The sequence below is a fragment of the Liolophura sinensis genome, chromosome 13 (assembly GCF_032854445.1).
Source record: "Liolophura sinensis isolate JHLJ2023 chromosome 13, CUHK_Ljap_v2, whole genome shotgun sequence".
Taxonomy (NCBI): Eukaryota; Metazoa; Mollusca; class Polyplacophora; order Chitonida; family Chitonidae; genus Liolophura; species Liolophura sinensis.
In genome coordinates this window covers 1178198-1239145 of record NC_088307.1, presented here as the reverse complement: position 1 = coordinate 1239145, position 60948 = coordinate 1178198, and the positions used below count along the sequence as shown (strand labels likewise).

At 44.0% G+C, this 60948-nt stretch overlaps 1 protein-coding gene across 2 annotated transcripts; it reads right to left on the bottom strand.

The window, feature by feature from the left end:
* Positions 1-234: 234 nt before the first annotated feature.
* LOC135480424 (sodium-dependent multivitamin transporter-like) lies at positions 235-41840 on the bottom strand. Of its 2 annotated transcripts, XM_064760254.1 has the most exons (12): positions 41154-41840; positions 23671-23736; positions 23386-23437; positions 22345-22412; positions 21685-21839; positions 20387-20527; positions 13590-13705; positions 12918-12985; positions 11261-11382; positions 8805-8956; positions 1893-1993; positions 235-1685 (listed from the first exon to the last, which is right to left on the bottom strand). In XM_064760254.1, exons 1-12 carry the CDS (start codon positions 41499-41501, stop codon positions 1614-1616), a joined length of 1461 nt encoding a protein of 486 aa, XP_064616324.1. In that variant the 5' UTR covers positions 41502-41840; the 3' UTR covers positions 235-1613. The 2 variants fall into 2 exon arrangements, with proteins under 2 accessions (XP_064616324.1, XP_064616323.1); XM_064760253.1 differs by lacking the exon at positions 235-1685 and having other exon boundaries at positions 1730-1993.
* Between the last annotated feature and the right edge of the window lie 19108 nt (positions 41841-60948).

The window sequence follows — 60948 nt, the reverse complement described above, 5'->3', positions numbered from 1 at the left end:
AAGGTCGGAGCTGACTTAAACATATACATTTACCAGTAGTATGTGCCTCGCAAAGGGATCAGGTGACGCAAAATTTCTCTGCGTCTTTAAAACGACAGCCAGCAGTGAACACTTTACTCACAAACCGGACTGCCCAATAAAGAAGAGAACTAACGGTCAACACGGTGTTTTCTTTTCAGATAAGTTTGTAGCTCAGCACGAAAATGATAACTATAATTATACCCCTGTGTTATTAGATTTATTGATATGAACTTCAATGATACATGTATTTAAAATTGAACTATATTATATATATCTGACTCTGAACGTATTGTACGTAAAATATTCTGATTAGGTAGTTATAATGACTCACAAACCGGACTGCCCAATAAAGAGAAGAACTAACGGTCAACACGGTGTTTTCCCTTCAGATTATTATACAGAACACAACACACGCACTCCCCTGTGTAGACTGCTTTACTAATAGTTCAGCCCTTGTCAGAAACCGAACATCTGGGCCAGGGTTACTTGTAGATATCTGTCAGTCACCAGGGCCTGGTCAGCGTATAGTAAAGAAGGCAAGGTTTGTGCAAAAGAAAGCAAACGTTTAGAAATACTTGCACAACATACACTGACTGGCAAGGCATTCACATAGTTTAGGTGTACATGAAAGGGGGCGGGGGGGGGGGGGGGATGGCGTGCAATGTCACAGGGTGAGCCAATCGCAACTGCAGTGCAAACCAGATAAAATACTACCAGAGAGCAGATACATGATAGATATTCTTCGTAGCCATCCGTACATTGTATTACACTATATAGCATGTAAATGTACCAAATACGGAAAATCTGTCCATGGACATTATTCAAAAGCCTGCACGCCCTGTCTTTTTAGACACAGATCAACGATTTTCACCATGCAAATAGTACATGTATACCTCTTTATACACAGAGATTTTAAACTTTACACCAGAAACAGTTTTCTGTCACGTGTGCTGCAAATATAGGGGAAATGTGCTTGTTCACCTTTTGATCGCAATTTAATATACACACTGCAGGGCAAAACTAAGACCGGGTTTGTGATCAGGAGGTCAAACTAGGTTAGGTAACAGGTTAACAATCTTCAAATTCAATTTTTTCGCTTTAACATGACGTCACATATATATCAGTTAAAACCTAATTTGCATACACAATGCATCCTTTTTCTGTCCAAACAATCTCCAGGGATCGCTTGGCATACTGAAGATTAATGAATTTCTTCCAGACAGTTTTCCTAAAAACGTGGCATAAATTTTTCGTAGAATAATACTACTACTACTAATAATAATAAAAACAACAGGGCTTCCAGCTAGAGGCTTGATGCCTGAATTATGCCTGAATTATGCCTGAATCGGAAATACGCGAGCACAGAATGATTTGTTGACAATCCACTGTCGAAAACTGTATGTCCTGCCGGAAAGTTAAGGGAGCAGGTATTGTCCCAGTAGGTGCGTAGTGCGTTCCATTAGAATAATGGTCAAGTTGTACACTCATTCGAGAGATGATTTGACACAGCGTTAGAACAGCCCCGCACACTGCTTTTTCCCCTCTCAGGTTTACTCTTCTGTTCCTATGCCCCGTCTCCATGATCTGCACTACTAGTTTGTACTAAAATCGTCCACATCCAGCATGGCAATATCAAGCTCGCTAACAGCTTCATGCTGATGATCCTAAAAGTTAAATAATATACAACGTTGAACAAACTGCACAAGCCATTCTTTGCAAAAAAGAAATATGATATATACAAATTATTTCCTAAAAAATCCCGATGTTTTTACAACCGAAAGAATACTATTCTATGAAATCAACAGCAAGGAGATTGACCTGATTGGCCCTGATTGATAAACTACCTTGACTTTACAATAACTAACTCTTACCTCCTTTTTTCGAAGCCTACGGTTCCTCGGCAAACAAGGTTTGATCAATGATCGATACGGAAATATCAGATCTGCTCCAGGTGGGCGGGGCTGCTTAAAGCCTAGTACAAGATGAATACAATTTGTAAAAAGGGCTGTAAAGTAGCTGTAACGTACACTTAGGCCGTCAGAAGTAACAATGTTATTTTGTGGTAGAAAACTATTTGTTTGTCCATTCAGAGAAACTTTCGCCATCACAGTAAGATATGAGGTAGGTGATTGCCTACGAGAACTGACCTATATGTATGCAGGATTTGGCTGAAAACAGATTCGGGTAACATTTTGCTCCCAAAGTACAGTTTTAGGTTTTCCTACCAAGAATGCCACAGATGTTGTTTGTAGATACTTTTTTTGGCGTTTAATGTACATAACTACCCGATCCTAATCTTGGCCGGCTGTGATTGGCATCCCACGCGGATCATACAGTCACGATGGGCGGACCATGTGCTCATCATACAGCCATAATGGGCGGACCATGAGTTCATCATACAGTTACGATGGGCGAATCATGCGCGCATCATACAGTCACGATGGGCGGACAATGTGCTCATCATACAGCCATGATGGGCGGACCATGCGCTCATCATACAGCCATGACGGGAGGCCATGTGCTCATCATACAGCCATGATGGGCGGACCATGTGCTCATAATATAGTTACGATGGGCGGACCATGTGCTTATCATACAGCCATGATGGGCGGACCATAAGTTCATCATACAGTCACGATGGGCGGACCATGTGCTCATCATACAGTCACGATGGGCGGACCATGTGCTCATCATACAACCATGATGGGCGGACCGTGAGATCATCATACAGCCATGATGGGCAGACCATGCGCTCATCATACAGCCATGACAGGAGACCATGTGCTTATCATACAGTCACGATGGACGGGCCGTGAGATCATCATACAGCCATGATGGGCGGACCATGCGCTCATCATACAGCCATGACAGGAGGCCATGTGCTCATCATACAGCCATAATGGGCGGACCATGTGCTCATAATACAGTCACGATGGGCGGACCATGTACTCATCATACAGTCACGATGGGCGGACCATGTGCTCATCATACAGTCATGATGAGGCGGGCCATGTGGTCTTCATACAGTCACGATGGGCGGACCATGAACGGATCATACACCCATGATGGGCGGACCATGTGCTTATCATACACCCATGATGGGCGGACCATGTGCTCATCATACAGCCATGATGTGCGGAACATGTGGTCACCATAGAGCTCATCATACAGTCACGATGGGCGGACCATATGCTCATCATACAGTCATAATGAGCGGGCCATGTGGTTTTCATACGGTCACGATGGGCGGACCATGCACGGATCATACACCCATGATGGGCGGACCATGTGCTCATCATACACCCATGACAGACGGACCATGTGCTCATCATACAGCCATGATGGGCGGACCATGTGCTCATCATACAGTCACGATGGGCGGACCATGCACCGATCATACAACCATGATGAGCGGACCATGTGCTCATCATACACCCACGAAGGGCGGACCATGTGTTCATCATACAGCCATGATGGGCGGAACATGTGGTCACCATACAGCCATGATGAGCGGACCATGTTGTCATCATACAGCCATGATGGGCGGACCATGTGCTCATCATACAGTCACGATGGGCGGACCATGCGATCATCATACAGCCATGATGGGCTGACCATGCGCTCATCATACAGCCATGATAGGAGGCCATGTGCTCATCATACAGCAATAATGGGCGGACCATGCGTTCATCATACAGTCACGATGGGCGGACCATGTGCTCATCATACAGTCATGATGAGCGGGCCATGTGCTCTTCATACAGTCACGATGGGCGGACCATGCATGGATCATACACCCATGATGAGCGGACCATGTGCTCATCATACACCCATGACGGGCGGACCATGTGCTCATAATACAGCCATGATGGGCGGAACATGTGGTCACCATACAGCCATGATGTGCGGACCATGTTGTCATTATACAGCCATGATGGGCGGACCATGTGCTCATCATACAGTCACGATGGGTTGGACCATGCGCTCATCATACAGCCATAATGGGCGGACCATGAGTTCATCATACAGTCACGATGGACGGACCATGTGCTCATCATACAGTCACGATGGGCGGACCATGCGATCGTCATACAGCCATGATGGGCGGACCATGCGCTCTTCATACAGCCATGATAGGAGACCATGTGCTCATCATACAGCAATAATGGGCGGACCATGCGTTCATCATACAGTCACGATGGGCGGACCATGTGCTCATCATACAGTCATGATGAGCGGGCCATGTGCTCTTCATACAGTCACGATGGGCGGACCATGCATGGATCATACACCCATGATGAGCGGACCATGTGCTCATCATACACCCATGACGGGCGGACCATGTGCTCATCATACAGCCATGATGGGCGGAACATGTGGTCACCATACAGCCATGATGGGCGGACCATGTTGTCATTATACAGCCATGATCGGCGGACCATGTGCTCATCATACAGTCACGATGGGTTGGACCATGCGCTCATCATACAGCCATGATGGGCGGACCATGCGTTCATCATACAGCCATGATGGGCGGACCACGTGCTCATCATACAGTCATGATGGGCGGACCATGTGCTCATCATACAGCCATGACATGTGGAAACTGTATGGAACATGCAGTCACGATGGGCGGACCATGCGCTCATCATACAGCCATGATGGGCGGACCATCTACTCATCATACAGCCATGACATGTGGAAACTGTATGGAACATGCAGTCACGATGGGCGGACCATGCGCTCATCATACAGCCATGATGGGCGGACCATCTACTCATCATACAGCCATGATGGGCGGACCAGGCGCTCATCATACAGTCACGATGGGCGGACCATGTGCTCATCATACAGCCATGACATGTGGAAACTGTGTGGAACATACAGTCACGATGGGTGGACCATGTACTCACCATACAGTCACGATGGGTGGACCATGTACTCACCATACAGTCACGATGGGTGGACCATGTACCCATCATACAGCCATGATGGGCGATCAATGCACCATGATGGACAGACGTGCGTGGGCGATGCTTAGATATTACAGCTATGAGGGCATTGCACGGATCTCGCGGTGATCATGCAGCCATGATGCCCGGACCGTGCGTGCAAAATACACAGATCATACAGCCATGATGGGCGAACCAGGCGCGGTTCATGGTGGGATCATACAGCCATAATTGGCGGACCATGTGTGGATCATGCGCGGATCATACAGCCATGATAGGCGGACTATGGGCCAACCAAGTGCGGATCATGCAGTTAAAATGGACCGACCAGGTATGGACAATGTGCGGAATATACAGTTATAATGTGCGAACCGTGTGCAGGTCATACAACCATTAGGGGCGGTAATGTTCGGATTATACAGCTATTTTTGGCGGACAATGTTCAGATCTTACAGCCTTCATGGGCGGATAATGTTCAGATCTTACAGTTATGATGGACGAACTATGCATGGATCATACAGCCATGATATACGAACCATTTGAGAACCATGACGGACGAAACATGCCCGGATTATACCTCCATGATGGGCGGACGTGCACTGGCCATGCGTGGATCAGAAGCCATGAGAGTGGAAAATACGCGGATCATACAGCCATGATGTGCGGACCGTTCGCAGATCATATAACCATGATGGGCTGACCATGCGCGGAACATACAGCCATGATGGGCGAACCGAGCGTGGAAAATACGTGGATCATACAGCCATGATGTGCAGACAGTTCGCTGACCATATAACCGTAATGGGCTGACCATGCGCGGAACATGCAGCAATGATGGATGGACCAAGCGCGGATCATACAGATACATCATACCATGATGGGCGAACCAAACCTGAACCATGTGTGGATCATACAGTCATGATGGGTGGAACATGCCTGATCATATAGCCATGACGGGCGGGCCATGCGCGGACCATATGCCTATATACAGCCATGATGGGCGGACCATGTTCGAATTTTTCAGCCATGAAGGGCAGACCCTGTGTAGATCATACAGTCACGATGGTGGACCAGGCGCAAATCATACACCCACGGTGGGCAGACCTGGCCCGGATTATACAGCTGTGATTGGTGGACCATGTCTGGACCATGTACGGATCATGCGTGGATTATACAGGTATGATGGACGGACTAGGCGCGGGCCATGCGCGCATCATATAGACATGATGGGCAAACCATGTGCGGGTCATACAGCCATGATAGGCGGTGCATGCACAGATCATACAACCAAGACGGGCGGACCATGCAAGGACCATACAGACGTAATTGGCGGACTATGCCCGGATCATACAGCCATGATTAGCGGACCACGTGCGGATCATACAGCCATGATGTGCGAACCATTTGAGGACCATGTGCAGACCATTTAGCCATGACGGGCGAAACATGCCCAAATCATGCAGCCACGATGGCCGGACCGTGCGGTGATCATAGAGCCCTGATGGGTGGACCGTACGCGGAAAATACGCGTTATGCGGGGATCATACAGCCGTGATGGGCAGATCATGCGTGTAGCATACAGCCATGATGAGCGGCTATGTGTGGATTATGCGTGGATCATATAGCCATAATAGGCGTAACATGCGCGGATCATGTTCAGATATACAACCATAATGGCCGGACCATTCGCAGAACATACAGCAATGATGAACCGACCATGCGCGAACAATACAGCCACGATGGGCTAACCATGCGCGACGATACAATCACAATTGGCGGAACATGAGCAGATCATGCGTTGGTCATAAAACCATGATGGGCGGAGCATGCGTGGATCATTTGCAGATATACAGCCATGATGAGCAGACCATGTGCGGATCATACAGCCATGATGGGCGAACCATGCGTAGACAATGCGCGGATTTTACAGTCATAATTGGCGGATCATGCGCTGATCATGCCCGGATAATACCTCCATGATCGGCGCACCATGTGCCAACCAAGTGCGGACCATACAGTTATGATGGGCCGACCAGGTGTAGACAATGTCCGGATTATACAGCCATGATGGGCGGACCATGCGTGAATCATAAAGCCATGATTGGCGAACTGGTTGATGATATGCGGAGCATGCGCGGTTCACAAAAGCCATGATGGGCAGATCATGTGTGGACCAGGTAATATAATAATATAATTATTACACGCATACCATTTGTGTATCTTATGGTTATGCTGTTGTCTTTTTCCCGGTTCGGACTGCTTTTTCAGCGCTTAAGCGTTTGCCTACATTCTGGCTGTTCGCATCACACGATGAATATTTGCAGCTACCGATGCGTTTGTGTACCTGATATGGCAGTATGAAAATTATTTGTGCACTGCCTACAATTCCTCTAATTCTCACTCACTCTAAGCCAGTGAAAACATGTGCTTGTCTGATTTCGAATTTTGCTTTTCCATTTCTCGAATTTATTTGTGTCAGTAATGCGACAGAAAACTTTACATACCATATGCATGTATGTCCAAACAGTTTTAAATATCGCAGTGATCAGTACCGGGATTTACAGTTAAGCTGAAAGCAGTTTATGTAACTGGTGTCGTCCTCCGTCAAAACATGTTAAACTCCGCCCAGTGCCCGGTATGCAACTGGTGTTTGAATAATTATGACGTCACCCGAGGCAATGGGTTTTTGCCGTCGAAACTGAGCTGATACACTTTATCATTACGAATTAGAAGAAATGTCCTAACCTAGTTTTCCTTGCAAGAATATGAGCTTCCAACATATTCACGGGTAGAGATTGTGTTGTTGCATTTCTCTGACTAAAGGCAATTTTGGTAGCGAGGATGACTGATTTTGCAGACAACCGAATAATGATGACTCGATAGATTACAGACCTTGTCGTTTGCGTATACAATTAATTCCCGAAATACAAACAAGGAGGGTGTCAAGCAACGCACAATTTGTTTTAAATTGGACGAGCTTATATGTGAATGGTAGTATTTGTCGTAAAGCCCTACGCGGATGATACACCCGTCTTAGCTGTTTGATCGAAGCATGAAATGTACATGTTGTTCTAATCGTGCAGCCATCCTTCCGGGATGATCCGATCTACATCAGTGTAAGATATATCACTAGCAATGAACAGTATTGTATAAAATTAGTTGCCTAGGGCATATAATCTGCTTACATGAGATTCTTTTGTTTGCAGAAATTGGGAAAATACGAAAAGACAGGTTTTATTAAATTTTAAACATTCTGTCCATCAGGTGTCCAGTGAGCCCTGGAAGTCTAGACACTTAGCTCTGTCGCGTCTCTAACGGAAGACCATGGAATACAATCTATCCGTCTAGTCAACCATATGACACTCTTCGTGGCACGTCAGTATAAAGCTGCATTTTGATACTTAAGTGTGTCTAACATCTTCCATGTACTGTTACACTTTCTATTTACTTTTTAATTAAGGGGCCTCCGTGGCTCAGTCGGTTAGCGCGCTAGCGCAGCGTAATGACCCAGGAACCTCTCACCAATGCGGTCGCTGTGAGTTCAAGTCCAGCTCATGCTGGCTTCCTCTCCGGCCGTAAGTGGGAAGGTCTTTCTCGATAACTCTCTCTATGGCGGCAGGACTTGTGGGAGGAAAAAAAATCCGGACTGTTTAGTCAGACCCTTCAGGTTCCTAACAAACATCTGATACGTTACAGCGCACTGAATCCAGCGGAAGTATCAAGCACATGACCTTTTAAACCAGGAAGCGGATTTGGAGAGTAGGTACAGTCTGGGAGTTTAGCACGTGTCCAAGAAAACGCCTGATCAGGGCAATCTTTGGTCATACTTACATGTCAAGGCGCTAACTAGTAACCCAACACTTATAGAGACGATGACGGCAAATAGAGTGTAGTACTGGTAGGACAAGCGATACAGCGGGATAAGCGGGTTGGAGGGGGTACTATGCGAGGCGGCCCAGGCGGTGGTGACGGCCGGACTTAGGCTGGAGAGAAACAAATCACAACAGTCAGATATACGTATAAATATCGTCATTTTCAAATGTCCGTAGAGACGAAAAAACAAAAAAAAACATCAACAACAACTACAAGTAACAGTTGTCTTTTGTATTTATGTGGTTTACAAAAAAGAAAGGTGAAGAGATCATCCGCAACAAAATCAATCAGATGTTCACCAGCAACAATTACCCTGATTGTGATCATTCGTCAAGTTGCTGCAAAAGAGTGTCTAATGTGGGTCGAGTTCTAATTGTCTAGTTGTAGGCCTATTCCCGAGTAAAGGAGGCGAGTGCAAAGGGTAAGAGAGAAAGGAGACACATGATAAACCCGACCGACAGCTCCGCCATTATTGTCTGGGAAAGTGTCAGTGCTTGAGTTAGTTGCCGGTTGTCAGAAAGTCACGCCCGACACATGCCCGGTGTCTACTTGATCTTGCATAAAAGTTTCGAATGTTGATACATTACGTTAATTCTCGTGTTATTACTTAAGACTGCCTTATATTTTGTTCAACACGCCCAAGAACATCATGGCGTAGGATATCTTAGTCCATAACCCAGTCTGTCGTGGAAAAAAAGCGGGCATTCGAACTCTCTACCTTATTGCTTTAATACTATCGACTACCTCAACAGCGGGTTAGTTATTTGAATAACCTATAACTACCACATCAGCGGGTTAGTTATTTGATTAACTAATAGCTAACTAACAGTGAGTTAGCTAATCGAATAACTAATAACAAACTTGCTGCTCTTTAGTTATTCCAAATGAGTTATTTGAATAACTAATAACTAACCCACAGTGGGTTAGTTATTTGATTCCCTAATAACTAACTAGCATTCAGTTAGGTAATGGGATAACTATTAACAAAGTTGCTGCTCTTCAGTTATTCGAAATCAGTCATTTGGGTTAGCAGCGGGTTAGCTATTCGTTATTTAAATGACCAATAACTAACACATCAGCGGGTTAGTTATTTCATTAACTAATAACTAACTAGCAGTGAGATAGGTAATCGAATCACTAATAACAAACTTGCTGCTCTTTAGACCAAATCAGTTATTTAAATAGCTAATAACTAACCAGGAGCGGGTTAGTTATTGAAATAACCAATATCTAACCCAGCGGCGGTGCAGTTATTCAAAATCACTTATTCAAATAACTAATAACTAACACAGCAGCGGGTTAGGTGCCGAAATAACTAATAACTAACCAGCAGCGGGTTTGTTATTTCACTAACTAATAACTAACCAGCAGTGGGTTAGTTATTCGAATAGCTAGTGACTAACCAGCAGCGGGTTTGTTATTTGAATAATTAATAACTAACTCGCTGCCTGTTAGTTATTGGTTATTGGAATAACTAGCCCGCTGCTGTGTTAGGTATTAGTTATTCAAATAACTGATTTCGAATAGCTAACCTGCTGCTGTGCTTGTTGATAGTTATTCAAACAACTGAGTTATTGATTAGTCTATTTACTAACTGATTTCGAATAACTAATCTGCTGCTGTGTTTGATACTAGTTATTCGAATAACTGATTTCGAATTACTAACCACTGCTGGGTTATTGAAATAACTAACCGCTGCTAGTTCGAAAAACTAACCCACTGTTGGGTTAGTTATTATTTATTTGAATAACTAATTTTAACTAATCGACAGCTGGGTTACATATGGCTATTTAAATAACTGACCCGTTGTTGGTTTGTTATTGGTAACTGATTAATAACTGATTTTGAATAACTAAACTGGTGCTGTGTTTGCCATTAAGTGTTATTAACTGATTTCGAATACCTCACCCGCTGCTGGTTAGTTACTAGTAATTCGAATAATTAACCCGCTGCTGTGTTTGTTATTAGTTATCAAAAAAGCTGCTTTTAAATAACTAACTGTTTGCTGTTAGATATCTGTAATTCGAATGACTAACCCGCTGTTAGTTAGAACCACCTTATGGGAATAAATTACTGATTTCGAATACCTAACCCGCGGCTGGTTGGTTATTGGTTATTCAAATAACTAACCCGGTGCTGGTTAGTTATTACTTATTCAAATAACTAACCCGCTGTTGAGTTAGTTATTAATTATTCGAATAACTAATAATTAACCCGCTGCTAACTTCAGTGTGCTGGAGAGGACACCCCAGCCAATAACACCATACTAGCATCAGACCAGCCAATCATGTTTCCTTGCACTCTCAGTGATGAGTGCCAAGCGAAGAAGCAAGAAGTACCATTTTTATAGTCTTTGGTATGACCCGACCCACGCCTCCCGACTTCCGCATGGTCGAAGCTAAGACTATACTTACGTTGTCATGTTAGCAAACGTGCTGTTGACACTGAGCAGAGTTAATGGCGTCGCTGTCAGCTTAGCACCAATCAAAATCCAGACACCGAGACCGAGGCTAGAGATGAGGCCGGCGAAGGCGCCCTAAAAATATCAACAGTCTCTTAAAAAATAATCAGTAATGTATCAAAATACAGAAAACATGTACGCATTACGCGAGGCGGGTTTTTTTTCACTGTGAGCAGAGTGGCTTAATGTGTTATAGCCATATGCCCCATTATTCAACAGATTTATCTCCATCAGGAGGCCTAGTCTCAATCAATTGTCGATTTATTGTGAATTATCCTTACTTGGATAGTAATATGCCGATGGTACCCCATATGTACATATCTCGCCTTGCATTTGCCAGTCCCCGGGGCTGCGTGACGAGTTCAATGAATGTCTCAAGTCAACGTGTCTATCAAGTATATTCATCAACGCCTTCAGCGCTAGATTTCGCACTGAGTACAGTTCTCGTGTAAGAAATTATTAACAGTATCCAGAATATCTGCTTCATAAATGTGTATAAGTACCCTCAACCCGGTGCAATGGGCTGTATATTTATTGTGTTGACTAAGACTGGAACGTTGAATATCTTAACAGTTGTAATTAAAACGTAACATCCATTCCCATCTAAAGATAGTACGGCTTTTGAACTAGCGTTGTACACTGAATTTATTAATGAAACTGATCCCTGAACACAGTTTTACCGGCTGTCGGCCCGAATTGTGATTACTGCGCATGCGCTTTACATACTGATTCCATACATTCGCCTATAGAGAGCATTACGTCCGTCTGTCTGTCATCACTGAAACTATCTACTGCTTCTCTTTGCGGGAATCTCATTTAATTTCTTACGTTACATAGTGTGTTTTCCTTCTTTTCGTATAGGATGTCCTGGAAGCTGGTCTTGAAAGTATTGATTCGAAATGTCCGTTAAAGTTTACAGCTGGTATAAGAATGCGCGTCCCAACGACTGAGCTGGAGATTATTGGTTTACGTCTCAGCACATAGGTGGACAGGCCAGGTTCTGGTCAAACGGGTTCACTATGGTGTCACTGAATAGAGAATCGCGTCTGGTGTCCGTGGTAGAGTGTTCCAGTGAGGCATTACTACAAATTTGTCAGCAATGAAAGACGGCCGCTACTATAAGCCACCAGTTGGACCGAAATAGTGCAATGGTGAACTTTGAACCCCTGTAATTGAATATGAAAAATGGTAATGATATAGGGTTTATTAAATTTACCCATGATTCCTGATTTTAGAAATATTATAACTGCAGACAAGAGCAGAGATAAGTATGTACTGAGAAAATAAACAGTAAAACTCACGCAGGTATTTGCGCATGGAAATAAAATACCTAACGTAAAAACTCCGAGAATAGGACCTCCGATGACACCGAAAAAAGAAAAACCCGTCTGCAAGTGAGAAAACAGCAAATATCATGCATCTTTTCTCGTGTTCTTTGCTGGGAAGCTACAATTTGGTGTTTATTAAGACCAAAACATTAAGTAGCTATTTAAGTTAACTTGGTTAAATCGTCTTTCCAATGTGTTGGGATATCACGATGATTGCAGTTATATAGTATGTCTTTGTCAAATACCTGTAAAACTATAACCTTTTAAAAGAGTTTTACCTACTTGAATAACGCTGCCCATCAAGGAAACTACATAGGTCAGCGCAAGACATACGACTCCATACCCGATGGCTGGAAATAAAAGAGTCAGAAGATTTCTTTCGTAAAAACATAAAATTGTGCAAGAAATAAATGAAATAATCAAATAAAATGTAAAATAAACCAACTGAATAAAGTAATTAAAACAAAACAATAATCTCTATAGAAGGCGAAACGTTATAATATACAAGTTGGATGTCCAGTTAAATTACTGATCAGAAGTTATTCACGGGAATGTAAACTGACTGGTTGTGTTCGTACCTGACATTGTAGTTAACGGCATGCTTTAAATTTATATACATTTAGGTGCATCTCTAAAGAGATGTAAAGTTTTAACATCTCTATCCAGTTTATAAGTGCAGTGAATAGAGACAGTCCGTGACTTTCAGCACAAGGGAAGAGCAATATAGGAACTGTCAAGAAAGTTGAGTATCTGGCTGCCCATTGCTCCAATTGCCGTGGCTTTATTCTTTTCTAATACCGCTGGTCTTTTGCAGTTCGTGATAAAAAAATTCGCACCAAAATCAACATCCTCTACATTAGGGCTCCGTTCAGCTTCCTGCTCGCAGATATTTGGTATAAGTAATTACTTGTAGGTACCAGATAAACTCCAAATGACACATATACATTCACTTACCCAAGCCTCTGGCAATCCAGGTTGCACCTGTCTCGCTCATTCTCGGCGCCATGTGAGGTCTCACGATATCCTGTAGTGTCACAGCGGCCAAAGCGTTGAGTCCTGACGATATGGTGCTGATGCAATGAGAAGAATGAAATTCGGTTAATACTCCACGCTAAAATGCTAAGGGTACTAGTATGTCGATCTAGTCATTATGTCGGACATTATTGGAAGCCCTTATTGTATGGAAACAAGACCATTCAAGGGAAATGTTAAATTTACAACATTAGTGCACGGATATGTCTAGTTCACACTAAATGGCAAAATCTTATCCAATCGAGACAAGATATGGAGAAGTCATTGCACAGACAAACAACGAGAAGGCCACGTACACTGACATTCTGCGAAAGCGTGGAATAATACATACTAGTGCAGCGATGCACTTCAAAATCCCGCACACGAGAGACATGGTTGGATGAATGAATTAGGTCCCTTACTCGATTCTTATTCTGCACGTCGCAGTATGACCAATGCGACTTACTTCCGGCGCCACTCCGAGCTAGCGCTATAGATAATTAGGTGCTTTTGTCTTAGATTACAAGCATAGCATGTTAGATACAAACAGTATTCTTTGGTAATCACATAAACTTTGAGCAGTTTAACTCTAAATTATTTATTTATTTATTTGATTGGTGTTTTACGCCGCAATCAAGAATATTTCCACTAATACCACGGCGGCCATCATTATGGTGGGAGGAAACCGGGCAGAGCCCGGGGGAAACCGACGACCATCCACAGGTTGCTGGCAGACTTTCCCACTTACGGCCGGAGAGGAAGCCAGCATGAGCTGGACTTGAACTCACGGCGACCGCATTGGAGGCTTCTGGGTCATTACGCTGCGCTAGCGCGCTAACCGACTGAGCCACGGAGGCCCCTTAACTCCAAGGGAACCGTGTTCTGTTAGCTCCATGGATAACACTGAGTACGACGGAATCAGACCCAGCTTTGACGAAGTAGGGAAGAATACATCATCACTGGGTTATGAATATTTACCTGAGTGTTCCACTAAACAGGCAGGCAACAAACAGACCCGGCACCCCGTGCAAGTTTCCCAGGATGTCCATAACAAATATAGGCAGCGTCTAAAGCAAGAAAAATTGGTTTAGGGAAGGTGATACGTGGAGTGTTCGGGAATAATTCTATTCCCTTTGAATGTTTGTATTTTGTCAAGGTAACAAAATGAGATTTTAACAAGCTTGATTGATAGGCAGGAATGAAATATGTTTTGAGTTATCTTCTTAAATAAGAAATGAGCGTGTCGTTAATGGGGGGAAATTCTAGATTTCATTTCATATTAACATTTCCAGATCAGTGTTACGCTTTACCGGAATCCTGTTGACTAACGTCATATCAGTGTCCTGTTACCCTCTTCTGGCAGAAAAGCCGAAATCCTGTGTTTGCGACTTTGGTTAGAGCTTCTCAAGGCAAGTAGCAATCTAAAGAGGTTATAGTTAAACGATTCAGATTTATCTAAGGTTTAGCACATTGAGAAAATCACCCAGCACCTTTTACCTGTGTTTCCTCTGTACATTGCTCCACTGAAAATATTGATATCCCATCTTTTAGATGCCGATGCTTTCAAATAAACGTAAGGCTGTACTAAAACGGCAACGCCAGCGTTGTCCACCGTTTTTTGTCCGTCCCATTGGTCTTGCAAACCATGAAAGTATTAACCTATTTATCTATGAGACTATAACTTGATCGGTTATAAGACAATAACCTGACTGATTATGAGACAATAACCTGATTGGTTATGAGAATATAACCTCATTGATTATGAGAATACAACCTCATTGATTATGAGACAATAACCTGATTGGTTATGAGACTATAACCCGATTGGTTATGCGACAATAACCTCATTGATTATGAGACTATAACCTAATTGGTTATGAGACTATAACCTGATTGATTATGACACTATAACCTCATTGATTATGAGACTATAACCTGATTGGTTATGAGACCATAACCTAATTGATTAAGAGACTATAACCTCGTTGATTATGAGACTATAACCTAATTGGTTATGAGACTATAACCTGATTGATTATGAGACTATAACCTCATTGATTATAAGACTATAACCCGATTGGTTATGCGACAATAACCTCATTGATTATGAGACTATAACCCGATTGATTATGAGACTATAACCTTATTGGTTGTGAAACTATAACCCGATTGATTATGGGACTATAACCCGATTGGTTATCAGACTATAACCTCATTGATTATGAGACTATAACCTGTTTGATTATGAGACTATGACCTCATTGATTATGAGACTATAACCTGATTGGCTATGCGACAATAACCTCATTGATTATGAGACTATAACCTGATTGGTTATGAGATTATAATCTGATTGGTTATGAGACTATAACCTGATTGGTTATGAGACTATAACCTCATTGATTATGAGACTATAACCTGATTGCTTTAGCGACAATAACCTCATTGATTAAGAGACTATAACCTGATTGGTTATGAGACTATAACCTCATTGGTTATGAGACTATAACCTGATTGGTTATGAGACTATAACGTCATTGATTATGAGACTATAACCCGATTGGTTATGAGAATATAACCTCATTGATTGTGAGACTATAACCTGATTGGTTATGGGACTATAACCCGATTGGTTATAAGACTATAACCTCATTAATTATGAGACTATAACCCGATTGGTTATGAGACTATAACCTCATTGATTATGAGACTATAACCTGATTGGTTATGAGACTATAACCCGATTGGTTATAAGTTAATAACCTCATTGAATATGAAAATATAACCTCAATGGTTATGAGACTATAACCCGATTGGTTACGCGACAATAACCTCATTGATTATGAGAATATAACCTCACTGATTATGAGACAATAACCTCATTGGGTATGAGAATATAACTTCATTGAATATGAGACTATAACCAGATTGATTATGAGACTATAATACATTTACCTGGTCAGGGGCGGAAATCCTCCCAGACAACAAGGGATCTCTGTCCACGTAATACGCAAACATGACGACACCAATGAGGACGTGGAGCACGTTGGTGATCGCGAGGCCGGGAATATTTAACAAGTAGGTCCTGGATTGTAAGTCGAGAGGTTTCATTTTTAACTCGCAAAGAGCAATTTGTTGGAAAGAATCATGGTGTTTTGATATCTTCTCTCAATTTAATTGACTGCTGGTTTTACGCAAACTTCATCAAGGTCTTCTGCACTACAGATACCTGGGGACCTAGGAAACATTCTTACGTGCATCAGAAGGTCTTACAGCACAGATACCTGGGGACCTAGGAAACATTCTTACGTGCATCAGAAGGTCTTACAGCACAGATACCTCAGGATCTAGGAAACATTTTTACGTGCATCAGAAGGTCTTACAGCACAGATACCTGGGGACCTAGGAAACATTCTTACGTGCATCAGAAGGTCTTACAGCACAGATACCTGGGGACCTAAGAAACATTCTCACGTGCATCAGAAGGTCTTACAGCACAGATACCTGGGGACCTTGGAAAGATTTTCACGTGCATCAGAAGGTCTTAGAGCTCAGATATCTGGGGATCTAAGAAAAATTCTGGCGTGCATCAAAAGGTCTTACAGCACAGATACCTGGGGACCTAGGAAACATTTTTACGTGCATCAGAAGGTCTTACAGCACAGATACCTGGGGACCTAGGAAACATTCTTACGTGCATCAGAAGGTCTTACAACACAGATACCTGGGGACCTAGGAAACATTTTTACGTGCATCAGAAGGTCTTACAGCACAGATACCTGGGGACCTAGGAAACATTCTGGCGTGCATCAGAAGGTCTTCCAACACAGATACCTGAGGACCTAGGAAACATTCTTACGTGTATCAGAAGGTCTTACAGCACAGATATCTGGGGACCTAGGAAACATTCTGGCGTGCATCAGAAGGTCTTCCAACACAGATACCTGAGGACCTAGGAAACATTTTTACGTGCATCAGAAGGTCTTACAGCACAGATACCTGGGGACCTAGGAAACATTCTTACGTGCATCAGAAGGTCTTACAACACAGATACCTGGGGACCTAGGAAACATTTTTACGTGCATCAGAAGGTCTTATAGCACAGATACCTGGGGACCTAGGAAACATTCTGGCGTGCATCAGAAGGTCTTCCAACACAGATACCTGAGGACCTAGGAAACATTCTTACGTGCATCAGAAGGTCTTACAGCACAGATACCTGGGGACCTAGGAAACATTCTGGCGTGCATCAGAAGGTCTTCCAACACAGATACCTGAGGACCTAGGAAACATTCTTACGTGCATCAGAAGGTCTTACAACACAGATACATGAGGACCTAAGAAACATTCTGGCGTGCATCAACAGGTTTTATTCAGGTTTTATATATCCTAGGAAATATTCTGACGTGCATGAGAAAGTCTTACCGCGCAGATACCTGGGGACCGAGGAAACACAGATACCTGAGGACCTAAGTAACATTCTTACGTGCATCAGAAGGTCTTACAGCAGAGATACCTGGAGACCTAGGAAACATTCTTACGTGCATCAGAAGGTCTTACAGCACAGATACCTGGGGACCGAGGAAACATTCTTATGTGCATCAGAAGGTCTTACAGCACAGATACCTGGGGACCTAAGAAACATTCTGGCGTGCATCAACAGGATTTATAGTACTGATATAGGGGACCTAGGAAATATTCTGACGTCCATGAGAAAGTCTTACCGCGCAGATACCTGGGGACCGAGGAAACACAGATACCTGAGGACCTAAGAAACATTCTTACGTGCATCAGAAGGTCTTACAGCAGAGATACCTGGAGACCTAGGAAACATTCTTACGTGCATCAGAAGGTCTTACAGCACAGATACCTGGGGACCGAGGAAACATTCTTATGTGCATCAGAAGGTCTTACAGCACAGATACCTGGGGACCTAAGAAACATTCTGGCGTGCATCAACAGGATTTATAGTACTGATATAGGGGACCTAGGAAATATTCTGACGTCCATGAGAAAGTCTTACCGCGCAGATACCTCGGAACATAGGAAACATTCTGACGTGTATCAACAGGTTTTAGAGCACAGATGCCTGTGGACCTAAGACACATTCTGCCGTACATCAATAGGTTTTAGAGCACAGATGCTTGAGGACCTAAGACACATTCTGCCGTACATCAACAGGTTTTACAACACAGATGCTTGGGGACCTAACACACATTCTGACGTACATCAACAGGTTTTAGAGCACAGATGCCTGGGGACGTAACACACATTCCGACGTACATCAACAGGTTTTAGAGCACAGATGCCTGAGGACGTAACATACATTCTGACGTACATCAACAGGTTTTAGAGCACAGATGCCTGGGGACGAAACATACATTCTGACGTACATCAACAGGTTTTAGAGCACAGACGCCTGAAGACGTAACGTACATTCTGACGTACACCAACAAGTTTTAGAGCACATATGCCTGGGGACGTAACATACATTTTGACGTACATCAGCAGATTTAACAGCACTGATACCAGGCGACCTGGAGAACATCCTGACGAGAATGAGAAGTTTCTACCGCGCAGATACCTCGGGACATGAGAAACATTCTAGCGTGCATAAGATGGTCTTACAGCACAGATTCCTGGGGACCTAGGAAACATTCTGGCGTGCATAAGATGGTCTTACAGCACAGATTCCTGGGGACCTAGGAAACATTCTAGCGTGCATAAGATGGTCTTACAGCACAGATTCCTGGGGACCTAGGAAACATTCTAGCGTGCATAAGATGGTCTTACAGCACAGATTCCTGGGGACCTAGGAAACATTCTAGCGTGCATAAGATGGTCTTACAGTACAGATTCCTGGGGACCTAGAAAACATTCTGGCGTGCATAAGATGGTCTTACAGCACAGATTCCTGGGGACCTAGGAAACATTCTAGCGTGCATAAGATGGTCTTACAGCACAGATTCCTGGGGACCTAGGAAACATTCTGGCGTGCATTAGAAGGTCTTACAGCACAGATACCTGGGGACCTAGGAAACATTTTTACGTGCATCAGAAGGTCTTACAGCACAGATACCTGGGGACCTAGGAAACATTTTTACGTGCATCAGAAGGTCTTACAGCACAGATTCCTGGGGACCTAGGAAACATTCTAGCGTGCATAAGATGGTCTTACAGCACAGATTCCTGGGGACCTAGGAAACATTCTGGCGTGCATTAGAAGGTCTTACAGCACAGATATCTGGGGACCTAGGAAACATTCTGGCGGGCATCAACAGGCTTTACAGCACAGATGTCTGTGGGCCAAGGGAACATACATCAAACATACATCAAGAATTTTTTCAGCACAGATACCCAGAGAACTAGGAAACATTCTGGCGTGCGTCAGAAAGTTTTCCAGAAGAGATACCTGGGATTTAGGAAGTATCAAGAGGTTTCACACAACAGTTACTTGGAGAGCTTGGAACGCGTATTAAAACTAAACCGTCATCAAATCGAAATCTGATTGGTTAAGACTCAGTCGTTAGAGCATCTGACCAGCAACGAAACGCTATATTTTCTCCAAAGCTTGGAAAATTCGCTGTGCCCATTTTAAGTTATAAAAATGACTAACACTTCACCCGGTTTTCTCCCACTCAATGTTTGGCTGACTTCAAAAGGTATATATTCATGAGTACGACCTTAATACCAATGAAGTAAATAAATAAATAATACAACACACTTATAGAATGACTTACTGCCGTGCCTTGGTTAAGGTTGGGCAAGCGCATGCTCTCTGTACTTGAGCTTGGTTCGTTCCGTAAATCGCTATATTTGTGACTGTCCCACCAATTGCCAAGTTCCAGATACTGTGCCGTACGGTTGGATCACCGCTAGTTCTGGTGGAATACACAACAACAGAAACCGTGCAGTGCGGTCGGAGCGCCGCTAATTCTTGTGGAATACAACAACAACAACCGTACAGTACGGTCTGATTGTCGCTAATTCTGGTGGAATGCAACAACCACAACCGTACAGTACGGTCTGATCGTCGCTAATTCTGGTGGAATACAACAACAACAACCGTACAGTACGGTCTGATCGTCGATAATTCTGGTGGAATACAACAACTACAATCGTGCAGTACGGTCTGATCGTCGCTAATTCTGGTGAAATACAACAACAACAACCGTATAGTACGATCGGATCGTCGCTAATTCTGGTGGAATACAACAACAACAACCGTGCAGTACGATCTGATCGTCGCTAATTCTGCATGGAGGGATATACAAGAACAGCTGTGTTTACCTGTCGACAGACTATTGAAAGATTAGACAGCCTTTGCCTAATGATTATTGAGCTCCTGTTTACAGTAACTTAAACAGCTATTAAATAGTTTGAGGATTTTTCTTCAACTGAATAAAAGTGTAGTTAAACTGAATAGGTCCTAATGTGGCTTCACCTCGTCGATATCACGAGGAGCAGGCTTAGTAGGTGCTACTCCTTAGAGTCTGATGTCAGAAGTTTCAAAGTGAAACATGGTGGAAATCGGTTTAACGTCTTGATGAAAAGGTTTCAACGACCAGATTATGTTAGAAGGATTTTTGCCGATGACGGTTTTGACATTTTAGATTGGGGAGTCATAAGTATCTAAATCGTTGTGAAGGATTTCTAAATGTTGGCTTAGGTACAAGCCAGATTGCTATTGATGCAATTGAACGGTATGCCCTAACCAAATCTTTTGAGAAACGTTATGCCCTTGACCAAATCTTTTGAGAAACGGTACGCCCTGAACCAAATCTTTTGAGAAACGGTATGCCCTTAACAAAATCTTAAGAAAACGGTGTGCCCTTAACCAAATCTTTAGAGAAACGGTAGAAACTTGAGTAAACTATGCTTGGCAAAACTGCTAATAACAGCACTTGACAAAGGTTTCTGTCAACATGTTTTTCGTCAGATCTCATGTACAGTTTTGTAAATTGGTAACTAATGTCAGGAAACCAATGATTTATTTTTTGTTGAATTTATCATGCAAACATCTATATACAAGTCTTACTCGTCCAACTTGATTCGTCCATGGTTACTGGAGATATTCCAAGCGTTGGCTAACCCACCCGTCACTATACTCCCTTGAATCAAAATAGCCAGCAACCCGGCAAAAAACACGAGTATCTGGAACGTGTCTGCCCACACCACCGCCTTCAGACCGCCCTGCAAAGAACAAAGTAGTTCATACCGCACTGTACCGAAGAGCATATATCATACCTTTCAGCATGGAATAGTTCATACTTCCCTGCATTTAACAAAATATTTTGCCCCATCTAGTTAGACAACCGATCATGAGCGGTCAATCCTACTAATCAGTATAGATAAAAAGGTTTACAACACAGACAGTCAAATCAGCTGGAAAATGATCACACGGAATCACGCCCGTGAAATACACCTTTTGTCAGTGTACTTCAATTAGGAATTTATTCTGTTTATACATCACCTTTAGATGGACACAGTTTGAAGAGGACAAAATATCTGCACTGTGTTTAGGATATAAAGCTTTATTAGCGTATGATTTTGGATGTTTTACGCCATACTCTGGGATATTTTATTGATACAACGACGACCACCAGCATTATGGTGGAATGAAACCGAATAGAGACCAGGGGAAAATTTAGGACCATCCGCAGGTTGCTGGGATATATAGTGTAAAAATTTTACTTACTATTGTGGTGTAGAACGTACACACAACCCCAACAGCGATTACAATTGGCCACAGCGACAGACCAGTCACTTAAATTAAAAATAACATAAAGACACTTTAAGTAAATATGGAATAAAATCATAACATAACATCGCTCCAAATAAAACAAAGAATTTGGGTGTTTGAAGATGTATGAAAATAAAATATGAACATAAAACACATTGATTCTTAAAACCACCTTCTTGCAGAATAAATATGAATAACACGCTGTTTTAGACTGTGTCCTTGTGGGCGTTATGTGTGTGTATGAAGTGGGGTGGTGGGGGTGGTGGTGGGTGGTGTTGGTGGGGGTGGGGGGTTGGGGCTGGATGTGTGCGTGTGCACATATGCGCGTGTACATGTGTTTGAGTATGTGTGTGTGTATGTCCGTTTCTCTTCCTAATCGTACATTCGATCAGCTTCACGCTTGCTGTGTGTATTCCATGGTACCCCAGGAAATGCTCCATCGATTAGTGGGAAATTACAACCAACAACCAATCAGACTACAACAACCAATCAAACTACAAAAAAAGGAAACTGCTGGAAGCCATCATGATCCGACGACACAATCCACAACTTAACCGAGAAAGCGGGTACCACCTACCGAGCGCCTAGAATGACCTAATCAGATTAGACAGTGACCGACTTAAACTCTGAAGCCAGTACCTATGTTACATTGTTGCCTGTTTTGACACCACTCACTCTCTTACTGTATATATGTTGTCTTGTATCTCTGTATGTTCATATGGTTTGATAACGATGTAAGAATCCACATCGAAACGTCACCAACACAATAAATCCAGGAGTTGTTATCCATAAGTAATGTCTCTGTCAATCTATACCATCCCAATTCCTAAATGCCTCTGAAAGAAGCTACCTGTTCGGTGTATACATTTCGGCAAAATGACATCGCAAACAGGCCATGTTCTAGTTCATGTAATCTTCTAAAGACATCTACTGAAGACTTCCAAGCTTTTACTAGCATTTTTCATTGCTCATGTAAAGAGGCATGTAAGTACCTACCTGCACTTAGAGCCAGAGAAGGTGCATACAGAACAATCGCCATGTACAGCAACTTTGGAGAACAAAAAAATAAAAGAAAAACCGTTTACACACACGTTTGATGAGGATCGAAAACTGCTGAATTTTGTCGGTAAATGTTCCAGTACAAAGCTCGAGGTAAAGTTTCCCCTTTTTGCGTTTTATTGTATGAAACTAGACTGTGTATATTTTTTGTATGAAAAAATATCATTCACCACATATGAACTGTTATTTATACATGTAGGCGACATACAAACGTTTGCTCACCATTTGTATGGAATACAGTATGGATGTGGCCGTTCTCAGGGAGACGTGGAAGCGAAGTGACAGGTACTATAAAAGAAGGAAGGTACACGAGAATGAAGTGTTTGTTTCTATAGTCACGGACAAACCCCAGATCCCTGTGGAGGCAGTTGCCGTGAAAGTTGGAATTGAATCTTTGAGCGTATTGGTGTAGGTCTACTGGCATCATGGGTAAACATTACATGTATAACTCGACCAGTGGAATATTGTGGTCTTCCATACGATAGTAGGGCCTGGTCATATATTACCAAGACTATGAAAAATATATAACCACCTTCGCTGGATTTAAAGGAAAGTGCAAACTCTCCATATGGTATATCTTACGTTCACCTGTTTTTGTACAAATGCCAAACTTTTTCCTCTCTCGGGAGAGGCATAGTTTCAGTTTACATTCTAAATTACCCTTTCTTGGACAGCAATAAACATAAGGACGCTGCATACGGTGTGTATGTACATGTACGGTGTACGGACCCGTTTGATCCGTATAAACTTTCCAGGATCACGACAAGAAAGAAAAAAGAACAAAGGGAATACAGCTCTGAACATTTATTGGTCTCAGGAGAACAAGCTTGCCGGTTTGGTTTGATCGCATCTTCAAAGTTTTACGAGTTTTCAGCATTATCAAATATTCACGGGGTCACCGTCCTTCTGCGGGTTTTCCAACCTGAGCCACCTTACTCTGGATTTATAACTCGTACCAGCTGGGCATCGAGTTGTTGTGAATCAACAAAGATTACAGACTATGTTGTTGAAATACTAGTTTTAGGGCCACTTCTCTTCCCTGACAGAATTATGCGCAGAGCATTGGTTTGGGTCATCTTTTCCATCATACTACATTTCCAAAAATCAGTAGACACGAAAACTAAGTACATCTGGATTAATTTAATTTTCTCGAATAACATATACATTTCTTTTTCTCACCTGTGTTTTATAATGTTAAACGTTGATCGCGCACCAAAAAAACAACCACAAAATATAATAATGCCAAGCGCTTAAAAATGATCATCTACATTTATTAAACAGGGTATCAAAATCCCCGATTTTAAAAACAAATAGAGAATGAAACAAGAGTAGTAGGGGGAGTATTGGTTCTGGCACACCCTCCATTTGGCAAATAGAGGCTCCCAGCCCCTATTCCCGGCGAGGTCCAGAAGTTCTAGTATACACACTATAGGTTCTGGCGCACGCCACCCCCGCCCCCCCCCCCCCCCCACCTTGGGGCCCTCCCCATAACAAATAGAGGCCCCTAACCCCCTTTCCCAGCTTCTGGGGGTTGTATTAGACATACCCATCGCACCTGGTATGCTTCTAAACCAAGCGTGTATACAACATGCGAAAGGGTTACAATAATTGCCGGTGGCGTCTCATCGGCTCCACGGAGCTCTGTAGTAAGAGTTGTCTGGGGGAGTACTGCGGGGATCACCTATACCGTCTGCGGCAGGGTCCTGGCACCCAGCTATGTATTAGGTGTGGCCGGGGCGTTAAAAACCGATTTCGGCTTTGCATGGCCTGCGGACATAATAGGGTCCAGACGCGTGAAAGGAAGTGGAGGCACAAGGCTTTCTTGGACGAGTTCAAACGGCTGGCGGCTATAGAAATTTACAATTACAGAGTCGTGTGCATAGTTACACCGGCTCGAACAATGAGGCACCATCAAAAAGCGCGAGCACTACGGGAGGAGTTTGAGACGCTCCTAGGTGTGCGGCCCAAGTACCCACGGTCCCGCATTGCCTTGGAAGAACTGCAGGGAATCCTCGACAGGTATAAAACGGCTGTGGCTGAGTTGAAGCGGCAGCAAGACAGCAAGAACGAGGAGTTGAAGCAAGACGTCAAGAACCCCCTCAGTAACGAGGAGTTGAAGCAAGACGTCAAGAACCTCCTCAGTAACGAGGAGTTGGATGAATTGCTAGGCGGAATACATGGTGAAAAGAAACTAGAATTCACTAACACCGGCCGGGCTATAACGAATCTCCTCCGGGCCTGGCAGATAAGCGTACCAGAAGGCGTTTGGACGGACCCAGTAGCCTTCTTAGAAGAAATTCAAGCCAGTATTCGCCAGAAGCTAGAAGAAGAGATCCTGGCACTCAACGGGGTTAAGTTCCAACTAGGCCTCAGGGTTCAGGTGCGAAAGGCCCACGCCGATGGCAGTGAAGAGTATACCAGCCCAGTACTCCGCAGCAAACAGGAGGCCCTCCTAGAGGTCGGTGACATTGACGGGGCTCTAGATAAGGTCTTCCCCACCATCCAGGAGGCACTAGAAAAATGGACGCAGCGAGGGTCAGGGTGGGCTGTAAATAGCGTGCAAACACTCTGGCTTGACATTGCAAGGTATCAGCCGCTGAGAGGCGGGTCCTACATCCCCCTACCTGCAGCTGTGAGTAACAAGAAAGCAGTCATCAACGTGAAGAACAAAGACGACGACTGCCTCCGATGGGCACTCTGGTCTGCCTTATTTCCAGCCGCCAGAAACACCCAGAGACCAACAAAGTATCCCACCAATGATGGTCTTGACTTTGGGGAGATCGACGCTCCCACACCCATCTCTCAGATACCTAAAGTGGAGGGGAAGAACGACCTCGCCATCAACGTGTTCGGGTGGGACAAGGGCATGATCGTGCACCGCCTCAGCAAGAAGCCCGGCGACACGCCACGAATCAATCTGCTGCTGATTGAGAAGGCAGGCAAATTCCATTATACGTGGATAAAAGACCTCAATCGGCTCCTATACCAAGAAAGTAAGGCGCCAAATCGCAAACACTTCTGCGAGTGCTGCCTACACGGCTACACAAGGGAGGACCTGCTCGAGGCGCATAAGCCGGAATGCCGAGGGATTGGCCAGACGGCGGTGAGGGTGGAAATGCCCCAGGACGGGGAAAACATGTTCTCCTTCCAGAACCACCACAAACAGCTACCGGCTCCGTTCATCATATATGCCGACTTCGAGGCTCTGACCAAAAAGGTTGAAGGCCCGCCGCCCAGCCCCACAGAGAGTAGCACTCAAAAGACTCAGCACCACGAGCCCTGCAGTTACTGCTATGTTGTGGTGCGTTGCGACGGCCACACAAAAAGACCCGTGGAATACAGAGGCTCTGACGCGACGGAACACTTCCTCAGAGCTCTCCGGCAGGAGGAGCGGGAAATCCAAAATGTTCTAGCTAACCTTATAGCCATGAGGATAACGCCCCAGGACTGGCAGGCCCACAACAACGCCGCAACCTGTCACATGTGTGAGAAGACTCTAGGCGCCGATTCTGTGCGCGATCACTGCCATATCACCGGCAAGTACAGAGGCGCTGCCCATAACGCATGCAACCTAAAGTTGCGGCTGGGTCCCAAGACAGCCATACCAGTAGTCTTCAACAACCTACGGGGCTACGACGGGCACCTCCTGATGCAAGCCATAAGTAAGGTGGAGGGCCGCATCTCCTGCATCCCCAACAACACGGAAAAGTACATCTCCTTCTCGCTGGGACAGCTCCGCTTCATCGACAGCGTTCAATTCTTACCGACTTCCCTTGACAATCTGGTAGAGGCCAATAAACCTGAGGCTTTCCACATCACAGCCCGGTATGAGCCCGCCCAAGAAAAACGAAAGCTACTCATGCGCAAGGGTGTCTACCCCTATAAGTATATTGACTCCTGGGAGCGCTTCGACGAGTCAAGCCTCCCACCCAAAGAGGCTTTCTACAGTAAGCTCAAAGTCGGAGGCATTAGCGATGAGGACTATAACCACGCTCAACAGGTATGGAAGGTATTTGACTGCACCAATCTGGGAGACTACACAGACCTTTACTGCCGCACAGGCGTGCTCCTGTTAGCCGATGTGTTTGAGGCCTTCCGGAAGACTTGTTTACGGCAGTATGGATTGGACCCCGATCACTACTTTACGAGCCTAGGTCTCTCGTGGGATGCGCTGTTCAAGAAGACCGGGGTAGAGCTGGAGCTGTTGACCGACTACGACCAACATTTCTTCATTGAGAAGGGGTTGCAAGGAGGTATCTCCATGGTAAGTAAGCGATACGCCAAAGCCAATGATCCGCAGGTGGAGGGATACAACCCCAAAAGCCCAAACAGCTACATCCAATACCTAGACGCCAATAATCTATATGGCTGGGCTATGAGTCAGTTTCTTCCAACGGGCGGCTTCCAGTGGGTAGGTGACGCGCAGCGTCTCGGTGAAACGATTGCTACCCACCCCCACGACAGTCCTTCCGGTTACATCCTCGAGGCCGATCTAGAGTATCCGGCCGACCTACATAACGCACATAACAGCTACCCATTAGCCCCGGAGCATCTGGTGGTCAAGAAGGAGTGGATGTCAGACTATCAGCACAGCCTTCTAGGCAAGAAAGCGCCTACCGAGGTCGAAAAGCTGGTCCCCAACCTCCGCAACAAGGCACGGTACGTCCTGCACTACCGGAACCTACAGCTGTATCTATCTCTGGGAATGCACCTGACAAAGGTTCACCGGGCCCTGAGATTCGCTCAGAGCCCTTGGATGGAACCCTATATCAGGAAGAACACCGAGCTCCGAAAAACGGCCACGAGTAAATTTGAGAAAGACCTGTACAAGCTAATGAACAACTCGGTCTTCGGAAAAAACATGGAGAACCTCCGGAAGCGTGTGGACGTCAAGCTGGTACGCTCTGGAGAAGATGACAAGCTCCGACGCTTGATAGCCAGCCCGAGCTTCGCACGGGCAAACATATTTGATGATGACCTCGCAGCAATTCAGATGCACAAGACTTGTCTAGTCCTAAACCGACCTATCTACGTGGGCATGAGCATTCTAGATCTCTCCAAGCACCTGATGTACGATTTCTACTACAACCACATGAAGGCCCAGTACGGACAGCGCTGCCAGCTCCTCTACACTGACACAGATAGTCTGCCACTCGAGATTCCGACTAAGGATGTTTATAGGGATATGGCTGAGAATGCAAACCTGTACGACACCTCAGATTACCCACAAGACCACCCCCTGCACAGCGTAGCAAATATGAAGGTCTTGGGGAAAATGGAGGACGAGTGCGCGAGGCGGCCGATCGCCGAATACATTGGTCTGCGCCCCAAGATGTACTCCATTCTGGAGGCAGGCGGAGCCAACATTAAGAAGGCCAAGGGCGTGAAAAAGGGAGTTGTGGAAAAGTGCATCCGTCATAAGCAGTACAAAGAGACCCTCTTCGAGAAGAAGATCTTCCGACACGGTATGGACGTGCTGCGATCAGAGCGCCACCATATCTATGGGCAGCACCTGAATAAGGTCTCACTGTCCCCCTTCGATAGTAAGCGCTGGATCGTCGAAGATGGTGTCCACACCTTGGCTTACGGCCATAGAGATGCGGCACCCGCAGGATGATGGGCAGGATGGGACATCCTCTTCGAGGAACTACTAGCGCCGTATCGGGAGGCACTATAAGCAACTCCTCACGAACGAATCCCCGTCGCGGGCTATCCGACGTATCGTCTAGATAGTACAGCACGGGTTCATTAGGCTTTGTGACAGAGTGCCCAAGCCGATATATCTCTAGAGACCACACAGGATCAGTCGCGCGACGGCGGCCGCCCTCCAGCTCTCCAGGCTGATAGAGAAAACGAACGCCAACACCCTCGGGGATCTTCCGCTCATTAAGTCCAACGGGACGACCTGGAACCGTCGAGGAAGGCTTATGGGGCACCCCTTTTGCCTTGATGGCGTCTTTTGGCTTTTTACCGGTCAGTCTCGTTGTCTTGTTATTCAGAGCGGCCACAACAGAGGGCAGCCGAGCCACCCATTCAGTAAACCGGTGTTCGGGAGGGAGGCGCATCTCCTGGGCGTACTGATGTCCAAAGAGCCGCTCAGCCAGTGTACGGTTGAAACGCTCCACTATGCCTTGGTCTCGGTGGATATCCACGCGGCCTTGGCGGACTGTGACATCGTGTTTGGCCAGCAGTTGGCTCACAGCACCCATAAACTCGCGCCCAGGGTCAACTTGGAGTAGCTTCGGCCATCTCAGGGGTCCCCGCTTGTAAATGCGAGCGAGAGCATCAGCGACTTCTTTAGAATCTTTAGTAGCCAGAGGTTCCGCCTCCTTGTAGCGAGAAGCGGCATCAACAACTGTCAGCGCGTACTTATACAGCTTCCGGCCTCGCCGATCATGTGGTAGAAATAGAAGATCGGCTTGGTGGATGTCATTCGGTGTGGAAACATCGAACATAGGCCTCGGTATTTTTCGGGGACGAGGCAGGTGTATCTGCCAGATAGTCTGCTTTTTCAGCCAGGCCCGGACCACATCTTCGGAGACTTTAGCCGCTGTGGCAAGTTTCTGGATGGCCGTGCGGTCCTTCCAGTACTCACGAGGGCTGTAGTAGATATTTGCCAGGCGAGCAGACACCCTACTAGCCATGTCATCAAGGTATTCTGGCAGCCCTCTAACAGATTTGCGACGAAAAAGATGTTAATCATCGTGGCGCAGAACCACCTCAGATCATGCCCGGCGAGGAGCTCGATGGTGAGTCCGGCACAGTCAGTTCGGATTACTTGGTGAGTTTTGCGATTCCGTAACTCACACCCCCAACCACACATATTCCTAGGATGACGAAGGTCATCTCGCGGTGTTTTTGATCTTCACTGGGCACATAGAAATCGGAGAGCTGTGGCTCTGAGCCCAGCAGCGTCTCGCGTGCATCGCGTGTAAGAGTTTGCCCGTGACCCTAGAATACTCGCGGATTGCACCGTCGACATCCCGGAACGTTTGGACAGCGTGGCCCTGGCGGCGGAGTTCATCGTTGATCCAGTCCAAGCGCTCAGTGCGCTTTCGGGCCCATTTTTCCTGGGCGGCTTGGAGCTGCTCTACAGCGCGGTCATGGCGCCTCCCTTCTTCGTCGACACCGGAACTCCTCATCATCGAAAACATATAATTAGTAAATGCGGCGTAATATCCGCACCTCGTGCATGTGCTGTATAGCGGCTGCGCCACACGCGTAGCAACACTAGCACTGCAAGTGCCAGGGTCGCCCCCCAGTCGGTGATTTGATGTGCCTTCGTAGAATCCGTTTCCTTCGCGGCCTCCCCCTCCGGTTCCTTCGGCTGTTTCTTGGTGGAAACAGCTGCGCCAATCAAAGCAGCCTTTGCCTCGCTAAGTTCGTCCTTGAGCTTTTCAGCCTAGGCCTTTCTCGCTGCAGCACCCGCTCGACCCGCAGCGACTTTTTTGGGATTCTTCGAAGGGCCGTCATTCGCAGAATCCGCTGTCACCCCCTCCGCTTCCTTCGGGCCTTCCGGATTCGTTGCACTCATGTTCCTCTGGATCATACGGCTCACTTCTAGGACAGCAGTGGTGTTCAAATGAGCAGTGCTCAGCAGTGGTCATCGCCATGGTTAACGGTGCCAAGTACTTACCATAGCAGTAGTATAGCCAGCAGCCAGCACTGCTAAGCGCCTGTTTAACAAATGGGTCGGTGGCGACCTGTGCCATGAGCATTGGTCGATTCTCGGGTAGGAGCCAGCTGGCCGTCCTTACATATGATCTCAAGAACATACCTCCGAGACCGTTAACCATCCGCGCACAGAGCTTAGCCTCGTACCGGGAGTGCAGCCTTTCAACGTCTTCGTCGCTCATGGCGTCGATCTCAGCGGCTGTTACGTCTTTTTCCAGATATGGCTTGGGCTGCCCACCCACCGCAAGTGCCGCCAGCCTATCCCTGAGCTGCCGTGCATCATCTTGTTGGCTGGGGTCGGGCTGTTGGCTGGGGCCGGGCTGTAGGCTGGGGCCGGGCTGTTGGCTTCGGCCGGGCTCCTCCTCTGCGTCCAGAATCTCGTCTATAAGCTCGTCGGTATCCATGCTTCATACGTAGGGGCGCCTACGTCTAATATATAATCTTAGATGTGGCGGGCGTATCAGTCATTAGCAGGAGCTTAGAATGCGGATTATTCTTGAGCTTCTGTCGAACCTCTGCCTTTTCGCTCTCGGCCTTGATGATGTGGTTCTCCTCCAGGCATTCGTTGAACGAGTGCCGATCTTTGCAGTAGAATAACGCCACCCACCTTGTCTGCTCGCGAAAGTCTTTGAGGACGGCGTTGTATTTCTGAGTGAGGACACAGACGCTTTGCTTTGCATGACGGCCCGAGAAAGCCATGAATGACAGCATTTTTTGTTTCTTCTTCTAACGCTCTACAATCATCGATGATGTATAGGGGTGGGCTCCCCCTCGAAACAATCTGTAGAAAGCTCTCAGGCAGTCATTGAGCCACTCGCCGGGATCAAAACAATAGACCTCAGGTCAGACAGTATCCATTGCCGCCGGTACGCCTCGTTATCCTTAAGAGTGGGGCACAGGATCACAATGTGATGAAGGAAACCGCGGAAAGGCCCCTCAAGCAGGTCCAGCACGAAGACTGTTTTGCCGCAGTTCGTCTGCCCACAGATAATCGCGCAGTGGGCGTCATCAATAAAGCGCGCTAACGAATCTACCATTCTGGATGTGCAGCTTTGCGTCCATGATCACATAGAGATATACGTTCAACACGCCGGGCCTCTTCTCTCTCTTTTGTCACCTGTATCGTAATCCCCTCGCTGGCGTTCAGAACGCGCCTCCCACTGCCATGCAGCTCGTCATCGTCGTTTGGCCGAAGGTCAAGCCAGAAGGCGTGCTTGTGCGTCAAGAACTCTTCCAGGGGAGACGTCTGCCAGGCCTAAGACTTTAACGACCCTGGCCACCTCAGGGTCCCGCTTTCGTAAGGGTGAGCTGGCGAAGAACCTTTGGACCTCGCACCACTGCTGGTACGCCCGCATGCCCTGGCTGTACAGCTGATTGGGGACCCCTTCTATTGTGACTTCTACTTTGGTGATCTTCGGGTTGTAGAAGGATTCCGACCTCCTCTTCCACGGGTTCCTTTAGTCTCGGACAGCATGAGGATGCCCTTCATTGCTCTCGCGGGCGTGTTCAGGTTTGTGTTCCAGAGAGTATCAGAACTTGTCCTTCACAAACTTTCGGTGGCGGAGGACACGATCATACAGAATGGAGACGCCCCGGCAAACTGGGTGCGGATCTGTCTAGCGAGCTCCTCTTCGGTGACCATATCGAACTCCTGGCTGATGTTGTCGATGGTGTAAGTCGCGTCGTCATTGCCTGTTTTCTGGATGACCCGACTGTAATCGTTTGAACGTCAGTTCGTACTCCAGTCGGTCGGCCAAGACACTCTGGTAGAATGGCATGTGGCTATCTAGAAGCTTAAAGTCTAGCGGGATGCGGAACCGGCTGCCAAAGGCACGAGCGATGGACTTTTCTCCAGCATCGCCGTCACTTGCGTCCTCCGCTTCGACTGGAAGTTTAGGCATGTTTTCGCTGCCGATGCCTTGTAGGCCGCATTCCGCCGTTCGTTTTTGGTCAGCCATAAGTCGCCGTAGCAATGAAACACATTAGAGTCGTCGATGGACATTACCTCATTCCCGTTGATTCTGATCGTGGTTTTTCTTGACTACTGCGCGTCCGAGATTCCCGACCACTGTGGCGTTTCGGGTCGGATGAATTGATCGTGATCGAGAAGGCCAGGCGCACGGTACCGGGCACAATGACGTCATTTGCGCCGAGGTGGGGAAGCGGACCAAGAGTTGTTGATTCTGGTCGATCGTACTCGGGTTGTTGGTGATGACCAAGGACTGCCGTACACCTTGTACCCCCGAGGCTTACGGAGTGTTCTGAAAGGGTTTAGCCTGCGTTCGTATGCATCCATTGTGTGAATTGAAGGTATATTTTGCAATGTCAATACGAGGATTATGGCAGACATTGACTTTGATAATCCGGAGTTCGACGACGCCCAAGAGGACTACAACATCGACGACGAGGAGACCACTCTCCGTGCAGGTGGTGATGTTCCCGAGCACAAAGCCGGTGTGCGGCCGCCATAAACCTTCAAAAAGAGCCGACGCAGGCCGTTACGATGCCTTGGCGAAGGTGGATCCCAGCCTTACCCCCCTCTTTCGCGATTACACGAAGTTTAAGGTTGTCCAAGGGCGTCTGTGACTCGTGGCCCACCCCAAACTGGACATCATCAACAAACGAACAGGTGAACCGCTAGCCCTCTCAACAGTCGCCAATAAAGGAGAGGTTAATGTTGTTAGGGGTGAAGAGGGGCTGGGCTTTATAGACTGGAAAAGAAAAGAATAGACATCGTTGCATCCGGCAGCAGTCGCAGCCCTGGAGACAGCGAGTTCAGAACTCGGTGCCGCGGCCGGCGAGGCAGATACCATGGAGATGGAAGATTTAAGCCAACCAGCGAAAAAGACCGCTGATGCTGTCCACACACTGGAAACAAGCTTGACGGATAGTGAGGTCGGGCGGGAATAACCTCGTCAAGCTGTCAAGTATCGATAAGGACATCGCGAAACAAAAACAGAAGTTGGAGGAGGTTACTGATAAATTCTCCCGGCTTCGGGTCGCATCGTGATTCTTTTGCTGTGGACATAGGGGTTCTTGTTTGCCTCCGGCGGCAGCAACATGCTGAACGCGCGCGGTGGGTGGTGGGACGCTTTCTTGTGGCTCAACGATCCCGTGGGAAGGTGCGCGCTTGTGCAAAGTGGGGCGGCACTTTAGCGTTCACACCCTCATTGGCGCCTAGCTTCTGGTCCTCTGTGGCCACGACGATTTTGTTGTTGTAGTTCGCCACATGGCCGATTCTGCAGAAGGATGTTGCTTGGGGGCCATATATAGGCCTATGCCATACACAAAGTCTACAGCGCTCCCGGCATACTGTAGCACGTCCTGGTAGCGTTTGATAGCAGACGGAAGGTCGATCGGAGACGAAATAGCGTCTTCAACGTTCGCGGCAAACTGTTTTTGCGCGTCAAAGGCTGTGCCCGTGCCTAGAATACACGCCCTTGTTTGCGCTTGGGCGCCTAGAATAGCCCACACGTATGTCCGGATGGAATCGTTTTAGGCGCTCTACGCCCTGTTGCGTGAATCCTTGGGATTTGTTGGCAATGAACGACGCCCAAGTCTCCTCGGCGTCCTGCTCGATGTAGTCGACGTGGAGTGCTGTAGGCTTTCTAGAGAACGACATCCTGCTCGGATCGAAGGTCCCATCGCAAATGGGGCTGTAGCCCGTTCCCGTGACATAGTAATATGCCACTCCGAGGCCGTGATTCACCCCACTGCGCCTCCAGTCTGTGTGCGTATCTACGTGGAACTCCCTACAAATCCTCTCATAGGCCCTCTTGTCGTAGGGGTTTTCGAATGTCGCCCACGCTCTGTCTTGCGGCAGGGGGGCCTGGATCTCTTCCAAGGCCCGCCTTACTTGGTAATACACATGGAACGTGTACAGGGCCCTTATTCGTTGGTCGGGGGCGAGAAGATGGTCTTTTGCAGAGACGCCACAGCCCGTGGTTGCGCACCAGACCGCGAAGTTCACTTGGTTCTGCCAGAATTGCATAGGATTGGTGTGTCAGGCCAAACAATGTCATTGGTGGTTATCTTTGGCAGCCGGTACTTGGTTAACACATCTGTGAACTGGACTGGAAAGGCCTTCTTTTCATCGATGTAGATATCAAATCGCGTGAGCTGCTCTGCGTGGGTTGGATCCTATGAAATGCCCCGGCCTTATAAGTGGCCTCTCTATTGAACCTGTAAGCCTCGCTGTTCATCGTGGCTAAAATGTTCATCACATTGACTGACATTCTAAATGGGGCACAGCACACGCTGCCTCATGCCCTTAACAACCTCGACGGCCGCCTTAAAACCGCCCTTCGCGAGGATAACATTCTACCCAGCCTGGGTGAATATCCCCACCGGAGTGGGCTTCTTGCCTGAGGGCAAACGTGTTGAAGTGCCGACGGGCTACTACAATGTCTGTACGCTGGACAAGGGTATATTCCGCCCGCATGGGATTTCTCTGGGATTGAATGAAGCCACGGGCCGCTTAGTCCTTACTCTCCCTAGAAATGCCTTCATAATACTCCAAGAGCTTGCCCCCATGTTAGGGTTCTCCGACTGGATTGCGCCCATAGGGGGGACTATGGAGGGTGAAAATCTACCTAACTTGGTCACACACAAAGAAGTCTTCGAGCATTTTGGGATGAACTGAGCACCTCAGAAAACGTGAGAATAACCTCAGATTTCGGTGGCGGTTTAACACTACTTCAGGCCATCGCCGTGACTGTTGAAGGGATAAACTGCGGGAAGGACGGTTTCATTTCCCAACCCACAGTACAAAGCCTTGCGCGCCAACTATATAACGCACTTGACCGTGGCAACCTTTAGACAAAAACGACAAGTATATTAATGTAGAGTACCTCAGTGCTACCCTAGGAAATACAATGAGTATGGTGGAGGCAGCCGGTCCCAGTTCTGCGTGCCTGTCTTTAAGCGACTTGGCAGATGTGTCGGAGTTCGAATTTCAAGGCCAGGAAGGTAAAATCTACGCCTTCCAGTTTCAAAGTGGCAAGTACAGCCGCTAAAAGGATAACGGGCGGGGGGGGGGGGGGGGGGGCAAGCAAAACCTGCCACGTTTGCTTCCCTTCAAGATGTCTCATCCTCTGTAGAGCAAGAGCGCAGGTCGCCTTCTGAGGTGATTGAAGAACACAAACTCTCATTAATTCGCTTTTGAAGACGGCTTTGTTCTTGCCAGAGCTCGCAACCCCGATTGGTTGATAGATGTGAAGGTGACCCCGATGACGGTCCAGGCCGATATTACCAAGGTGAGAAAACTTTTCAACTCCGGAACCTCTTTCTTGTCGTGGGTACCAGTCAGCAAGTGTTATCTAGCTAAGGGTGTAAGAGGTTGCTTAGCACTATCTGCGGGCGAAGGTGTTGATTCCGCACTTCTTATAAGGCAAACAAGTATATCTTTGTCCATGATAGAAATAAACCCTGGATCTATACTTATCTTTAACATCATAGTTAGCGCGGCCTCTCAGCGCCGTTCCTCCTTGATTACCGGTGTGAGACTAAAGTGACCTGCAGAGCACGATGGAAAGGAGCTCAGTCTTATGATCAAATTACCGGCCCAGGGTGACCCAGTCATCCGGAGCTCTCTCGAGGATATACGGGTTTTTGTAGGGAGCGATACCAAACTCGATTACATCTATTTAGAGTCCGGTATAAAACTTATAAGCTTTTGTGTTAGTATTCCCGATGACGATTTAGAGCTTACCGACGTTGTTGATTCGTAGGACGGACAATATAGGACGACTGTACCCAGCGATCACGGATGAAGAGCCGACGGATAACCATCCCTTGACCCCGACCGCGCCGATGGTTGAAAACCCCCCGGAGGGCGTGGCGCACGCCCATCGCCTGCAGTATATCAATAATTGCAGCCCCTGCTGTCTTGGCCATGGAAGCTGCGGCCCTAGTTTGCGGTGTCTTAAATGTCGCCGGAAAATTCGTTAGCCGCCCACTTCATGCAAAGGCCAAGAAACATAACGATGTACGGCTGTTGGCTGAGGCCAAACTAACAGCATCCGTGCGCAGGTATCTACGGCATTATCTGATGGTGTTATTTCGGACGTAGAGTTCAAGCAAGTCGTTCAGGAGCTCAAGAACTACTCTGATCTGAAGCAGGAGATACGCGCTAAGTCTCGTAAGGTATTCAACGCCGTAGAGATCGATGAAAGCACGAAAAAACAGCTTATAAATCGCGGCCGAAAACTAGCTCGGCAAGAGCTGTAAAACGCTCTTTCCGAATGATGTTCTGGGGAGGTGCCCAGGGGCAACCCCCCATGTTATGTCTCGAGAGCCCCGGGGGCAGGGCATTAGCCAGGATCTGACAATAGGGGTTTGGGGGCCGCCGTAAATAAGCTGGGGGTCTGCCGCCGGGAGACATTTTATCGCCACTGTATCATTGAAAAAACAAGACCTTTTAACAGCTTTATATCACTGGAAATAATGTATTACTATTGGACCCCAGAAACTGACTGTTTGGGGGGGGGGGGGGGCACCAAATATATCCCACCAATGACTGATACTGAGTGCGAATCACTAAAAGAGTACATAAATTTTATATTAAACTATGTATGGTTACAATCTGTTATGCTTTGGACAACCAAGTGTGAAATGGGGGGTAGAAACTGTAAAATACACAATTCAATACAGATGTAAGGAAAACAATGGCAATTTGGGGCAGCAGTGTCAATGCTGTGAATCAGGAGAGGTAGAAATAAATAAACAATAAAATACACAAAAAGGAAAACAATCAAAATACATGGTAATTTGGCACAGCAGGTGCATGTCACTCACAGTTACACTACTTCACATGCAACGGAACCAAATCAGAATACAGTATACATAGCTCTGAGACTGCGAACAGGCAAAATTATCACCACTGAATCTGTGACTGTCACTCACTAAAAGAGTAGTGTCACCATACGATTTGAGCAGCTAAGTTACCGTAGGTAGAAATAAACTTTGTAAAATACAAAAAACAATTCAAATACATGTACTATCAGTCACATTTCTATGTCGAGAAATTAACTCTGGGCACAGTAGTGCATGTCAAACATCATTTCTGTCATCTAAATACATATATGAATACACTTTGTAAACTTACATGTTAGAAAAATATTCACAATCTAGTATACATACATCTAGTATTAATTAATACACTTTGAAACAGTGTGCTGGTCTGTGGGCTGGGACTCGCCGTAAAAAAAAATTTACCCGTCAAAAATACCCCCTTTGACTGGATTGCCCGTCCAGTTGGACGGGTGGACGGGTGTCTGGCTAGCCTGGTGCCCGGGGGGTAAAAAAAAAATTCTGCCCAGTGTGGGGTTCGAACCCATGGTCCAAAAAAGCAAAAGGCCTGGTTTATAGCTCAGCCTGTTACCAATTAATCACCACCCTAACGGCGGGCTCCGGATTTTTTGCGCTAGCGACCCACCGTTAGGGGGGTTAACTGGGGCTGACACATCCCACTACCTTTGGGCCATCTACAACACCTCTTGGTAAGGTCTCTCTGCCTCCGAAACTGTCGAAAGCTAGCGACCCACCGTTAGGGGGGTTAATTGGGGCTGACACATCCCACTACCTTTGGGCCATCTACAACACCTCTTGGTAAGGTCTTTCTGCCTCCGAAACTGTCGAAAGTTGCAGAGATTCCTTAGAAGTGCATAGAGCCCGGCGCCATATGCAGGTAACGCATTCATATACTACATATACAGGAGACCAAATCCGGATTTGAGCTAGCAAACATCCCCTTATACATGTAGTATATGAATACACCCCTTACACACAGCGCCTTTCCCGCCTCTGTCAGCCGACTCAGCTATATCCCACGACCCACGAAACACAGGCTAAATTGGAAAGTCTGTTTCGCATAAACAAAATATCTCCACTCCTCCTAAAAAAATACTGGATCTTATCAAACAAGACACGCTGAAAAAAGCTGTCACATTTATTTTTCATAAAAATCAGTGGTTTAAGCCCTATAGTGGGGAGAAAATCAGCTGAATCACCCTGTTGTGCAATACAGCTGGTCTATATATATATATATATATATATATATATATATATATATATATATATATATATATATATATATATATATATATATATATATATATATATATATATATATATATATATATATACTTTACGCCTTGTCTGTTAAATACCAACTAGGTCACCTCATATCAATGTGTGTGTGTAGGTTAGACTTGTAAATAAGCGTGTATGCCTTGGCTGGGGAGGCGCCTAAGGGGGGGGGGGGGTTATGGGGAAGCGGGGAAAAGGGGGCTGGGGGCCTCTATTTGTTATGGGGCGGGTCCCAAGGGGGGTGGGGGGCGTGCGCCAGAATTTATAGTGTGTATACTAGAACTTCTGGACCTCGCCGGGAATAGGGGCTGGGAGCCTCTATTTGCCAAATGGAGGGTGTGCCAGAACCAATACTCCCCCTACTACTACAAGTAATAAATCTATTTTTTAAAAGGTGTTGTAAACACCAGAGGCATGTTCTAACCGAATCGGTCAAATCACTATTCAAATCTTGATCACAACTGATTATACATGTATATACAATGTGACGATCCAATAAGCTGAAAAAACAAATGTTTTATCATTTAAATATATCTCTGCAACAGGTCAATAAACGTGTTTAACAAACCAATGTCTTTCAGTGAATATCGGACTCGTATCTATATTATTTAGAGCGTTAAAATGATTCCAAAGTTTCAAACAGCTATAATCTGATCCGTGTTGTACATATTAGGAAATTCATAAACTCCTTTGAAAGGTAAGGCGTGCACACACTATAATAAATGCTTACTTTTAACATGTTCAAGGTGTGTGTGTGTGTGTGTGTGTTTTTTCAAGTACACGCGTATATTTTATAAATATATTGATTTATTTTATAAATACATGCAGTATTTTATAAATACCCACATTTATAGTATAAATGCCATAATTTATGAGTGAGTGAGTGAGTGCTTCGGGTTTAACGTCGCACTTAACAACTTTTCAATCAAAAAACGACGGACCTAATTTATGAAGTAAATGGAATAGGATAATTGCTTAAACGCAGTGAATTAAAGTTTTCAATGTATATGATCACTATTATAAAGCGGTCTTACTATCAGTTGTCGGATAAACATGTTTAAGTGTTTAAGTATTAAACATACTACAATTAAACATTAAGCACGTCCATTATCTGTTGCAAATAGATGTTTAAATGTTAAACTTTTTTTCCGTATAGGAACCAGCCGAATTACCTCCCTCCAGGTCACTCTTAGGTGTGAAAGGTGCATTTTCAAGAGTAAACTGTTGTTAGATGGGACCTCAGAAAATGACTAGGGGAAAGTTTCCAAGTAATAACGGTACAAGTTAGTTGATGACATACCTCTAAAGTAGATTTTAATTTTGGAAAGCCCAATATCAACGTTATATAGGCCTATTTTAATCCGTTCGATAATTTTAAAATCGTGGTCCTGGTAAAGTACAATTGACAACTTCGACGAACTCTAAAACAGCTAAAAACATCGACTTCATTTACGATCTCTCGACATTTCTGCTATTCTCAAAGGCTGATATCATGTATTATTACATTCTGTTGCCTAGACAACGTTTCTCACTGTGGTGACATAAATGCTGTGATAGGCGAGGTTCCACTTCTCGTAGCTTCATGTCTCAAACACTGATCTCGTGTTACGTTTTAGTCGCTGTTGTGTAACAAGGGAGTTAATTCAGACCAGGCCTGTTCAACACGATCTATATACAGCCGTTAGTCCCAGAGACCATCAAGAAACAGAGTGCCAAAGGTACTGGACCTTCTATAAGGACAAATGTAGCACATTTAAAGACATTTTAAAGACATTAGACAAAAGGGTATTTTGTTAGTATTATTATTCCATGTTATATGTGCTGATGATAAATAGTAAGAATTACAAAAACACATTACAAAAACTTGTGTGATTAAAGTTAATTGCAACAAGTGGCTTCAAATGTAATAAAGATAAATTCACCTGTTCATACCGCGAGCTTACCTCAAAAATACTGGTTATCTTGAGGTTGTAAAAGATGGGTATAAAGATGTAGTTGCACCCAATAATTGAGAAAGGGATGGAAAGTATGAGCATTAAGTACATCGTGTTGTTGAAATACACCTCTGCCGGTACACCAATGATGGAGACAGCGGACTGGAAACTGGCGAGCAGAGAAAGGGTCACAGGGATAACCGACATTTTACGTCCGCCCAGAAATACTTCCTCCGTGTCGGCGTTGTTCCTGTCCTTGATGGCGTAAAACACCCCGACGCCAGCAGATATGGCGAGGATAAGACCAAAGAGAATGTAATCAATAGCATGGAATGTACTGGTGCTTCCTGCATCCATGGTCCAATGATTTTAGGCGCAAAATATTTGTAGCCCAGAGAAAATTTACCAGCAAAATCTTGAAAAATTAGCTGTATCCTGGTACTGAGTCTGGCGTTCCTTATATGGTGGTTTGCGGTCTCATATGTCTTAGGTTAAGTCAAAGTGCAAACTAGTGCTTATTGATGTATTGTCAATGAACTACTTTGAGAGAACGGCCTCAGTACAGCGTCTCCCTATGGAATGAGATGGACAATAAGTTCGCTGCTGTCACGGCGTTCCGGTGGAACCAAATTCACATCTAGTTCACAGATGTTCTGTTGTTCCTGTGGAACCAAACAGCTGTCCTTTTTCTGACTTTCCTGTAGAACCAGATGGTGAGTGCGTCGTCCTGCGTGGACAATGAATTCGTAGTTCCAGTGGAACCTGATGGACAGTAAGTTCACCAATGCCCTAGCGTGCTGCGAAACCTGATGGATTTCTGACGTTCCCCTTGAACCGGGTACACTGTACAGAGTTAGCTTCTGAACCACACACACAGTAAGTACAACGCGTATCTCTACCCAACTGAAGCTATTACTGTGCACTTCTCAAATAACAGTGGATAGCCATACTCTACCTATGTCACAGAGCTGACCCACTTACAAATAAAGTCGTATTGTCGTATTCGTGTACGTATAATCTCGTAGTTTATTATGTATGTACGTATGGTATCACATTTTGTGACTTCTACCCATGTCAAGGAAACCTATTATGGGAGACGTTATATATCTGAGGCTACTGGAATACTGATCTACCTGTACTAGCAAGGTGGAGACCTAGTACTACCTGTGCTAGCTAATGTGAACGAAGATGACTGCTCAACAGCAAAGTTGTAGCTAGAAGCTTTAGCACGAATATTTAGGACGTTTTAATGCACACTGACATTAAACGTGGACCCAGTTTACGAATGGGTCAAATATTCTGACATAAATAGAGAAATACTTTGTTGCAAAACCACGCTATTTCAGGTGAGGTATCGTATGACACTGATGGTAGTATAAAGCCGCGATGTTGTATCAGTTCTGTAAATGAGCACGTTATAACTTAATAAAGTATAATTCCTCCATCAGTTCTGGGCTCATCCAACATCACGTTGTTCGCCTCACGATGCAGCAAGAACATAGCTTTTCACGTTTTTCTCCGTTCACCACTGGGCCATGGATCCCAGGAGCACCAGTACATTCCATGTTGCTGATTACGCCGCAACCCCGTGACAGCAGCGAACTTATTGTCCATCATTCCATAGGGAGACGCTGTACTGAGGCCATTCTCACAAAGTAGTTGATTCACAATGCATAAATAAGCACCAGTTTGCACTTTGACTTAACCTAAGACATATGAGACCACAAACCAACGTATAAGGAACGCCAGACTCAATACCAGGATACAGCTAATTTTTCAAGATTTTGCTGATAAATTTTCTCTGGGCTGCAAATATTTTGCACCTAAAAGCATTGGACCATGGATGCAGGAAGCACCAGTACATTCCATGCTGCTGGTTGCGCTATCTTTGGGCTGAGCCTCGCCATATCTGCTGGCGTCGGGGTATTTAACGCCATCAAGGACAGGATCAACGCCGACACGGAGGAAGTATTTCTGGGCGGACGTAAAAAGTCGGTTATCCCAGTTGCCATTTCTTTGCTCGCCAGTTTCCACTCCACAATCTCCATCATTGGTGTACCGGCAGAGACAAATTTCAAGAACACAATGTATCTATTCCTCAAACTTTCGAGCCCGTTTGTTGCCCTCGGTTGCAACTACATCTTCATACCGACCTTCTACAGTTTGAAAATAACCAGTTCTTTCGAGGTAGGTATATTTTGGACATTTTTCTCGTCGCCTTAAAAAGCGGCATTTAAAGGACCGTAGTAGGTTACCGTGGATTTTTGTGAGTAAAGTAATTTCGATACGATCTTCAATGACGCTGTATTTCTGCACTGGGATGGAAAAGATGAAAACACATACATGTACATGTAAACCAGGCTATTAATGAAGTAAATGTCCAGAATATCTGGCTCTCTGCTTCATGGTTGTCTCTAAAACCACTAAAACCCTGGGCTAGGGGAAGTATATTCATCGTGTTGAATTAGATCGCCTCATCGGATATATGAACAGTTTCAGTCAAATCGAAGCTGATATAGATATATCATTATCAACAACTGACATTCTAGCATGGTACAGGAGTTGAATACTGATTTCTTTCAGTCTAGCCTCTAAAAAATACCCTGTGCGTTTCTAGTATCAATGAAAACTGTCGATTGCTTCTCTTTGCATGATTGCGTCCTGTATTTGTACTTTATATACTCTCTTAATTCTTCGATAGTTTGTGTTAATCTTCGTTCTGGGTATTAACCTTGCCCTTATTGACCGGGAACGTCCATCTTGGTTGACGGCTAATATGCAGGACCGATTTCCACCGCTGTTTTATCTAGTGCTGCTTCACTGTGACGCCTTACCGAAGGCAAGTAAGCGGCCCGCCCGAGCCATACTGATACCGTATACTTGTACGGGTCAATCAGTCGTTGCAGTATCCCCTTCGTGCTGAACGCCAAGCGAGGACGTTACAACTTCCTCTTTAAAAGCCTCAGGTGTGACTCCACCTAGGATACAGATTATACTTTTCTATTTAGAGCCTCGTATACAATACTAAAAGCATCGACGACAGCTTCACAGATAAAACGAATTCCACAGAAATACATGTACTAGACGTACGCATTAAGACTGGCTGTTGACATTAAACTTTACTTATTCATTCTGAGTAGTACTTAATGTATACTGTTTTATTCATGCTATTTGTGACGTAGAAGAAATCACAACAAAGTCTTTTTTTTCTAATTTTACAGGTATGCCAATAAGTAATGAACTTAATTACCTTTTCTTGATAGGTTTGTCTTCGACCTGCAGATGGTCGTGCGGTTTCCCCCTGGCTCTGCCCAGTTTCCTTCCACCATAATGCTGGCCGCCGTCGTATAAGTGAAATATTCTTGAGTACGGCGAAAACACCAATCAAATAAATAAATAAATAAATAAATAAATTTTTCTTGATTATATCTCAATATTATCAGTAGTCGTCATTGGAATTAGTAAATTTAGCATTTATTCTCAATCTGTTTTAATAGAAACGTTTATCTGAGGCGACAGGATTTAAGTTTTGTTACCGACAGCGTAGCTGTATCAAGATCTGGCTATATGTGTTCAGACTGCTACATTTGGGCTCGGTTGATACCGGTTGATACGACAGCCCAAGTTCAGAAAATTCAATAACGGGACACCATGGCGGATCACGCCATGTAAGGAGCTGCATGTGTTAAGGGTCGTGTACCCAGCACTAGAAACACTCACCCAAATCAGCAACAGCACTTGTAATATGGTCTCAAATCATGTGAAAGACGGCCAGTTGGCATTAAAAATGTGTTCAATATTCTACATTTCATGTAAATTGAATAACGATTTACATTTTTATTGACGTGATCACTCTTATTCTCTTTTAATTTATTTGAGCCGATTTACAGCTGACCTTTAAAATGACAATATTTTTCCATGTTTTAATGGATTTTGTTGTTTACAAATTTACAACCAATTAACAGTTTTATTTACTTATCTGTCTGTTTTTTTTTTAATTGACTGATGATTGTCTTTTTAATGGATTTGAAAATTGTAACACTGTTTTTTGTCATTTGAATGATGATTGTCATTTTAATGGGTTTGAACATTGTAACTGTTTTATTGCATGTGTACATTTTACGTGAAATCTGTCTTTGTCTATATTTATACAGGCATGCACTGAGGTGTTTTCTTGCTACCAAGACGCCTCGGGGCGTTCATGTTGGGTGAACGACTAAACGTCAGTAATCATAATGTGTACTTGGATATAAGAGACCACTATCCGCTATCGATGGCATGTAGGTAATCTTAAACTAAAAGAAGTCACAAAGATTTTGCCGTCTCTATATCCAGGCCAACACAAAACCGTGACTTAGGTATATTACGGAAACCCAAACCTTGACCTTCAAGGTCAAACATTTTACGCTGAAATCAATATTATTCTAGGTAAAACACGAGAACTCGCAATAAACAGCGTGGCAGTTTCTGGCGACCTACATCTGTATTGTCAACTCTGAAAGGATTCTAATTTTAGAATGTTGAACTACAAGTACATATCTTGAAGAGACAAAAGGCATTAGGTTACTTAAAGCTGACTAAACTGAAGTAACTCGACCGTGAAGACTTACATGGTGTATAAATAAACTGTTTCGAGGACATGAAAATCAGGCGATTACACTGTTGCTCCTGGATCTTATATGTGAAGTTCTTTCAGTCATTTATGGGGGCGTTCGATGCTCAGTTGGTAAGCGCGCCAACGCAGCGCAGTGACCCAGAAGCCTCACACCAATGCGGTTGCTATGAGTTTAAGACCATGCTGGCTTCCTCTCCGGCCGGACGTGGGAAGGTCTCTCAACAACCTGCGGTCGTGGGTTTCCCCTGGGTTCTGCCCGGTTTCCACCCACCATAATACCGGCCGCCGTCGTATAAGTGTAATATTCTCGAGTACGGCGTAAAACACCAAACAAATAAATAAATAAATAAATCATTTATTCCTATCATACATACAGAGCCCTCCAAATGTAAACATGTTTTAGTAATTTTTGTCTTTATTAATATGACACTAGGGGTGTTGGAGGCAAATGAAAAGTGTGTGTTTGTTAAAGGTGTGGGGTATGTGGTGTGGGGTGTGGGATGGGGGTGGGGGTTGGAGAAGGTCACTGTCTTAACCATGGCGGACCAGGGGCCGCAAGGGACCAGAACCACTTTGGCACAAAGCCTGATTTTGATATGGGTTTTTATTTATAAACAAAATATCAGAATAACCTCTGAGGATGTAGGTGACGAATACAATCCTTTTGTTGCAGTAGTTTTGTGAAACCGGCTTTAGTTCAGGAGCTTATGTGAATGGCATTCTATCCTGCCAATTTGTTATACAATCTATTATACAGTTTGTTATACAATTTGTTATACAGTTTGTTCCAAAATCTTTGAATGTTCTTAAAACATTTCGGAGATTTTTCATCCCAGTGGTGAGAGACGGCTTTAACACCACAGGGAATTTGAAAGTGGTTGCTTCAATTCAGAACTTTAATAATTTATTATACCCTGTCATTTTGTTAAACGCTAAAAATGCCTGCAGGTGGTTGATGAATGGTATTTTCACAGACAGTGTGGCCTCTTGTTCGCAGAGCGTGGGAAAACAGGAGATCTCTTTTTACTGGGTATATTAGACTGGAATAAAATTGATCTCAGGCTATGCTAAATTTCGAATATCTTTAGAACAGATTAAGCTATTGGTCAAAATGCATAAAAACGAATCACTGTTTCAAATCGAGCAGACAGGAGTTAGTTATTCGCCCAGACGATCGAGTAATGATCATGTGGTTCTTTTGTTTAGTTTATTTTAGCTTATTATTAACGTCATTCTGAACAATAATTTACTTCTACCATGCCTGTCAGTTTTATGAGTGGATAAAACCTACGGCTTTTGGCGAGTTACTGATGGAGTTTCCCATGTTTGACGTTTACGGATATTGGTATCATATCTGTTGGTAGCGTGTGGTCTTCATACTTCTTAACAGGAACCAAAAGCATCCTCGACGGCTTGTGGCCACAAAGGCCACGAGTGAGTGCAGGGCAATCACAAAAAGCGTATCTAGGGTTGGGGTTGAACTCGTACCTTGTGTGCGACAGAGACTGAAAGATACACGACCATGGTCCACTCTCAGCTGTTCGTTCAAAGTGCCAGCCGTATGACAGCAGCCACGTTTTATATTATAAAATCTTAGATTTGACGACTTCATCTCTAATTTAATATGTATGAACAAGCACGCAAAAAATATAAACTTTTAATATCAATATTTTATTACCTTAATAAGTTATTTTAGCCCCTATTTCTTATGTTAAAACAGCCGTTGTACATGGCGGTGGTGTTGTACGCCACTTCTCTGGTTCTCAGCGCAGGTGGGTGCTAACATGCCTGTTTGTATGTGGTGAGGTAACTATAAGCACTATCAACGTTGACTGGTTGACGTTTGCGGCACAGAAAATGAATTAAAGCTGCTAGCTTCTAGAAGGAGAGATGTTTTTTCTCGGGGCCTCCATGGCTCAGCTGGTTAGCTCGATAGCGCAGCGCAATGACCCAGGAGTCTCTCAACAATGCGGTCGCTGTGAGTTCAAGTTCAGCTCATGCTGGCTTCCTCTGCGGTCGTACGTGGGAAGGTCTGTCAGAAACCTGCGGATGATCGTGGGTTTCCCCCTGGCCGTGCCCGGTTTCCACCCACTATAATGCTGGCCGCCGTCGTATAAGTGAAATATTAGTACGGCGTAAAACACCAATCAAATAAATAAATGATTTCGCGCTTGTGTCCAGATCCGATGTATATTGTATACATTTACATGTATTCACCAGTTAACAAAATATTGCTCGAGTTTTACATTGTAAGGTTGATACTTAAAGATAAAACAATGAATTCAGTTCATTAGTCCATTATTTGGAATGGTGGTGTTTGTTTGTATTTTTTTTCTCTCATTGACTGGTTTACCGTTGTGGCCTATTATAATTATTGTAGGGGTCGTATGTATCTTCCACACCACAATAGTAAGTAAGATTCTGTATATTAGGCCTGGATATTTTATCGCATTCATTCTGCATTTCAGGTTAAACAACAGCGAAATAAATAAATCATTTTGTGTTCTGTGTCTAAAGATGAAATGACGTTTTGGTGTGCAGAAAATAAGCACCTATATAAAATATCTGGATCGCAAAACGTGCAAATCGGAAAACATGTACTTGAAAGCCATTTAACACTAACGATTTACATCCTGCAGGGTCTAAATGGTTCTGAATGATTGGTTTAACAACTCAACAGTTCATGTTGTGCACAATCAAAGCTCAACTGATTAACGACAATTCATCATCTTTCCGATTTGAACACTGATTTGCTTCATTCGCCTAAATTATGCCGTACATCTTTCCAAAATCATCAAAAAAAACTGTTCATGGTTTTCCTTGGCACGAATACGCGCTAATTACTTATTTTAGAAAGTGATCTTGCGATTATTCAGCTGGAATGCCTATTTTCCTTGAAAGTTTGTATCCGAGTGTGTTGTTCTGATCTGACACCTATATCGGAATACATTGTTAAACACACGGCGGTATATTTTGCTCCAAGCAGAGCGGTATGAACCCTCTTTTACCTTCCAGGGCCAAATGAACTATTTTGTAACAAGCAGGGCGGTATGAACCATTTTCTTCCATACGGTCGGTATTAACGTACAGCGCGATATGAACTAGTTTGTTCTTTGCAGGGCGGTATGAAGGCGGTGGTGTGGACAAACTTCTTCCAAATGCTAGTGATTTTTGCCGGATTGCTGGCTGTTTTGATCCAGGGCAGTATAGAGACCGGCGAAATAACGAACGCTTGGAATATCGCCAGCGATCATGGACGAGTCAAGTTAGTTGAGTAAGAATTCTAAGCAGATGACATGATAAACAAAAGAGCCAACAAAATATCCATGTTTTAACTTTCTGGGGTCAGTGCATGAAGCATTTCCTCCGTTTTTATTTTAGTCCAAGGCCGCTTCGGTGACCTAATGGCTAAAGCGTCTGAAGTCGGGAGACCTGGGATCAAAAATGGGTTGGGTCATAGAATATGTGTCATCACTGTAGCGGACAAGGCTCCTAATAATGTCATCTTTATTTGTAAGGATTAATATTATCAAATTCTTGTTCAAGAGCTAGGTACATCTACAACAATAGCCACGTATTCTGCTACAATATGTACTCTGGAGGAACTATTTAATAAACACAAAACCTTTCTTAAAGAAAGGCGCATAAATATACCTACCCGTCATACAGAAATACCACAACTTTACTGAACTACAAAAATGCATAAAACCCCATACAAGGCTCGATTTATTGCGGGTTCAAGAAGTTGTACCACCAAACTCTTGTCAACCTTACTTACGAGAGCGTTACAAGAAGTAAAGTCATTTTGGAATAAGTATTGTTGTGCCATAACAAAAATTCAGGTGTCAACTGCATGCGGATTCTTAACAGCTCCAAACGTCTTACAGAAGAACTTGATGCTCATATGCATATACGGTACAAAGACGTATCTACATGGGATTTCTCTACTCTCTGTACTACAATTCCTCACACAGATCTTATTGTCTCGGTATTTACTAAAACAGGAGACCGTTACATGAACGTCAGAAGCAATAAGGCTTTCTTTAGTTCTACTATTTACAAAGGTTACCACTCATGGGATGTTACATTATTTATTGAATTGCTTGCATTTCTCATTAATAACATCTATGTGAAATTCGGGGATACCTTTTACCAACAGTACATAGGTATTCCAGTGGGTACCAATTGTGCGCCTCTTGTGGCAGACCTACACCTGTTTTCATATGAATACGACTATATGCAGAAATTAATTAAAAGTAATATCTTTAAAGCTCGATCCTTTTCATTTACCAAGCGGTATACTGATGATCTACTGGCGTTAAATAACCCCCATATTGCTGAAGCGGTGAAGGAAATCTATTCGCCTTCATTAGATTTAAAGGAGACAACAGATAGTTCTGATAGAAGATCTTATTTGGATATATATCTGTACAAAGACGAACAAGGTCTCCTTTGCCGCCGCCTTTACGACAAAAGGGATAATTCCAATTTTGATGTTGTAAATTATTCTTATTTGGATAGCAATATACCAAAGGGTCCTGCATATGGCGTATACATATTTCACCTTGTAGCATTTGTCAGATCTTGCGTAAATTGTGATGACTAATCTTCGTCACAAGTTGTTAGTTCAAAAACTAGTTTGTCATGGATACTCCATCAAACGTCTTCAAAAAAGTTTCTCAAATTTTATAATGAGTATAACACTCTCTTTGTATGGATCTCTGGCAAGATTCAGACCAGCATGTCATGTGTAACATCATAGATTGCGCCTTTTGCAGTATGAGATCCTTACTTATTAATGGGAAAGACTTAATCGACCGTTACTTTTGAATCACAATCTGTTCGGTTAAGGTCAGTAACGCTCGTCATCTAATACCGCTGTAACTGTATCTAATACCGCTTAACCTGGGGCTAGGGGCCGTAACGGCAGTCATGCTCACTACATCTGCATGATGCCTTTATGAACCGTTGCAGTCAAAGCGCGACTGACATACCTTGTTTAATTATTCACTCATTCATGGACTACGAATTTCAACTTTGATATGGAATTCATGCCGCGAGTATCAACTGTCTGCATCACTGAAAACTGATGACCGAATGGTATATGAATGTCGGACATGAGGCTTATTTTTACATACCAAAGACTTTAAAATGATATTTGTTGTTGCCTCGCTTTGCACTCTGTACACAGGGGTTAGAACAAAGAAGTAGATCTGGTTGGGCCGGTGTAGAAGTAATGTGACAGGATGAGGTGTCATGTTTGGTGTTTGCGGGCAAGTTGCTGTGGCGGCCAAAGGAGTGTGTGTGTGAGTGCTTGGGGTTTAACGTCGTGCTCAACAATTTTTCAGTCATATAACGACGAATGAATCCTTAGGGTGTATGTAATGTACCTCCTTGTTGCAGGGCGGATTTCCACCGCTCTTTGATCTAGTGCTGCTTCACTGAGACGACTTACTGAAGGTAAGTGAGCTGCCCCGCCCGAGCCATTATACTGATACGGGTCAACCAGTCGTTGCACTATCCCCTTCATGCAGAACGCCAAGGGAGGAAGTAACAATTTCATCTTTTAAAGCCTTAGGTGTGACTCGAACCAGGATTGATTCTGGATCTACCGCTCCCGAAGCGGACGCGCTACCAACTATGCTATCTGGGCCGGTCCCTGCCCAAAGATGATACACACCTAATGACGCCTGGTCGTTATATCACTCGACGTAAATCTCCAAGATTACATAAGGTAAATACATACACAAGCACACACACACTAACATACACACGCACACACACGCATGTACACGCATAAGCGCGCACACACACGAGAACGCATATGCGCACACACATTCACACGCACACACACTCGCGCACACACACACGCGCACACATGTGCATAAATACATGTATTGACTTCATCGTTGTTGGGGATTTTGTTGATAGTAAGAGTTTGGCGGCGTTCCTATGTCTGTTTACGTTGTCGAGTGTTCGTTGTATGCGACTTATCTACCAAAACTCTATACGTCAGACGCTCGTCAGTACTTTCTGAATGGTGGGAAACCTTTGATTCCTTCCACCAATAAAGCTGACCTCCGTGGACATAAAGTATTCGGAAGTATGGTGCTCAAACAATTGCGTAATAATACAATTATATAAGTTTATTAATAAAAGTTGTGCCCTATATATAATGGTTCAAATTGTATTCGTATTATGGTGGAGGAAACCGAAATGCCCGAATTAATGCGACGGCGAGGTGCAAATAACCACGTACAGGCGGTTAGTCTACGAGTTAACGTAGATTCGCCGGGTTTCCATCGCACAAACATCTCACTGGCGGCCATCTGAAGTAATCGCGCATGGCATCGAAATAAAAAAGATGTCTAGTCTATCAACAGGTGATACAAAATGCAATATTAATCTTTCTTCCTGTCTCGCCTCACGACGAAAGCAGAGTGTACGCCACTTAACAGAATGTACCACTATGCACGGTGTACCACTAAACAGAATGTACGTCTCACTGCAAAGGCTCATTTATTTCATCACATACACTTACTGTCGCGTGTTTTTCTTAAACTAATCCACCAACAACGACGTCAAAGAAAGAACGAGATTGCCGTGTGTTGAGATTAAAACATATCGAACAATTCGGTATGTAAATTGGCCAACGATGACGTGACAAATCCCTTCCACAGGAACTGTCTTTGACATATATCCAATACCTACATTTTTCAAATTTTCAAAATGTCTTATATTTAAGTGTGCACTTATGTACAAGTAGCTGTGACGTGACGGGAGATAAAGAAATCTTCCTGTCGAAAACAAACTTCTTGTGCTTAGCATTATGGATTAGAAAAAGTATTCTAACTGCATTTTCCTTGTAATACAAACGTTCAACATATCACTGTGTTTTGGTTGTGATTTTACATGTCACTGATTAAAGGTAATTTTTGTGGAGAGTACGGAGAATTTGTACATATAGACTATAGAATCAGCTCGCTTAATGGTCACCAGATGAAATGACAACCAGTAATAAAGCAGAGTTGGCAAACAAACAGTAAGATAATTGTAAGTTCCTTTCATGGAAGGGGACTTGATTTACTATCTTCCAGGGCCTACTGGTTAAATGCTCTCGGCCAAATGCTCAGCCTCCTCTTCTACGTCCTCACTGGTGTCGTCATGTTTGCGTACTATATCGGAGACCCGCTGGTGTCTGGCAGGATTACCGCCCCTAATCAGGTACTCTAATTGGCGTTCTATTTTATTACATGTCAAGGTTTAGTGCCGTTGAGTATTACCTAAGTCTGCAGGCCCAAAACCCAATTTTGCCCAAAATTTAAGACATTGTTGTTAATTACGCCGAAGTAGCATGAATGTATAAATCTGGAGTCATTGTACCTCAACCACCCGAGGGGCATGTGGACGTCAGCTTGACAACAGCTACGGTAACCTTTTTGGTGTCCATTTTGCAAGCTTGTACTTCCGACAAAGATATGCTCATACCTACCGGCAGTAAACTTCTTCACCCTCCAAAGGCTTAATATCTCACACATAAGCTCGGCATGATAACGGCATGGTCGCCTAGAAACGTGGATTTTCTCAAGTTGCCACGTTCAAGGCATATTGTGACGCACATTGTCACTTAAAGCCGAAGTTAAATTTTAAGTCTTTACTCCCACTTGTCACAACAGACGTATTATTTTCTTATGTTAATTTAAAATGTCCAATCTGTTGACCTTTTCTCAACTCGCCAAATCACTGTTCCACTGAACTGATCATACTTACCTTACTGTTTTTAGACTCTACCCATATTTAGTACGGACATCCTGGGAAGGTACCACAGAGTACTGGGGCTGTTTGTTGTCTGTTTGTTTACTGGAGCACTCAGGTAAGTCTTTGTCACTTTTGTTGCCGATGGTAATGCAGAATACAGTTTAAGCATTACTGACGGTGCCAGACACTGCCAGTCAGTTGGTTCCAGTTTTAAGATTGATACTCCACCCATTTTGACATGCATGCGAAGTCTTATCAAAATGGTCAGTCAAAACAATAACGTCATGTTGATGGCTACCTCGACTTGACAGTCATAACGATATTGCTGCAATACTGTAGAAGTCAAGTTAAGTCCTAATCATTCGTGCATCCGTATATTCGATCTAGCATCAGAAACGCTATGTTGATGACTGGGCTTCCATGTTGCTGGTGAAAACCTAACAGTCTGATTACAGAACCATCGCAGGTGTACGCTAGATAGTACGTACACGAGTTGCCTCCCCTCTGGCTTTTCTCGCACATTTCTCTCATTGTATCAGCACGATATTGTCTGGACTCAACGCTATGGCCGCTGTGACACTCCAGGACATTGTCAGACCCCATATTGCTCCCCAAAATGGGCGAGACCGCCGCCATATGGGTTGCCAGAGGATTGGGTAAGTTATCATTTTCATACTTCAGAGTTATTGCTGTGACTGCGCTGCCGTTCACAGGTATGTTGCTTAATTGGATGTGAATGGTTGGGTATAGAATTACTTTTATACCCTTTGGGATTTACGTTTCCTATTCAGTCAAACAATATATACGACGGTATGGGTGGGCATTTATACTCTTCGCAGCTGTGCGGTAGTATCACGTGACATGTCACAAAATTACTTTTTATGTTATGCAAAACAGATGACACGTTGCCTTCAACGACTTGTGCAATTAAAGGAGGTCACTATATACAAACACTTTCTAAAAGTTTCTTGTAATAACTAGCTCGAACAAAACCCAAATGTAGTATTTTATATTAGAGTTATTTATAACAATTAATTCGTTTTGATGACGCCTATTCGGAGCTTACGGGTATGCATTTGGTATTTGCCCGGTGTAATCGATATGTGACGTTTACCACACGTATTTTATATACATGTAGATTTTACACGCAGTTTATTACATTACAGTGGTTCATTCGTGCCATCCAATTTAATCTGAATTTTGGGCTGATTTCTATATATACTTGCTAGTAAAGTGGCTGTTTGTCAGTAAAGATAGATAATCGGTTTACACATAAAATAACTTTTTAGCGAAGAAAATTCTTGTGCACACAGAAAATCAGTTATTACGAGGAAATTATAGTTTTATATAGGAAATCATATTTTGCAGGGAAATGACTTATTTTCAGAGAAACTTTTTTTTCATAGCAAAAACATGTCCAGCAAGGTGGAAACATTTTCACCGCGGTGGGAAAATTTTGCTATGAAAAAATACTTATAATAAATAATATCTAATGAATAGTTATAAATATTGTTTGCGTTAAAATGTATTGTGCAATCCGGATAATAAATTATTGTATCACCGATGATCCTACATGTAGCCAAGTCACCAGATGTGCCATTTTTGCCCAGTCAATGGATACTGACAAACAGGCTCATATCTGTAGTCTCAAAGCACCAGAAGGAAATTACAGCAAAATTGAAATAGTCAGTTCTAATTTGTGTGAATTATTTATGATAGCAGTCTTCACTGGAGGTCCAAAGTTAACCATTTGTCTACGGACCTTTTTCATGCTTATTTCGTTTTTTGTTTTGTACTATAGTCATTCTTTGTTTTCAATTCCAATTTCATTTCCAGCCATGGGGTTTGGTATCATAAGTCTTGCACTCACCGATGTGGCATCCTTGTCAGGCGACGTGCTTCAAGTAAGTGGGAAATCTTTATATAAATTTGGTTTTCGCAGGCCCTTGTTAACAAAGACAACCAATAAAGGTGAAGGCATATCAAAGAGAGCAGTCTGCCTTAGTATTGGAGAGTGAAGAATGTTGTTTTCACATATATCTCATTACTCTAAAACCAAAGATGTATTCTGTTTATTGCAATATGGCTAAAACTTCAGAGGCGTCATTTATTTATAAAACCGGTACGTGGCTTCGTATAGACTTTTTGAAATCTAAGTTCTTCATTCATTACTTCATCCTCTTTTGCAGACTGTCTTGACATTTTTTGGTGTCGTCGGCGGTCCTGTTCTGGGAATCTTTACGTTAGGCATCCGTGCGCAAATACCTACGTGAGTATACATTGATCATCTTCTGTGTACACGGTCGTCGTAGCATTGGTCACGAGGGGAAGCATATCCGTCGTGCTGAGTTAGATCGCCACGATCGATGCCGTCAACGCGCAACTGAGATACATGCCTTGATTATCCACAACTTACGAACCAGCATAGTACTCCGATTTGGATATTGATTTTATACATTCTCCAAGAGCATTCCTTGTATCTTTTTAGCATCATTGAAAACTGCTGACTACTTCTCTTTCCATGATTCCGTCCTTAGTTCGTATTTTAATATACCTGTACTTTCTTAGTTCTGTGGTGGTTTTTGTTGAACTTTGTTTTGGGAATACGCCTTATAGACCATATTTCCAAATATTGACCTGGAGCGTCCATTTCTGTTGAAGGTTGGGGTACAGATGTCTGTTTTAACTCCTGGTTACATTATGATTTAATAGACTATAAGCCTTCTTTCCTCCGGGTGGGGTGTCGGGTCTGGTGTCTTCTGCATGATACCTTAGTAGCGGCAGCACTTTGGCGTCATGGATTCGCCAAACACAGAAGTTGTGTACACATTCACGGTACCCCCCCCCCTCCCCCCCCTGTGGAGCCTCGAATAATGAGGTCAAATTTTTCAGTATATGTTCTGCGAGAAGAGAAGCTCGGCTAGATGATAAGATGTACATAAGAGACCCACACAGTGCTTAAAATCTACGAAAAAGGACACATAGGCCCACTGTCCAATGCCCGGGTGATGGGGAACCTGAATCCCCTGGGTCCTTGTGTGAATATATGTCCCTGCCCAGGAGAGCTGTCGAATGCACAGTCAGCCTATTCCGGTACCTGCATAACAACCCGCTTAAATGAAAGCAGCTTTAGCTGGAAAAGCCTACAATGCAATAGTATTTGTATAATAAATAGTTTTTTTCTATCTCTTCGCGGGTCGGAGAATCGTGCATGAAACCAGCACATATAAAATACTTCAACAATATATCAAAATATAACCATCTTTTCACTCGCGACCGTCAATCAAATTATGAGTTAAGAAGACAATTACAAAATCTTAAAAAAAACTTTTCGTGAAAAGTTTTGTAACCTTTCTGTTTTTAAATTCAAATTTGATAAATCTGTCCTGAGCCGCTGTGGCCGAGGTGGTTAGCGTGCCAGTTTGGTCAGTTCAAGTCAAGCTCATGCTGGCTCCCTCTCCTGTTACAGGTTTTATTTATTCATTTATTTATTTATTTATTTGATTGGTGTTTTACGCAGTACTCAAGAATATTTCACTTATACGACGGCGGCCAGCATTATGGTGGGAGGAAACCGGGCAGAGCCGGGGGGAAACCCACGACCATCCGCATGTTGCTGCCAGACCATCCCACTTACGACCGGAGAGGAAGCCAGCATGAGCTGGTTACAGGTTTTAAGCAACCTGCGATTGGTCATAGGTTCCAAAGCTTCACCTTGTTTCCGCACACTATCATGCTTGCCGCTCTCGTATAAGTGATATATTCCTAAAACACCAATCAAACAAATAAACAAATAAATAAACCTGTCCTACAATATAATGCTTAAATAGTATTCCATCAATCTCTCAAACATTACTACCCATTAGCTGTTATTTTATTACTGCAACTGGTCGGGAAAAAAGTCGAAACCGAATCATTTCCACAGCTTTGCCATTATATGTGCACAAGCTCATCATCAGTCACTTTTACATCATCTTTGTAAGGCCTGAACCTAAACAACGCTAACCACCCTGTTATATCCGTAAGTCAAACATAATACATTTTAATTCTGTTACAAAAGAGTGGTTACACATTCCCCACTAAATTGAGGCAAGTCTCGTTTGTGTACACATTTGGCAGCTACTTTTCTAACAAATTAAAAATTTTTTCTCAGTTTTCTTCCATGATTTAATATAGTGACTGATACCTTCGATCGAATTTTGAACAACATATCAAAATATGGAGATGTTTTACTTCGCGACGATCGAAGTGGCAATACAATTAATCGGTGACAACGTCGAAAGTTATATTTGATGTGTGCTTATAAATTCACGCCGAACAATGTAAACCTATGACTGGTGGGCATATTATTATATCACAGCTTTTTTTTAAATCAACCCGTTTTTTCCCCCTTTTCACCAAAATACCGTCAGTCGAAAGTATGCATTCAATAGGATTCCTATTCGTAGCCCCCAAATGCATAGGTAAGGCTGTCAACTTACACGTACCAAGCACATTTTTTGTGGCATTGACGGTTTATCATAAACATTTCACGAGACTGGTGTTATTTTCGGCTTGCCAAGAAAATTAGTTTTGCATGGTCCGTCGGATATCTCATACCAATATTACCGCACTTAAAACATTGGGCCAGTGTCATGTGACCATGTGGTGAGATTTGTGGCCCGAATGGCCACATTGGATGGCCACATTCGGAATAAAGCGCTTACCGCTCAGATTTATAGCACCATTCTGTACTCTGAGAAGAAATATAAATTCACTGACTCATATCGTCAATGTAACTAAACAACTTGTGAAACTATAGAGGTCTTTTCATCCGCGACGATCGGTTGGAATGCAAACAAGGGAGGTAAATCACCGAACTCGTATATCTTGTGTTTCATTTATGTTTACATTCACGCCGAACTATGCATAACTGTGGCTCGTCGGCACCATATTTCTGGCCACTATATGTGCACAAAATCACCTGCACTGGTATCTACATGTCTGCGTTTTACCTCAACTATAATAGGCTACGTACGTTACATACTTTGACGTAGCTTGGAACCGCCCTCACCACAGTGAAGCGAATGTCATTTGCTGACCTGCCTGATGAAATATACTGACTACTTATTTTAAAATCAACCTGTATTTTTCTCCTTTAACATCAGAATGCTGTCAGAGGAAAGTATCCATTCAAAGGCGTTCTCGTTCGTAGCCCCAACATGCATAGACAGGGCTGTCAGCTAACTCGCACCGAAATAAAAATCTAGCAGCACATTTTCTTTGTGGCATTCACGGTTTATGATAAAAATTTCACGTGGCTGATGTTGTTTTCAGCTCGCCAAGGATATGACTTTTGCGTGGTCCTTTGGATATCTCATACCAACATTATCGCACTTAAAACATGTGGCCAAAGCATGCTTCACCAAAATGAGGCGGTGAAATTTGTGGCCCGAGTGGCCACACTGGAAGGCCACATTCCCAATAAAGCCCTTTAATCCCAGGTTTCTGACACCATTCTGTTCTTTGAGACGAAACACAAATTCACTGACTTATGCCCTCAGTGTAATTAATCAACTTAAATGCCACAAGGAAAACGTGTTGCTAGATTTTTACTTTAATGCGTGTAAGTTGACAGTCCAGTGTTTCAATACAGCTAGAACTAACGGTCCATCTGTTAGTGTTATAAATACTGTGAATGACTCCTACATTTTATGCGGGGATTTCAATGCATACAGTCCGTTGTGGGGTAGTGCAATTGTTAACCAAAATGGGCGGGTACTTGAAGAATTTATTGATCAATATGGTGTATGTGTACTTAATGATTGTTCAGGCACTGGAGTAGATCCCCACTCCGGTAATTTCTCACACCTTGATCTTACTTTGTGTTCACCTGACCTAAGCCTGTCTTTTGATTGGTCCGTGGATAATACCCCACCGTGTGGGAGTTATCACCTACCTGTCCATGTATCCTGGGATTTCAATCCTTATGAAAACTCAGTGGGTCACCCTCCCAGATGGAGCATTAAAAGAGCAAATTGGGGAATTTACCAAAAGGAATGTAGGAAATCCTTTAATTGTGAGATTTTCGATGACAGTGTGAATGTATTTTCTGACAACATTGTGGATGCCATTAACGCTGCAGCCACCAAGACAATGCCCTAATCTTCTGGTGATATGAAATATAAAATGCCAGTTCCGTGGTGGAATACCGAATGCTCTGCTGCCGTTAGGGAACGTAAACGTCTCAAGAATCGAGCACGTCGTACATGACATTACGATAATATTATATTGTACAAGAGGGCGAAGGCTGTAGCTCAACGAACAATCAAACGAGCTCAGAAAGATCATTGGCGACAATTTTGTAGTAATTTATCCGAGAATACACCAATCAAAAACGTTTGGGCTCAAATTAAATCCATTAATGGCAAGGGGAAATCTAAAGCTATTCCCACCATTGTTCATAACGATTCTGAATATGTCACCAATTCAGATAAATGTAACATTTTAGCTGACAGCTTTTCCTATGTCTACAGCTCGAGGAATTATTGCCCTGAATTTATCTCTCATAAAGAAGAAATGGAGAAAGCTCATTCTTTTGAAAATATTGCATTTGATGAAATGCCCATCAATGATGATTTTTCTCCAATAGAGTTAAAGCAAGCTCTTTCAGTATCCACTGACTCGTCACCTGGAGAGGATTTGGTTACTTACTCTATGTTGTGTAACTTGACTGAACAGTGCCTTACGGTGTTATTAATGTTATACAATACGGTATGGACCCAAATGAAACTCCCCTTTAAGTTGAAAAGTACTATCGTCATACCGGTGCCTAAACCCGGCAAGGACCTAACTGCCCCTTCATCGTACAGGCCCATCGCGCTTACTGCCACTTTGTGTCAAGTCATGGAAAGGATGATTAATGCTCGTTTGGTGTGGTTTTTAAACAAACACAATATTTTCAGTCCAGTTCAAAGTGGTTTTAGAAACAAACGTTCTACAACCGACAATATCATCACTTTAGAATCTTCTATTAGAAACGCCTTGTGTAATAAGGAATATTTGTTTGCTGTGTTTCTAGACATAGAAAAAGCTTATGACATGGTGTGGCAAACTGGTGTCCTTATGAAAATGAGAAGCATGGGAAATGGCGGAAAAATGCTAGGGTGGGTGAATAACTTCCTTTCGGGCCGTTTTATTAAAGTAAGAGTCGGTCGAGACTACTCTCGACCACTACCTGTGGAGAATGGGATGCCCCAGGGTAGTGTTTTATCTCCTACTCCTTTTAATATTGCGACGAATGACCTACCGGACGCACTGTCACCAAAACTGACATGCACATTATTTGCGGACGACAAAGCTGTATGGTATGGTTCCAGGAGTCTTAAACTCTGCACCAAGAACATTCAACAGGGCTTGAATGACATCATGAAATGGAGCTTAACATGGGGC

Bases quoted from the DNA above. Each gene is read 5' to 3' on its own strand.
- LOC135480424 (XM_064760253.1), bottom strand. From the start codon at position 41,501: ATGGATGCAGGAAGCACCAGTACATTCCATGCTATTGATTACATTCTC. The intron at 21,840-22,344 runs GTAAGTAAAATT...TGTTCTTTGCAG, and splicing joins GTACGTTCTACACCACAATA to GGCGGTCTGAAGGCGGTGGT. The intron at 13,706-20,386 runs GTAAGTCATTCT...TCATTGCATCAG, and splicing joins ACCTTAACCAAGGCACGGCA to CACCATATCGTCAGGACTCA.